Genomic DNA, 72,089 nt, shown 5'->3' with positions numbered 1-72,089 from the left:
ACAGAGAAAGTGCTGCACTGTCAGTGAGTTATCACAGAGAAAGTGCTGCACTGTCAGTGTGTTATCACAGAGAAAGTGCTGCACTGTCAGTGTTTTATCACAGAGAAAGTGCTGCACTGTCAGTGGGTTATCACAGAGAAAGTGCTGCACTGTCAGTGGGTTATCACAGGGAAAGTGCTGCACTGTCAGTGGGTTATCACAGGGAAAGTGCTGCACTGTCAGTGGGTTATCACAGACAAAGTGCTGCACTGTCAATTGGTTATCACAGAGAAAGTGCCACGCACTGTCAGTGGGTTATCACAGGGAAAGTGCTGCTCAGTCAGTGGGTTATCACAGGGAAAGTGCTGCACTGACAGTGGGTTATCACAGAGAATGTACTTCCCTGTCGGTGGGTTATCACGGAAAAAGTGCTGCCCTGTCATTGTGTTATCACAGGGAAATTGTTGAACTGTCAGTGGGTTATCACAAAGAAAGTGTTGAACTGTCAGTAGGTTATCACAGAGAAAGTGCTGCACTGTCAGTGGGTTATCACAGAGAAAGTGCTGCACTGTCAGAGGGTTATCTGAGGGAAAGTGCTGCACTGTTGGTGGGTTATCACAGAGAAAGTGCTGCACTGTCAGTGGGTTATCACAGAGAAAGTGCTGCACTGTCAGTGCGTTATCACAGAGTAAGTGCTGCACTGTCAATGGGTTATCACAGAGTAAGTGCTGCACTGTCAATGGGGTATCACAGAGAAAGTGCTGCACTGTCAGTGAGTTATCACAGAGAAAGTGCTGCACTGTCAGTAGGTTATCACAGAGAAAGTGCTGCACTGACAGTGAGTTATCACAGAGAAAGTGCTGCACTGTCAGTGAGTTATCACAGAGAAAGTGCTGTACTGTCAGTGGGTTATCACAGAGAATGTGCTGCACTGTCAGTGAGTTATCACAGAGAAAGTGCTGCACTGTCAGTGAGTTATCACAGAGAAAGTGCTGCACTGTCAGTGAGTTATCACAGAGAAAGTGCTGCACTGTCAGTGGGTTATCACAGAGAAAGTGCTGCACTGTCAGTGGGTTATCACAGACAAAGTGCTGCACTGTCAGTGGGTTATCACAGAGAAAGCGCTGCACTGTCAGTGGGTTATCACAGAGAAAGTGCAGCACTGTCAGTGAGTTATCACAGAGGAAGCGCTGCACTGTCAGTGGGTTATCACAGAGAAAGTGCTGCACTGTCAGTGAGTTATCACAGAGCAAGTGCTGCACTGTCAGTGGGTTATCACAGAGAAAGTGCTGCACTGTCAGTGGGTTATCACAGAGAAAGTGATGCACTGCCAGTGGGGTATCACAGAGAAAGTGCTGCCCTGTCAGTGGTTTATCACAGAGAAAGTGCTGCACTGTCAGTGGGTTATCACAGAGAAAGTGCTGCACTGTCAGTGGGTTATCACAGAGAAAGTGCTGCACTGTCAGTGGGTTATCACAGGGAAAGTGCTGCACTGTCGGTGAGTTATCACAGAGAAAGTGCTGCAATGTCAGTGAGTTATCACAGAGAAAGTTCTGCACTGTCAGTGGGTTATCACAGAGAAAGTGCTGCACTGTCAGTGGGTTATCACAGAGAAAGTGCTGCACTGTCAGTGGGTTATCACAGAGAAAGCGCTGCACTGTCAGTGGGTTATCACAGAGAAAGTGCTGCACTGTCAGTGAGTTATCACAGAGAAAGCGCTGCACTGTCAGTGGGTTATCACAGAGAAAGTGCTGCACTGTCAGTGAGTTATCACAGAGAAAGTGCTGCACTGTCAGTGGGTTATCACAGAGAAAGTACTGCACTGTCAGTGGGCTATCACAGAGAAGGTGCTGCACTGTCAGTGGGTTATCACAGAGAAAGTGCTGCCCTGTCAGTGGGTTATCACAGAGAAAGTGCTGCACTGTCAGTGGGTTATCACAGAGAAAGTGCTGCACTGTCAGTGGGTTATCACAGAGAAAGTGCTGCACTGTTGGTGATTTATCACAGAGAAAGTGCTGCACTGACAGTGAGTTATCGCAGAGCAAATGCTGCACTGTCAGTGGGTTATCGCAGAGAAAGTGCTGCACTGTCAGTGTGTTATCACAGAGAAAGTGCTGCACTGTCAGTGTGTTATCACAGAGAAAGTGCTGCACTGTCAGTGAATTATCACACAGAAAGTGCTGCACTCTCAGTGTGTTATCACAGAGAAAGTGCTGCACTGTCATTGTGTTATCACAGAGAATGTGCGGCACTGTCAGTGAGTTATCACAGAGAAAGTGCTGCACTGACAGTGAGTTATCACAGGGAAGGTGCTGCACTGTCAGTGAGTTATCACAGGGAAAGTGCTGCACTGTCATTGAGTTATCACAGAGAAAGTGCTGTTCTGTCTGTGTGTTATCACAGAGAAAGTGCTGCACTGTCAGTGAGTTATCACAGAGAAAGTGCTGCACTGTCAGTGAGTTATCACAGAGAAAGTGCTGCACTGTCAGTGTGTTATCACAGAGAAAGTGCTGCACTGTCAGTGTTTTATCACAGAGAAAGTGCTGCACTGTCAGTGGGTTATCACAGAGAAAGTGCTGCACTGTCAGTAGGTCATCACAGAGAAAGTGCTGCACTGTCAGTGGGTTATCACAGGGAAAGTGCTGCACTGTCAGTGGGTTATCACAGGGAAAGTGCTGCACTGTCAGTGGGTTATCACAGACAAAGTGCTGCACTGTCAATTGGTTATCACAGAGAAAGTGCCGCACTGTCAGTGGGTTATCACAGGGAAAGTGCTGCTCAGTCAGTGGGTTATCACAGGGAAAGTGCTGCACTGACAGTGGGTTATCACAGAGAATGTACTTCCCTGTCGGTGGGTTATCACAGAAAAAGTGCTGCACTGTCATTGTGTTATCACAGGGAAATTGTTGAACTGTCAGTGGGTTATCACAAAGAAAGTGTTGAACTGTCAGTAGGTTATCACAGAGAAAGTGCTGCACTGTCAGTGGGTTATCACAGAGAAAGTGCTGCACTGTCAGAGGGTTATCTGAGGGAAAGTGCTGCACTGTTGGTGGGTTATCACAGAGAAAGTGCTGCACTGTCAGTGGGTTATCACAGAGAAAGTGCTGCAATGTCAGTGAGTTATCACAGAGAAAGTGCTGCACTGTCAGTGTGTTATCACAGAGAAAGTGCTGCACTGTCAGTGGGTTATCACAGAGAAAGTGCTGTACTGTCGGTGGGTTATCACAGAGAAAGTGCTGCACTGTCGGTGGGTTATCACAGGAAAAGTGCTGCACTGTCAGTGGGTTATCACAGAGAAAGTGCTGCACTGTCAGTGGGTTATCACAGAGAAAGTGCTGCACTGTCAGTGGGTTATCACAGAGAAAGTGCTGCACTGTCAGTGAGTTATCACAGAGAAAGTGCTGCACTGTCAGTAGGTTATCACAGAGAAAGTGCTGCACTGACAGTGATTTATCACAGAGAAAGTGCTGTACTGTCAGTGGGTTATCACAGAGAAAGTGCAGTACTGTCAGTGAGTTATCACAGAGAAAGTGCTGCACTGTCAGTGAGTTATCACAGAGAAAGTGCTGTACTGTCAGTGGGTTATCACAGAGAAAGTGCTGCACTGTCAGTGAGTTATCACAGAGAAAGTGCTGCACTGTCAGTGAGTTATCACAGAGAAAGTGCTGCACTGTCAGTGAGTTATCACAGAGAAAGTGCTGCACTGTCAGTGAGTTATCACAGAGAAAGTGCTGCACTGTCAGTGGGTTATCACAGAGAAAGTGCTGCACTGTCAGTGGGTTATCACAGAGAAAGTGCTGCACTGTCAGTGGGTTATCACAGAGAATGCGCTGCACTGTCAGTGGGTTATCACAGAGAAAGTGCTGCACTGTCAGTGTGTTATCACAGAGAAAGTGCTGCACTGTAAGTGTGTTACCACAGAGAAAGTGCTGCACTGTCAGTGTGTTATTACAGAGCAAGTGCTGCACTGTCAGTGGGTTATCACAGAGAAAGTGCTGCACTGTCAGTGAGTTATCACAGAGAAAGTGCTGCACTGTCAGTGGGTTATCACAGAGCAAGTGCTGCACTGTCGGTGGGTTATCACAGAGAAAGTGCTGTACTGTCGGTGGGTTATCACAGAGCAAGTGCTGCACTGTCGGTGGGTTATCACAGAGAAAGTGCTGCACTGTCAGTGGGTTATCACAGAGAAAGTGCTGCACTGTCAGCGAGTTATCACAGAGAAAGTGCTGCACTGTCAGTAGGTTATCACAGAGAAAGTGCTGCACTGACAGTGATTTATCACAGAGAAAGTGCTGTACTGTCAGTGGGTTATCACAGAGAAAGTGCTGCACTGTCAGTGAGTGATCACAGTGAAAGTGCTGCACTGTCAGTGAGTTATCACAGAGAAAGTGCTGCACTGTCAGTGAGTTATCACAGAGAAAGTGCTGCACTGTCAGTGAGTTATCACAGAGAAAGTGCTGCACTGTCAATGGGTTATCACAGAGAAAGTGCTGCACTGCCAGTGTGTTATCACAGAGAAAGTGCTGCACTGTCAGTGTGTTATCACAGAGAAAGTGCTGCACTGTCAGTGGGTTATCACAGAGAAAGTGCTGCACTGTCAGTAGGTTATCACAGAGAAAGTGCTGCACTGTCAGTGGGTTATCACAGGGAAAGTGCTGCACTGTCAGTGGGTTATCACAGGGAAAGTGCTTCACTGTCAGTGGGTTATCACAGACAAAGTGCTGCACTGTCAGTAGGTTATCACAGAGAAAGTGCTGCACTGTCAGTGGGTTATCACAGGGAAAGTGCTGCACTGTCAGTGGGTTATCACAGGGAAAGTGCTGCACTGACAGTGGGTTATGACAGAGAATTTACTTCCCTGTCGGTGGGTTATCACAGAGAAACTGCTGCACTGTCATTGTGTTATCACAGGGAAAGTGTTGAACTGTCAGTGGGTTATCACAAAGAAAGTGTTGAACTGTCAGTGCGTTATCACACAGAAAGTGCTGCACTGTCAGTGGGTTATCACAGAGAAAGTGCTGCACTGTCAGTGTGTTATCTCAGGGAAAGTGCTGCACTGTTGGTGGGTTATCACAGAGAAAGTGCTGCACTGTCAGTAGGTTATCAGAGAGAAAGTGCTGCACTGACAGTGATTTATCACAGAGAAAGTGCTGTACTGTCAGTGGGTTATCACAGAGAAAGTGCTGCACTGTCAGTGAGTTATCACAGAGAAAGTGCTGCACTGTCAGTGGGTTATCACAGAGAAAGTGCTGTCCTGTCAGTGGGTTATCACAGAGAAAGTGCTGCACTGTCAGTGAGTTATCACTGAGAAAGTGCTGCACTGTCAGAGAGTTATCACAGTGAAAGTGCTGCACTGTCAGTGAGTTATCACAGTGAAAGTGCTGCACTGTCAGTGAGATATCACAGAGAAAATGCTGCACTGTCAGTGGGTTATCACAGAGAAAGTGCTACGCTGTCAGTGGGTTATCACAGAGAAAGTGCTGCACTGTCAGTGGGTTATCACAGAGAAAGCGCTGCACTGTCAGTGGGTTAACACAGAGAAAGTGCTGCACTGTCAGTGAGTTATCACAGAGAAAGCGCTGCAATGTCAGTGGGGTATCACAGAGAAAGTGCTGCCCTGTCAGTGGGTTATCACAGAGAAAGTGCTGCACTGTCAGTGGGTTATCACAGAGAAAGTGCTGTACTGACAGTGGGTTATCACAGAGAAAGTGCTGCACTGTCAGTGGGTTATCGCAGAGAAAGTGCTGCACTGTCAGTGTGTTATCACAGAGAAAGTGCTGCACTGTCAGTGGGTTATCACAGAGAAAGTGCTGCACTGTCAGTGGGTTATCACAGAGAAAGTGCTGCACTGTCAGTGGGTTATCACAGAGAAAGTGCTGCACTGTTGGTGATTTATCACAGAGAAAGTGCTGCACTGACAGTGAGTTATCGCAGAGCAAGTGCTGCACTGTCAGTGGGTTATCGCAGAGAAAGTGCTGCACTGTCAGTGTGTTATCACAGAGAAAGTGCTGCACTCTCAGTGAGTTATCACAGAGAAAGTGCTGCACTGTCAGTGTGTTATCACAGAGAAAGTGCTGCACTGTCAGTGTGTTATCACAGAGAAAGTGCTGCACTGTAAGTGTGTTATCACAGAGAAAGTGCTGCACTCTCAATGTGTTATCACAGAGAAAGTGCTGCGCTGTCAGTGGGTTATCACAGAGAAAGTGCTGCACTGTCAGTGGGTTATCACAGAGAAAGCGCTGCACTGTCAGTGGGTTAACACAGAGAAAGTGCTGCACTGTCAGTGAGTTATCACAGAGAAAGCGCTGCAATGTCAGTGGGGTATCACAGAGAAAGTGCTGCCCTGTCAGTGGGTTATCACAGAGAAAGTGCTGCACTGTCAGTGAGTTATCACAGAGAAAGTGCTGCACTGTCAGTGTGTTATCACAGAGAAAGTGCTGCACTGTCAGTGTGTTATCACAGAGAAAGTGCTGCACTGTAAGTGTGTTATCACAGAGAAAGTGCTGCACTGTCAGTGTGTTATCACAGAGAAAGTGCTGCACTGTCAGTGTGTTATCACAGAGAAAGTGCTGCACTGTCAGTGTGTTATCACAGAGAAAGTGCTGCACTGTCAGTGAGTTATCACAGAGAAAGTGCTGCGCTGTCAGTGAGTTATCACAGAGAAAGTGCTGCACTGCCAGTGGGTTATCACAGAGAAAGTGCTGCACTGTCAGTGTGTTATCACAGAGAAAGTGCTGCACTGTCAGTGGGTTATCACAGAGAAAGTGCTGCACTGTCAGTAGGTTATCACAGAGAAAGTGCTGCACTGTCAGTGGGTTATCACAGGGAAAGTGCTGCACTGTCAGTGGGTTATCACAGAGAAAGTGATGCACTGTCAGTAGGTTATCACAGAGAAAGTGCTGCACTGTCAGTGGGTTATCACAGGGAAAGTGCTGCACTGTCAGTGGGTTATCACAGGGAAAGTGCTGCACTGACAGTGGGTTATCACAGAGAAAGTGCGGCACTGTCAGGGTGTTATCACAGAGAAAGTGCTGCACTGACAGTGAGTTATCACAGGGAAAGTGCTGCACTGTCAGTGAGTTATCACAGGGAAAGTGCTGCACTGTCAGTGAGTTATCACAGAGAAAGTGCTGCACTGTCAGTGGGTTATCACAGAGAAAGTGCTGCACTGTCAGAGGGTTATCACAGAGTAACCGCTGCACTGTCAATGGGTTATCACAGAGTAAGTGCTGCACTGTCAATGGGTTATCACAGAGAAAGTGCTGCACTGTCAGTGAGTTATCACAGAGAAAGTGCTGCACTGTCAGTAGGTTATCACAGAGAAAGTGCTGCTCTGACAGTGAGTTATCACAGAGAAAGTGCTGCACTGTCAGTGAGTTATCACAGAGAAAGTGCTGTACTGTCAGTGGGTTATCACATAGAAAGTGCTGCACTGTCAGTGAGTTATCACAGAGAAAGTGCTGCACTGTCAGTGAGTTATCACAGAGAAAGTGCTGCACTGTCAGTGAGTTATCACAGAGAAAGTGCTGCACTGTCAGTGGGTTATCACATAGAAAGTGCTGCACTGTCAGTGGGTTATCACAGAGAAAGTGCTGCACTGTCAGTGGGTTATCACAGAGAAAGCGCTGCACTGTCAGTGGGTTATCACAGAGAAAGTGCAGCACTGTCAGTGAGTTTTCACAGAGGAAGCGCTGCACTGTCAGTGGGTTACCACAGAGAAAGTGCTGCACTGTCAGTGAGTTATCACAGAGAAAGTGCTGCACTGTCAGTGGGTTATCACAGAGAAAGTGCTGCACTGTCAGTGGGTTATCACAGAGAAAGTGATGCACTGCCAGTGGGGTATCACAGAGAAAGTGCTGCCCTGTCAGTGGGTTATCACAGAGAAAGTGCTGCATTGTCAGTGGGTTATCACAGAGAAAGTGCTGCACTGTCAGTGGGTTATCACAGAGAAAGTGCTGCACTGTCAGTCGGTTATCACAGGGAAAGTGCTGCACTGTCGGTGAGTTATCACAGAGAAAGTGCTGCAATGTCAGTGAGTTATCACAGAGAAAGTGCTGCACTGTCAGTGGGTTATCACAGAGAAAGTGCTGCACTGTCAGTGGGTTATCACAGAGAAAGTGCTGCACTGTCAGTGGGTTATCACAGAGAAAGCGCTGCACTGTCAGTGGGTTATCACAGAGAAAGTGCTGCACTGTCAGTGAGTTATCACAGAGAAAGCGCTGCACTGTCAGTGGGTTATCACAGAGAAAGTGCTGCACTGTCAGTGAGTTATCACAGAGAAAGTGCTGCACTGTCAGTGGGTTATCACAGAGAAAGTGCTGCACTGTCAGTGGGTTATCACAGAGAAAGTGCTGCCCTGTCAGTGGGTTATCACAGAGAAAGTGCTGCACTGTCAGTGGGTTATCACAGAGAAAGTGCTGCACTGTCAGTGGGTTATCACAGAGAAAGTGCTGCACTGTTGGTGATTTATCACAGAGAAAGTGCTGCACTGACAGTGAGTTATCGCAGAGCAAATGCTGCACTGTCAGTGGGTTATCGCAGAGAAAGTGCTGCACTGTCAGTGTGTTATCACAGAGAAAGTGCTGCACTGTCAGTGTGTTATCACAGAGAAAGTGCTGCACTGTCAGTGAATTATCACACAGAAAGTGCTGCACTCTCAGTGTGTTATCACAGAGAAAGTGCTGCACTGTCAGTGTGTTATCACAGAGAAAGTGCGGCACTGACAGTGAGTTATCACAGGGAAGGTGCTGCACTGTCAGTGAGTTATCACAGGGAAAGTGCTGCACTGTCATTGAGTTATCACAGAGAAAGTGCTGTTCTGTCAGTGTGTTATCACAGAGAAAGTGCTGCACTGTCAGTGAGTTATCACAGAGAAAGTGCTGCACTGTCAGTGAGTTATCACAGAGAAAGTGCTGCACTGTCAGTGAGTTATCACAGAGAAAGTGCTGCACTGTCAGTGTGTTATCACAGAGAAAGTGCTGCACTGTCAGTGTTTTATCACAGAGAAAGTGCTGCACTGTCAGTGGGTTATCACAGAGAAAGTGCTGCACTGTCAGTAGGTTATCACAGAGAAAGTGCTGCACTGTCAGTGGGTTATCACAGGGAAAGTGCTGCACTGTCAGTGGGTTATCACAGGGAAAGTGCTGCACTGTCAGTGGGTTATCACAGACAAAGTGCTGCACTGTCAGTTGGTTATCACAGAGAAAGTGCTGCACTGTCAGTGGGTTATCACAGGGAAAGTGCTGCTCTGTCAGTGGGTTATCACAGGGAAAGTGCTGCACTGACAGTGGGTTATCACAGAGAATGTACTTCCCTGTCGGTGGGTTATCACAGAAAAAGTGCTGCACTGTCATTGTGTTATCACAGGGAAATTGTTGAACTGTCAGTGGGTTATCACAAAGAAAGTGTTGAACTGTCAGTAGGTTATCACAGAGAAAGTGCTGCACTGTCAGTGGGTTATCACAGAGAAAGTGCTGCACTGTCAGAGGGTTATCTGAGGGAAAGTGCTGCACTGTTGGTGGGTTATCACAGAGAAAGTGCTGCACTCTCAGTGGGTTATCACAGAGAAAGTGCTGCAATGTCAGTGAGTTATCACAGAGAAAGTGCTGCACTGTCAGTGTGTTATCACAGAGAAAGTGCTGCACTGTCAGTGGGTTATCACAGAGAAAGTGCTGTACTGTCGGTGGGTTATCACAGAGAAAGTGCTGCACTGTCGGTGGGTTATCACAGGAAAAGTGCTGCACTGTCAGTGGGTTATCACAGAGAAAGTGCTGCACTGTCAGTGGGTTATCACAGAGAAAGTGCTGCACTGTCAGTGGGTTATCACAGAGAAAGTGCTGCACTGTCAGTGAGTTATCACAGAGAAAGTGCTGCACTGTCAGTAGGTTATCACACAGAAAGTGCTGCACTGACAGTGATTTATCACAGAGAAAGTGCTGTACTGTCAGTGGGTTATCACAGAGAAAGTGCTGTACTGTCAGTGAGTTATCACAGAGAAAGTGCTGCACTGTCAGTGAGTTATCACAGAGAAAGTGCTGTACTGTCAGTGGGTTATCACAGAGAAAGTGCTGCACTGTCAGTGAGTTATCACAGAGAAAGTGCTGCACTGTCAGTGAGTTATCACAGAGAAAGTGCTGCACTGTCAGTGAGTTATGACAGAGAAAGTGCTGCACTGTCAGTGAGTTATCACAGAGAAAGTGCTGCACTGTCAGTGGGTTATCACAGAGAAAGTGCTGCACTGTCAGTGGGTTATCACAGAGAAAGTGCTGCACTGTCAGTGGGTTATCACAGAGAATGCGCTGCACTGTCAGTGGGTTATCACAGAGAAAGTGCTGCACTGTCAGTGAGTTATCACAGAGAAAGCGCTGCACTGTCAGTGGGTTATCACAGAGAATGTGCTGCACTGTCAGTGAGTTATCACAAAGAAAGTGCTGCACTGTCAGTGGGTTATCACAGAGAAAGTGCTGCACTGTCCGTGGGTTATCACAGGGAAAGTGCTGCACTGTCAGTGGGTTATCACAGGGAAAGTGCTGCACTGTCAGTGGGTTATCACAGAGAAAGTGCTGCACAGTCAGTGGGTTATCACAGAGAAAGTGCTGCACTGTCAGTGGGTTATCACAGGGAAAGTGCTGCACTGTCAGTGGGTTATCACAGAGAAAGTGCTGCACTGTCAGTGGGTTATCACAGAGAAAGTGCTGCACTGTCAGTGGGTTATCACAGAGAAAGTGCTGCACTGTCAGTGGGTTATCACAGAGAAAGTGCTGCACTGTCAGTGGGTTATCACAGAGAAAGCGCTGCACTGTCAGTGGGTTATCACAGAGAAAGTGCAGCACTGTCAGTGAGTTATCACAGAGGAAGCGCTGCACTGTCAGTGGGTTATCACAGAGAAAGTGCTGCACTGTCAGTGAGTTATCACAGAGAAAGTGCTGCAGTGTCAGTGGGTTATCACAGAGAAAGTGCTGTACTGTCAGTGGGTTATCACAGAGAAAGTGATGCACTGTCAGTGGGGTATCACAGAGAAAGTGCTGCCCTGTCAGTGGGTTATCACAGAGAAAGTGCTGCACTGTCAGTGGGTTATCACAGAGAAAGTGCTGCACTGTCAGTGGGTTATCACAGAGAAAGTGCTGCACTGTCAGTGGGTTATCACAGAGAAAGTGCTGCACTGTTGGTGATTTATCACAGAGAAAGTGCTGTACTGACAGTGAGTTATCGCAGAGCAAGTGCTGCACTGTCAGTGTGTTATCACAGAGAAAGTGCTGCACTGTCAGTGTGTTATCACAGAGAAAGTGCTGCACTGTCAGTGAATTATCACAGAGAAAGTGCTGCACTCTCAGTGTGTTATCACAGAGAAAGTGGTGCACTGTCAGTGTGTTATCACAGAGAAAGTGCTGCACGGGAAGTGTGTTATCACAGAGAAAGTGCTGCACTGTCAGTGTGTTATCACAGAGAAAGTGCTGCACTGTCAGTGTGTTATCACAGAGAAAGTGCTGCACTGTCAGTGAGTTATCACAGAGAAAGTGCTGCACTGTCAGTGAGTTATCACAGAGAAAGTGCTGCACTGCCAGTGTGTTATCACAGAGAAAGTGCTGCACTGTCAGTGGGTTAACACAGAGAAAGTGCTGCACTGTCAGTGAGTTATCACAGAGAAAGCGCTGCAATGTCAGTGGGGTATCACAGAGAAAGTGCTGCCCTGTCAGTGGGTTATCACAGAGAAAGTGCTGCACTGTCAGTGAGTTATCACAGAGAAAGTGCTGCACTGTCAGTGTGTTATCACAGAGAAAGTGCTGCACTGTCAGTGTGTTATCACAGAGAAAGTGCTGCACTGTAAGTGTGTTATCACAGAGAAAGTGCTGCACTGTCAGTGTGTTATCACAGAGAAAGTGCTGCACTGTCAGTGTGTTATCACAGAGAAAGTGCTGCACTGTCAGTGTGTTATCACAGAGAAAGTGCTGCACTGTCAGTGAGTTATCACAGAGAAAGTGCTGCGCTGTCAGTGAGTTATCACAGAGAAAGTGCTGCACTGCCAGTGGGTTATCACAGAGAAAGTGCTGCACTGTCAGTGTGTTATCACAGAGAAAGTGCTGCACTGTCAGTGGGTTATCACAGAGAAAGTGCTGCACTGTCAGTAGGTTATCACAGAGAAAGTGCTGCACTGTCAGTGGGTTATCACAGGGAAAGTGCTGCACTGTCAGTGGGTTATCACAGAGAAAGTGATGCACTGTCAGTAGGTTATCACAGAGAAAGTGCTGCACTGTCAGTGGGTTATCACAGGGAAAGTGCTGCACTGTCAGTGGGTTATCACAGGGAAAGTGCTGCACTGACAGTGGGTTATCACAGAGAAAGTGCGGCACTGTCAGGGTGTTATCACAGAGAAAGTGCTGCACTGACAGTGAGTTATCACAGGGAAAGTGCTGCACTGTCAGTGAGTTATCACAGGGAAAGTGCTGCACTGTCAGTGAGTTATCACAGAGAAAGTGCTGCACTGTCAGTGGGTTATCACAGAGAAAGTGCTGCACTGTCAGAGGGTTATCACAGAGTAACCGCTGCACTGTCAATGGGTTATCACAGAGTAAGTGCTGCACTGTCAATGGGTTATCACAGAGAAAGTGCTGCACTGTCAGTGAGTTATCACAGAGAAAGTGCTGCACTGTCAGTAGGTTATCACAGAGAAAGTGCTGCTCTGACAGTGAGTTATCACAGAGAAAGTGCTGCACTGTCAGTGAGTTATCACAGAGAAAGTGCTGTACTGTCAGTGGGTTATCACATAGAAAGTGCTGCACTGTCAGTGAGTTATCACAGAGAAAGTGCTGCACTGTCAGTGAGTTATCACAGAGAAAGTGCTGCACTGTCAGTGAGTTATCACAGAGAAAGTGCTGCACTGTCAGTGGGTTATCACATAGAAAGTGCTGCACTGTCAGTGGGTTATCACAGAGAAAGTGCTGCACTGTCAGTGGGTTATCACAGAGAAAGCGCTGCACTGTCAGTGGGTTATCACAGAGAAAGTGCAGCACTGTCAGTGAGTTTTCACAGAGGAAGCGCTGCACTGTCAGTGGGTTACCACAGAGAAAGTGCTGCACTGTCAGTGAGTTATCACAGAGAAAGTGCTGCACTGTCAGTGGGTTATCACAGAGAAAGTGCTGCACTGTCAGTGGGTTATCACAGAGAAAGTGATGCACTGCCAGTGGGGTATCACAGAGAAAGTGCTGCCCTGTCAGTGGGTTATCACAGAGAAAGTGCTGCATTGTCAGTGGGTTATCACAGAGAAAGTGCTGCACTGTCAGTGGGTTATCACAGAGAAAGTGCTGCACTGTCAGTCGGTTATCACAGGGAAAGTGCTGCACTGTCGGTGAGTTATCACAGAGAAAGTGCTGCAATGTCAGTGAGTTATCACAGAGAAAGTGCTGCACTGTCAGTGGGTTATCACAGAGAAAGTGCTGCACTGTCAGTGGGTTATCACAGAGAAAGTGCTGCACTGTCAGTGGGTTATCACAGAGAAAGCGCTGCACTGTCAGTGGGTTATCACAGAGAAAGTGCTGCACTGTCAGTGAGTTATCACAGAGAAAGCGCTGCACTGTCAGTGGGTTATCACAGAGAAAGTGCTGCACTGTCAGTGAGTTATCACAGAGAAAGTGCTGCACTGTCAGTGGGTTATCACAGAGAAAGTGCTGCACTGTCAGTGGGTTATCACAGAGAAAGTGCTGCCCTGTCAGTGGGTTATCACAGACAAAGTGCTGCACTGTCAGTGGGTTATCACAGAGAAAGTGCTGCACTGTCAGTGGGTTATCACAGAGAAAGTGCTGCACTGTTGGTGATTTATCACAGAGAAAGTGCTGCACTGACAGTGAGTTATCGCAGAGCAAATGCTGCACTGTCAGTGGGTTATCGCAGAGAAAGTGCTGCACTGTCAGTGTGTTATCACAGAGAAAGTGCTGCACTGTCAGTGTGTTATCACAGAGAAAGTGCTGCACTGTCAGTGAATTATCACACAGAAAGTGCTGCACTCTCAGTGTGTTATCACAGAGAAAGTGCTGCACTGTCAGTGTGTTATCACAGAGAAAGTGCGGCACTGACAGTGAGTTATCACAGGGAAGGTGCTGCACTGTCAGTGAGTTATCACAGGGAAAGTGCTGCACTGTCATTGAGTTATCACAGAGAAAGTGCTGTTCTGTCAGTGTGTTATCACAGAGAAAGTGCTGCACTGTCAGTGAGTTATCACAGAGAAAGTGCTGCACTGTCAGTGAGTTATCACAGAGAAAGTGCTGCACTGTCAGTGAGTTATCACAGAGAAAGTGCTGCACTGTCAGTGTGTTATCACAGAGAAAGTGCTGCACTGTCAGTGTTTTATCACAGAGAAAGTGCTGCACTGTCAGTGGGTTATCACAGAGAAAGTGCTGCACTGTCAGTAGGTTATCACAGAGAAAGTGCTGCACTGTCAGTGGGTTATCACAGGGAAAGTGCTGCACTGTCAGTGGGTTATCACAGGGAAAGTGCTGCACTGTCAGTGGGTTATCACAGACAAAGTGCTGCACTGTCAGTTGGTTATCACAGAGAAAGTGCTGCACTGTCAGTGGGTTATCACAGGGAAAGTGCTGCTCTGTCAGTGGGTTATCACAGGGAAAGTGCTGCACTGACAGTGGGTTATCACAGAGAATGTACTTCCCTGTCGGTGGGTTATCACAGAAAAAGTGCTGCACTGTCATTGTGTTATCACAGGGAAATTGTTGAACTGTCAGTGGGTTATCACAAAGAAAGTGTTGAACTGTCAGTAGGTTATCACAGAGAAAGTGCTGCACTGTCAGTGGGTTATCACAGAGAAAGTGCTGCACTGTCAGAGGGTTATCTGAGGGAAAGTGCTGCACTGTTGGTGGGTTATCACAGAGAAAGTGCTGCACTCTCAGTGGGTTATCACAGAGAAAGTGCTGCAATGTCAGTGAGTTATCACAGAGAAAGTGCTGCACTGTCAGTGTGTTATCACAGAGAAAGTGCTGCACTGTCAGTGGGTTATCACAGAGAAAGTGCTGTACTGTCGGTGGGTTATCACAGAGAAAGTGCTGCACTGTCGGTGGGTTATCACAGGAAAAGTGCTGCACTGTCAGTGGGTTATCACAGAGAAAGTGCTGCACTGTCAGTGGGTTATCACAGAGAAAGTGCTGCACTGTCAGTGGGTTATCACAGAGAAAGTGCTGCACTGTCAGTGAGTTATCACAGAGAAAGTGCTGCACTGTCAGTAGGTTATCACACAGAAAGTGCTGCACTGACAGTGATTTATCACAGAGAAAGTGCTGTACTGTCAGTGGGTTATCACAGAGAAAGTGCTGTACTGTCAGTGAGTTATCACAGAGAAAGTGCTGCACTGTCAGTGAGTTATCACAGAGAAAGTGCTGTACTGTCAGTGGGTTATCACAGAGAAAGTGCTGCACTGTCAGTGAGTTATCACAGAGAAAGTGCTGCACTGTCAGTGAGTTATCACAGAGAAAGTGCTGCACTGTCAGTGAGTTATGACAGAGAATGTGCTGCACTGTCAGTGAGTTATCACAGAGAAAGTGCTGCACTGTCAGTGGGTTATCACAGAGAAAGTGCTGCACTGTCAGTGGGTTATCACAGAGAAAGTGCTGCACTGTCAGTGGGTTATCACAGAGAATGCGCTGCACTGTCAGTGGGTTATCACAGAGAAAGTGCTGCACTGTCAGTGAGTTATCACAGAGAAAGCGCTGCACTGTCAGTGGGTTATCACAGAGAATGTGCTGCACTGTCAGTGAGTTATCACAAAGAAAGTGCTGCACTGTCAGTGGGTTATCACAGAGAAAGTGCTGCACTGTCCGTGGGTTATCACAGGGAAAGTGCTGCACTGTCAGTGGGTTATCACAGGGAAAGTGCTGCACTGTCAGTGGGTTATCACAGAGAAAGTGCTGCACAGTCAGTGGGTTATCACAGAGAAAGTGCTGCACTGTCAGTGGGTTATCACAGGGAAAGTGCTGCACTGTCAGTGGGTTATCACAGAGAAAGTGCTGCACTGTCAGTGGGTTATCACAGAGAAAGTGCTGCACTGTCAGTGGGTTATCACAGAGAAAGTGCTGCACTGTCAGTGGGTTATCACAGAGAAAGTGCTGCACTGTCAGTGGGTTATCACAGAGAAAGCGCTGCACTGTCAGTGGGTTATCACAGAGAAAGTGCAGCACTGTCAGTGAGTTATCACAGAGGAAGCGCTGCACTGTCAGTGGGTTATCACAGAGAAAGTGCTGCACTGTCAGTGAGTTATCACAGAGAAAGTGCTGCAGTGTCAGTGGGTTATCCCAGAGAAAGTGCTGTACTGTCAGTGGGTTATCACAGAGAAAGTGATGCACTGTCAGTGGGGTATCACAGAGAAAGTGCTGCCCTGTCAGTGGGTTATCACAGAGAAAGTGCTGCACTGTCAGTGGGTTATCACAGAGAAAGTGCTGCACTGTCAGTGGGTTATCACAGAGAAAGTGCTGCACTGTCAGTGGGTTATCACAGAGAAAGTGCTGCACTGTTGGTGATTTATCACAGAGAAAGTGCTGTACTGACAGTGAGTTATCGCAGAGCAAGTGCTGCACTGTCAGTGTGTTATCACAGAGAAAGTGCTGCACTGTCAGTGTGTTATCACAGAGAAAGTGCTGCACTGTCAGTGAATTATCACAGAGAAAGTGCTGCACTCTCAGTGTGTTATCACAGAGAAAGTGCTGCACTGTCAGTGTGTTATCACAGAGAAAGTGCTGCACGGGAAGTGTGTTATCACAGAGAAAGTGCTGCACTGTCAGTGTGTTATCACAGAGAAAGTGCTGCACTGTCAGTGTGTTATCACAGAGAAAGTGCTGCACTGTCAGTGAGTTATCACAGAGAAAGTGCTGCACTGTCAGTGAGTTATCACAGAGAAAGTGCTGCACTGCCAGTGTGTTATCACAGAGAAAGTGCTGCACTGTCAGTGTTTTATCACAGAGAAAGTGCTGCACTGTCAGTGGGTTATCACAGAGAAAGTGCTGCACTGTCAGTAGGTTATCACAGAGAAAGTGCTGCACTGTCAGTGGCTTATCACAGGGAAAGTGCTGCACTGTCAGTGGGTTATCACAGGGAAAGTGCTGCACTGTCAGTGGGTTATCACAGACAAAGTGCTGCACTGTCAGTAGGTTATCACAGAGAAAGTGCTGCACTGTCAGTGGGTTATCACAGGGAAAATGCTGCACTGTCAGTGGGTTATCACAGGGAAAGTGCTGCACTGACAGTGGGTTATCACAGAGAATGTACTTCCTTGTCGGTGGGTTATCACAGAAAATGTGCTGCACTGTCATTGTGTTATCACAGGGAAAGTGTTGAACTGTCAGTGGGTTATCACAAAGAAAGTGTTGAACTGTCAGTAGGTTATCACAGAGAAAGTGCTGCAATGTTATTTGATTATCACAGAGAAAGTGCTGCACTGTCAGTGTGTTATCTCAGGGAAAGTGCTGCACTGTTGGTGGGTTATCACAGAGAAAGTGCTGCACTGTCAGTGGGTTGTCACAGAGAAAGTGCTGCACTGTCACTGTGTTATCACAGAGCAAGTGCTGCACTGTCAGTGGGTTATCACAGAGAAAGTGCTGCACTATCAGTGAGTTATCACAGAGAAAGTGCTGCACTGTCAGTGTGTTATCACAGAGAAAGTGCTGCACTGTCAGTGGGTTATCACAGAGAAAGTGCTGTACTGTCGGTGGGTTATCACAGAGGAAGTGCTGCACTGTCGGTGGGTTATCACAGGGAAAGTGCTGCACTGTCATTGCGTTATCACAGGGAAAGTTCTGCACTGTCGGTGGGTTATTACAGAGGAAGTGCTGCACTGTCAGTGGGTTATCACAGAGAAAGTGCTGCACTGTCAGTGGGTTATCACAGAGAAAGTGCTGCACTGTCGGTGGGTTAACACAGGGAAAGTGCTGCACTGTCAGTGAGTTATCACAGGGAAAGTGCTGCACTGTCGGTGGGTTATTACAGATGAAGTGCTGCACTGTCAGTGGGTTATCACAGAGAAAGTGCTGCACAGTCAGCGGGTTATCACAGAGAAAGTGTTGCACTGTCAGTGGGTTATCACAGGGAAAGTGCTGCACTGTCAGTGAGTTATCACAGAGAAAGTGCTGCACTGTCAGTGGGTTATCACAGAGAAAGTGCTGCACTGTCAGTGGGTTATCACAGAGAAAGTGCTGCACTGTCGGTGGGTTATCACAGAGAAATTGCTGCACTGTCAGTGGGTTATCACAGGGAAAGTGCTGCACTGTCGGTGGGTTATTACAGAGGAAGTGCTGCACTGTCAGTGAGTTATCACAGAGAAAGTGCTGCACTGTCAGTGGGTTATCACAGAGAAAGTGCTGCACTGTCAGTGAGTTATCACAGGGAAAGTGCTGCACTGTCAGTGGGTTATCACAGGGAAAGTGCTGCACTGTCAGTGGGTTATCACAGGGAAAGTGCTGCACTGTCAGTGGGTTATCACAGAGAAAGTGCTGCACTGTCGGTGGGTTATCACAGGGAAAGTGTTGCACTGTCAGTGGGTTATCACAGAGAAAGTGCTGCACTGTTAGTGGGTTATCACAGGGAAAGTGCTGCACTGTCAGTGGGTTATCACAGAGAAAGTGCTGCACTGTCAGTGGGTTATCACAGAGAAAGTGTTTCCCTGTCGGTGAGTTATCACAGAGAAAGTGCTGATCTGTCAGTGGTTTATCACAGAAAAAGTGCTGCACTATCGGCGGGTATCACAGAGAAAGTGCTGCGCTGTCAGTGTGTTATCACAGAGAAAGTGTTTCCCTGTCGGTGAGTTATCACAGAGAAAGTGCTGCACTGTCAGTGGGTTATCACAGAGAAAGTGCTGCACTGTCAGTGCTTTATTACACGAAAAGTGCTGTACTGTCGGCCCATTATTGCTGAGGAGATGCTGCTCTGTTTGTGGGTCAGTAGCTAATCTGTTCTAATACTGACACCCATGCAGCTGTGCAGCACTGCCAGAAAATTGCTTGCAGATATGCTCCTGGTTTTAGGGATCAGAGTTCCTTTATATGTTTGTGCATGAGCGAGAGCTGTACTCATCATCGTCATCATAGAGCTCTACAGCATAATAAAAGCATCCTTCAGCCCAACCAGTCTACACTGATCAAAAACAGCCATTCACCTTTTTATTAGCAGTTGGCCAATAGCCTTGTGTGCCTTGACATTACTGGGGTGCACATGAATAGATTCATCAAATCCTACAGCATGGAGACAGGCCTTTTGGCTCAAACTCATACTAACGCCATTTCCCTGCTCTGGGCCCATATCCTTTCCTATCCATGTATTTTTCCAAATGCCTTTTAAATGTTTTTAATGTACCCGCCTCAACCACTTCCGCTGGTAGCTCAGTCCATGTGGCCCTCAGGCTCCCTTTTATTCTTTCCCTCTAACCTCTCGTCCTCGATACAGCAACCCTACATGCTTCCGATTCATGCCTCTCATGATCTTATACACTTCAAAAGATCCCCCTCAGTCTCCTACACTCTGAAGGAGAAACTCCAAGCCTGGCCAACCTCTCCTTAGACCAATGAGTCCAGGCAACATCCTTGCAAATTTCTTCTGCACTCATTCCATTTTAATGACATCCTTCCTGTAACAAGGTGACCAAAACTGAACACAATTCACAAAGTGTGGCCTCACAAACATCCTGGACAACTGCAACATAACTTCCTAACTTCGATACTCAATGCCCTGACTGATGAGGCCAGTGTGCCAAAAACCCTCTTCACTGCCCTGTCTATCTGTGATTCCAGTTTCAGAGAACTATGAACCTGAACTCCAAGGTCCCTCTGTCCCGCCACACTCCTTAAGGCCTTACCATTCACCATGAAACTCCTCCCTTGATTTGACTTTCTAAAATGCCAGACTTCACACTTATCTATATTAAACTCCATTTTGGATATTGTTGGGGGAGATGGCGCACCAGGGGAAGCCAGCAGTAGCCAGGTTCATGGCACCGTGGCTGGTTCTGCTGGACAGAAGGGTGGGACAAAGAGTGGAAGGGCTATAGTCATCGGGGATTCAATTGTTACAGGAGTAGAGAGGTGGCTCTGTGGTCAAAAACAAGACTCCCAAATGGCATGTTGCCTCCCAGGTGCACGGGTCAGGGATGTCTCAGATTGGCTTCAGAACATCCGGAAGGGGGGAAGATGAACAGCCAGTTGTCGTGGTATATATAGGCACCAATGATATAGGTAAAAGCAACAGAATGAGGTCTTCCAAGCAGAATATATGAAGTTAGGAGCCAAGTTAAAAAGTAGGACGCTACAGGTAGGATCACAATTCCAAAAGTTTTAGAATACCCATGGACAAAGATGAGAGAGATCCTAAAGGAAGAGTGCTAAATTGAGGGAAGGGTAACTGTACCAAAATTCAGCAGGAGCTGGGGAATGTAGATTGGGATCTGCTGTTTGAAGGTAAATTCACATTCGATATGTGGGAAGCTTTTAAAGAGAGCTTGATTAGCATGCATGAGAGACATATTCCTGTGAAAATGAAGAATAGAAATAATAAGATTAAGGAATCATGGATGGCATGTGAAGTTGTAAGACTAGTTAAGAGGAAAATGGAAGCATACGTAAGGTCTAGGTGACTGACAACAGACAATGCTTTGGAAGAATATCAAGAAAGTGGGACCAATCTGAAACAGGGAATTAAGAGGGCTAAAAGGGGTCATGAGATATCTTCAGTAAACAAGGTAAAGGAAAATCCCAAAGCCTTTTATTCATATATAAGATGCAAGAGGGTAACTAGAGAAAGTGTTGGCCCACTCTAGGACAATGGAGGAAAGTTATGTGTGGAGTCAGAGAAAATGGGTCAGATGCTTAATGAGCACTTTGTAGCAGTATTCACTGAGGAGAGGGAAATGATGAATGTTAAGGTTTCGGATAGATGTTTGATTACTCTAGGTCAAGTCGACATAATGAGGGAGGAAGTGTTGGGTATTCTAAAACACATTAAGGTGGACAAGTCCCCAGATCCAGATGAGATCTATCCCAGATTTCTGAGAGAAGTGAAAGAGGAAATAGCTGGGATACTAACAGGTATCTTTGCAGCATCCTTGATCAAGGTGGAGTCCTGGAGGGCTGGAGAATTGCTAATGCTTTCTCCTTGTTTAAGAAGGGCAGCAAGGATAATCCAGGTAATTATAGACTGTTGATGCCAGTGGTTGGGAAGCTGCTTGGAGATAATACTGAGGGAGTGGATCTATTGACATTTGGAAGATAATGGGCTTATCAGTTATAGGCAACATGGTTTTGGACGGGGATGGTCATGTTTTACCAACATGATAGAATTCTTTGAGGAAGTGACAAAGTTGATTGATGAGGGAAGTGCTGTAGATGTCATACACATTGACTTCAACAGGATGTCGATAGGTTGATGGAAAAAGTGAAGTTGCATGGGGTCCAGGGTGTACTAGCTAGATGGATAGAGAACTGGCTGGGCAACAGGAAACAGAGAGTAGTAGTGGAAGGGAGTTTCTCAAAATGGAGAACTGTGACCAGTGGTGTTCCACAGGGATCTGTGCTGGGGCCGCTGTTGTTTGAGATATACATAAATGATTTGGAGGAAGGTACAGGTAGTCTGATTAGCAGGTTTTCAGATGACACTAAAATTGTTGGAGTAGCAGATAGTGAAGGTGACAGTCAGAGAATACAGCAGAATATAAATAGATTGGAGAGCTGGGCAGAGAAATGGCAGATGGAGTTCATTCTGAACAAATGCGAGGTGATGTATTTTGGAAAATCCAATTTAAGAGCACATTCAGAAAGGAGAGAGTTACCTTGACACTTTGTTTCTGGAGGCAGTCATGCCTGGCAGATTAAGTAAGTCAAATTCAGTTTGTGATCAGGGACAGCTGGGTATGATTGCAAGTGAGGCAGCTAGGGGATCCTGAGTTCAGGCATGGAGGACCCTCAGCTTTTGACCTTATCCAACAGGTACGAGATACTTACTCCCTGTGTGTGAGGAAAAGGGGAGGATGAGCTGGCTCACCATGGCACCATGGTGCAGAAGGCCATTCAAGAGGGGGCAGGAAAAAGACAAGTGGTAGTTACAGGGATTCTATAGATAGGGGGATAGATAGTATTCTTTGTGAGCCAGATCGGGAGTCCTGCATGGTGTGTTGCCTGCCCAGTGCCAGGGTGCAGGGCATCTCTGACCGGTTTGAAAGGATATTGAAATGGGAGGAAGAGGATCCAGTTGTTGTGGTCCATGTTGAGACTAACAACATGGGCAAGGTTAGGATTGAGGACCTGTTTGGGGATTATCAAGTGCTAGGAACAAAATTAAAGAACAGGTCCTCAAGGGTTTTAATCTCTGAAATACCTCCTGAGCCATGTGCAAATTGGCTTAGGAGTAAGAAAATTAGGGAAGTAAACACGTGGCTAAGGGAATGGTGTGGGAACGAGAGGTCAGTTTTGGAACCAGGAGGATCTGTACTGATGGGACGGTCTCCACCTGAACCAATCTGGAGCCAGTGTCCTAGTGAAAAGGATAAAGAGGGTGGTCACTAGAACTTTCAACTCGTGAGTCGGGGGGGAAGGGATAGGGAAAACGACAGGGCGATGGTAAATAAAAAGGTAAGCGGCAGGTTAGATTGTATGCAGGAGGGCTTAAGTTCAAGTCAGACTATCAAAGAAGCAAAAAGGAAGGAGAACTCAGGAGACATTAGAGATGTTATGAATCATGAGAGTGAGAAAGCTCAGATAAAGGCACTTTACCTGAATGCTTGTAGCATTTGTAAAAAGCTTGATGAGTTAACAGCACAAATCATGCTGTTAGTAGCCATTTCGGAGACATGGTTACAGGATGGTCATGACCAGGAGTTAAATATACAGGGGACCCCGACTATTCGGAAGGACAGTAAGGTAAGGGAGATGGCGTAGCTCTGATATTCAAGGACAATATCAGGGAATGCATCCCAGGGTAAAAGAAATGGGAGAAATAGTAAGTGCACCAGTGATAATTTTCCAAATTCGCTGGATTCTCGGGCAGTCCAGCAGATTGAAAAACAGCAACTGTGACGTCACTATTTAGAAAGGAAGGTGAACAAAAGGTGAAGAATTATAGACTGGTTAATCTCTTTAGTGGGAAAAATACTTAGTCTGTTATCAAGGAAGAAATAGCAGGGCACCTCAATAGAAATTGTCCCATTGGGCAGACGTAGCATGGGTTCATGAAGGGCAGGTCATGCTTGACAAATCTTTTGAAATTCTATGAAGACTTTACAAGCAAGGTGCAAAACAGAGACCCAGTGGATGTGGTGTACCTGGATTTCCAAAAGGCCTTTGCCAAGATGCTGCACATGAGGCTGCTGCATAAGAGAAGGATGCATGGTATTGGCGTAGAGTATTAGCATGGATAGAGGATTGGTTGACTGACAGGAAGCAAAGAGTGGAGATAAATGAGTGCTATTCTAGCTGGCAATCAGTGACTAGTGGTGTGTCTGAGGAATTGGTGTTGGGACTGCAATTATTTACATATTAATTGTATAGATGGTTTGGAGTTGGGGATCACGTGTAGTGCCGATGACACTAAGATGCATGTTAGAGCAAAGTGTGCAGAGGACTGTGAAACTTTGCAGAGGAACATGGAATCATTGTGCAAGTGGGCAAAGGTCTGGCAGATGGAATACAATGTGAAGTCATACATTTTGGTTGGGGTAATAGTAAAAAGGATTATTACTTGAATGGTGAAAAAGTTGCAGCATGCTGTTTTGCAGAGGGACCTGGGTGTTCTTGTGCATGAATCACAGAGGGTTGGTCTGCAGGTACAACAAGCAATTAGGAAGGTAAGTGGAACCCTGAAAGGGGTTGGGTTTAAAAGCAGAGAGGTAATGCCATCGCCGTACAAGTTACTTGAGAAAAGATGTCCTGGCACTGGAGGGGGTGCAGAGGAGGTTCACCAGGTTGATTCCAGAGTTGAGGGGTTTGGCTTATGCAGAGTAACTGAGTAGATTGCAATTATATTCATTGGAATTCAGGAGAATGAGGGGGGATCTTATAGAAACATATCAAGTTTTGAAGGGAATAGACAAGATAGAAATAGATAGGATGTTTCCATTGGCAGATGAAGGTAGGACAAGAGATCATAGCCTCAAGATTAGAGGGAGCAGATTTAGGACTGAATTGAGAAGGAGCTTGTTCACCCAGAGGATTGTTAATCTATGGAATTCCTTGCCCAGGGAAGTAGTTGACTCTACTTCAGTAAACATTTTTAAATATAAGTAGATTTTTTTTTAACAATGTTGTGGTTCTGTTCGCCGAGCTGGGATATTGTGTTGCAGACGTTTCGCCCCCTGTCTAGGTGACATCTTCAGTGCTTGGGATCCTCCTGTGAAGCGCTTCTGTGAGAAGATTTGTAGCTCGGGTGCTCGTTGTTGTGGTTCTGGATATGGTGTGAGCACGGGTAAGTGTATCTGAATCCACAGGAAGATCAGCCATGATCTTATTAAATGGCAGAGCAGGCTCGAACGGCCGGATAGCTGACTCCTGCTCCTAGTTCTTATGTTATGTTCTTATGTAAATGGAAACGTCCTAGGGAAAATTGATGTGTGGAGAAATCTGGGTGTTCACATCCTTTTTTCCCTGAAGATGGCAATGCATGTCAGTAGTGTGCTCAAGAACATGCACGGCATACTTTCCTTCATCCGTTGTGGTACTGAGAACGGGCGTTGGCAGGTTATGTTACAGTTGTGTAGGACTTTGGTTTGGCCACATTTAGAATACTGTGTACAGTTCTGGTTGCCACATGACCAAAAGGATGTGGATGCTTTGGAGAGGGTGCAGAGGAGGTTCACCAGGATGTTGCCTGGTTGAAGGGTGTTAGCTATGAGGAGAGGTTGAGTAGATTAAGATTATTTTCATTAGAAGGATGGAGGTTGAGAGGGGTGGATCTGATTGAGGTCGATGTAATAATGGCGGTATAGAAAGGGTGGATAGCAAGGAGCTTTTTCCCAGTGTGGGGGACTCAATTACTCGGGGTCACAAGTTCAAGGTGAGAGGAGAAATGTTTAGGAGAGATATGCATGGAATGTTCTTTATCAGAGGGTTGTGGGTGCCTGGAAAGGGTTGCCAAGGGAGGCTGTAGAGGCAGTCACGATAGTGTAATTTAAGATGTGTCTCAACAGACAAATGAATGCGCAGGGAGCAGAGGAATATAACCTTAGAAAATAGGCGACAGGTTTAGATAGAGGATTGGAATTAGCACAGGCTTGGAGGGCTGAAGGGCCTGTTCCTGTGCTGTAATTTTTCTTGTTCTTTGTTCTAATCAATATTTTATACAGTCCCAAGTATAATCTACCTGCTCCTGTATTCTATTGTTCAGCTAATAAAGACCAGTATCCCATATGCCTCCTTGATCACATCAGCTGCTACATTTAAGAGACCAGTGGACATGCACACCAAGGTCTCGGTGATCATCAGTGTTCCCCAGGGTCTTACCAATCACCCTATATTCCTTTGTCTTATTTATCCTACCCAAACTGCATCACCTCACATTTATCTGAATTGAATTCCATTTGCCACTGTTCAGCCTGTCTGTATTGTCCTGTAATCTAAGGCTGTTCCTCACTATTTATCAATTTTGTATCATCCTCAAACTGACTGATTAGCCCGCCTACATTCATGTCTCAATCTTTTATATGTACTTGGTTCAGCAAGGGCTCCAGCAGTGATCCCTGTAGAATCCACGGACCTCCAGCCACAAAAACACCCCTTGACCATCACCCACTTCCACTTCCTGCCACTTGCTTAATTCTGGATCCAATTTACCAACTTTCCTTGGATCCCATTGGCTGTTATCTTTATCCAGCCCTGTATATCCCTCATCATTCAGGGTTCACTGGATTTGTGGATCCCACCCTTTATCTTTATTGGAAATTGTGCACCTGTAACTCTCTCTATTTCCTTTGAGAATGTGTCCCATGTTTCTGGCACAGACTTGCTGAAAAGCATGTCTCTGAGTATAATCTGGCCCAAATAATATCTGATCTTATTAAAATCAGCCTTCCCCAGGTTTAGAACTTTGATTTCAGACCCATCCTTGTCTTGAATCTAACAGAGTTAGAATCACTGTCCACAAAGTGCTCTCTCACAGATATTCCAACCACCTGTACTGCTTCACTTCCTATAATAAAGCCCCCTGCCTTGCGGGCTCTCCTGGGTACAGGTCGTTCTGTTATAACGTGCATTTCATCAAGGTGAATTCATTGTAACACAGTCAACAAAGTTTTAAAACTTCTGTTGGCTGTGTCGTGATTATATCACCAACACTTCAAGCGCTGTTTCTAAAGTGCGATTTTACTATAATGTGGGGTTGCTCAAGAATGGAATCATCACATTAATGAAGAACTAACTGTGCAGGCTTTAAAAGGCTGTGCTGGACGGATCCTAGGAATTCCGCTCACTCTAAGTCTCTCACATTAGGACTACCTCAGATAGTTTTGGGAAAGAAGAAATCTCTCACTGTCACTATCCTGTTCTTTTTGCATTCTCTGAAATTTACCTCCATACTATTTCTCTCTGACTGTTTGGGGGCCTTTAGTGAACACTCAACAATGTGTTCGCTACATTTCAGAGTAAAGGTTTTATCTAATGGCTTCACTTGAGGAGCCGATGAACCTGTCATCCCTCTTTACTGCTGTAATTGATTCCCCGGTCAGTATTGTGACATCTGCTCCTCTTTTACCTCTTTCCCTGTTCTACCTGAAGATCCTGTATCCTGGAATATTAAGTTGCCAATCCTGTCCCTCTCTCAACAATGTTATTGAAAGCAATAGTAACACATCTCATTTTTAAATCTGTACCTTCATCTATCTGCATTTTTTGTCAGGCTCGTTACATTAAAGTAGTAACATCCAACCTTGCCAATCTCCCTGTGTCTTAACTGGTCTATTCTTCTTGTGCCTTCCTGACTCACTTGCTGTCTCTTTTAGTTCTGGCTGTGCACCTTCTTTTGCTGAAACATCCCTCAGGATTTCAGCCCGCTGCCAAATTAGTTTCAACTTTACCCAACAGCGCTAGCAAACCTCCCCACAAGGATGCTGGCCCCATTCCTTTACTGTTGCAACTTGTCAGTCCTGTACACATCTTACCACCCCCGAAAAGTGTCCTAATGTCCTAGAAATCAAAAGTTCTCCCTCCTGCATCATCTCTCCAGCCGCACATTCATCTGGACGAACCACCTATTTCTATGCTCCTTAGCACAAGGCAGTGGAAGTAATCCAAAGATTGCAAAATGTGAAGTCTTTTTTTTCCCCAGTCTGTGTCCTAGTCCCCCAAGTTCAGCTTTCAGCACCTCACCCCTTTATGTCCCTAGACTGTTGGTACCAATATGGATCACAATCTCTGTCTGTTGCCCTCCAGTGGAGATGGTGAATGTTGTGTACACTCATATCCCACAGTGATGGCTATGGGCACCTCCACTATTCCATATTCTTTTTCTGCAACACACTAATTGTCTTCAGTTTCATTCAGTGTAACGTGAGAAATCTGCAACCACAGCGTGTTGTTGGAATTGATCTTTTTCTCTCTTTTTCTCTCCTCTGTGTTTTTCTCTCCTCACCCCGCCCACCCCGCCCTTCTCTCTCTCTCTCTCTCTCTCTCTCTGTCCCTTTTTCTCGTTCTCACCATCTTTCTCCTTCCCTCTCATGGTCTCTCTGTAAGACCTTGCAGCTGGAATTTGACCATTCAGCCTGCTCCACCATTCGAGCAAGGCTGAGAAGTTTTTCACCCATTTCTCCCACTTCCTCCCCATAACTCTTGATTTGCTTGATACTCAAGAACCTACTTATCTCCATCTTAAATATATATAATGACCTGGCCTCCATACCCTTCTGTGGCAATGAACTCCAGAGCTGTCTGGCTGAAGAAGTTTCTCCTTATCTCCGTTCTAGAAGATCTTCCTCTTATTCTAAGGCTTTGCCCTCAGGTCCTAGTATCTCTTGTCAACATCTTTTCAATGTCCACTCTGTCCTGGCCATTCAGTAGTTTGTAAGTTTCAAACCGATATCCCCTCACCCTTCTAAACTCTAATGCGCTCTCTCGCACTCTCCACCTCGTGTTATCTCTCCCTCTGTGCCACATCCTTTCTCTCTCTTTCTCTCTTGAATTGTGTAACTGTATCAAACTCAAACCAACGCTGAATCCTTGGATTAACCTCAGTGTCATGTTGAAAAATTGACAATACAAACCAGGAGATAGTGAGACCAGAGTCCAGATAGGCAGCATCTGACGAGCAGGAGAATCAACGTGTTGGGCCTCCATTCCTGATGAAGGGCTTATGCCCAAAATCTGACTTTCCTGCTCCTGGAATGCTGCCTGACTTGGCTGCACTTTTCCAGTAATACAAACCAACACAATATCATGTTCCATGAATGTTACAAAATTGTTGTACGCAGGACAAATTGATCCAACAAAAAATAACCTAGAACAGATAAATCTGCAGTTTTGGATAGATATGCTGCTTGTTCAGTTGGGTGCCTAGTCATTCAGGAATTTGCATTATTTCAACACGGTCTGAAAGCTGATAACGTGTATGTGTTTGTCTGTGTGTATGTGTGTACATCTGAGAGATGTTGCAGTCTGTATAAACTCACATGTCACAGTGATGGTTATGGAGCTCTCCATTGCTCCATGTTCATTCTCAGCCACACACTGATAGTCTCCAGTCTCCCTGGGTGTAACGTGAGGAATCTCCAACCACAGCTCATTGTTGGAACGTGTCCTGTTCATTGTGACATTAAGGTGTCTCCACGTCAGGTTAGATACTGGGCAGCTCTCAACAGAGCAGATTATGACTGCAGAATTCCCCTCAATTATATTGATGGATGAACCTGGATTAATCCCATCCAGGGAAATAATTGAGAGATGCCGTGGTGGGTCTAAAAGCAAATAATGATCAGTTCATTACAATGATAGTCAAACACATCCTGGATCCCGATAATGTGAAAGGTAAGATAGCAGCGCGGTTTCCTCCTCCACACATCATGTAACCATAGCAGACACTTCAATTCAGTACTGAGGGAGTGCTGCACTGTCAGAGGGTCAGTACTGAGGGAGTACTGCACTGTCAGAGGGTCAGCACTGAGGGAGTGCTGTGCTGTCAGAGGGTCAGCACTGAGGGAGTGCTACACTGTCGGATGGTCAGTATTGACGGAGTGCCACACTATCAGAGGATTAATACTGAGAGAGTGCTGCACTGTTGGAGGGTCAGTACTGAGGGAGCGCTGCACTGTCGGAGGGTCAGTACTGAGGGAGTGCTGCACTGTCAGATGGTCAGTACTGAGGGAGTGCTGAACTGTCAGAGGGTCAGTACTGAGGGAGTGCAGCTGTGTCAGAGGGTCAGTACTGAGGGAGTGCTGCACTGTCAGAGGGTCAGTACTGAGGGAGTGTTGCTGTGTCAGAGGGTCAGTACTGAGGGAGTGCTTCCGTATTGGGGGTCAGTACTGACGGAGTGCTGCACTATCCGAGGGTCAATACTGAGGGAATGCTTCAGTGTTTATCAGCTCACTGAGTTTTGGACGAACCTCAAACTGACTGATCAATCCTCCTAAATTCTGCATGATTTATATATGCTTCAATCAGCAAGGGCTCCAGTCATGATCCCTGTGAGACCCCACTGGATACAGGCTTCTAGTCACAGAAACACCCCTCAAACCATGACCCTCTGCTTCCTGCCACTCAGCTAACTCCAAATCCAATTTGGCAATGCTGTTTGGATCCCATTGACGTTCTCCTTCGCAAACAGCTTCCTAAGTTGGACCTTATCTAAAGCCTTGTTGAAGTTGGAGTAGAATATTGCAAATGAATCGCCATTCATTCATGGATGCTAGTACCACATTGACTGCTCTCTCCAATCCACTGGTACCTCTCCAATGGCCACAGAGGAATTGAAAATATTTGCCAGTTCTCCTGATATTTCCTTCCCTTGCCTCACTCAGCAGCCTGGGATACACTGCATCTGGTCCTGCGATTTGTCTAGTTTTAAGCCTGCCAGGTCACTCAGAGCCCCCTGTCTGTCTGAGCTAATTTTGTAAAGTATATTACACTCCATCTCCCTGATGGCGATACCTAAACTATTGTTCTCATGAGTGAACACCAAAATCAAGTATTCATTTAGAACCTAACCCACATCCTTCGGCTCCACATACAAAATACCTAAATGGGCCCTTCCATTTCCTTATCCATTTTTTTAGTCTTATTGTACTCGTGAAATAAATTGGGACTTTCCTTCCATGCCCCCTTTTTGCTTTCCGAATTTTCTCTTTAAATTTCCTCTTAGATATTTTTTATTTAGAGTCAGAGAGTCATAGAGATGTACAGCATGGAAACAGACCCTTCGGTCCAACCTGTCCATGCCGACCAGATATCCCAACCCAATCTTGTCCCACCTGCCAGCACCCGGCCCATATCCCTCCAAACCCTTCCTATTCATATACTCATCCAAATGCCTCTTAAATGTCACAATTGTATCAGCCTCCACCACATCCTCTGGCAGCTCATTCCATACACGTACCACCCTCTGTGTGAAAAAGTTGCCCAGTAGGTCTCTTTTATATCTTTCCCCTCTCACCCTAAACCTATGCACCCTAGTTCTGGACTCCCCGACCCCAGGGAAAAGACTTTGCCTATTTACCCTATTTACCCTCATAATTTTGTAAATCTCTGTGAGGTCACCCCTCAGCCTCCGACGTTCCAGGGAAAACAGCCCCAGCCTGTACAGCCTCTCCCTATTGCTCAAATCCTCCAACCCTGGCAACATCCTTGTAAATCTTTTCTGAACCCTTTCAAGTTTCACAACATCCTTCCGATAGGAAGGAGACCAGAATTGCACGCATTATTCCAACAGTGGCCTAACCAACGTCCTGTACAGCCGCAACATGACCTCCCAACTCCTGTACTCAATACTCTGACCAATAAAGGAAAGCATACCAAACGCCTTCTTCAACTATCCTATCTACCTGCGACTCCACTTTCAAAGAGCTATGAATCTGCACTCCAAGGTCTCTTTGTTCAGCAACACTCCCTAGGACCTTATCATTAAGTGTATAAGTCCTGTTAAGATTTGCTTTCCCAAAATGCCACACCTCGCATTTATCTGAATTAAACTCCATCTGCCACTTCTCAGCCCATTGGCCCATCTGGTCAAAATTCTGTTGTAATCTAAGGTAACCCTCTTCACTGTCCACTACACCTCCAATTTTGGTGTCATCTGCAAACTTACTAAGTGTACCGCTTATGCTTGCATCCAAATTAGATTAGATTCCCTACAGTGTGGAAACAGGCCCTTCAGCCCAACTAGTCCGCACCAACCCTCCAAAGAGTAACACACCCAGACCCATTCCCCATATTTACCCCTGACTAATGCACCTAATTCTACAGGCAATTTAGCATGACCAATTCACCTGACCTGCACATCTTTGGACTGTGGGAGGAAACCAGAGCACCTGGAGGAAACCCACACAAACACGGGGAGAATGTGAAAACTCCATACAGTCGCCTGAGGCTAGAATCGAACCTGGGTCCCTGGCGTTGTGAGGCAGCACTACTAACCACTATGCCACCATGCCTCCCCATTATGTAAATGTAAAAAAGTAGAGGACCCAGCATCGATCCTTTTGGCACTCCACTGGTCACAGGCCTCCAGTCTGAAAAACAACCCTCCACCACCACCCTCTGTCTTCTACCTTTGAGCCAGTTCTGTATCCAAATGGCTAGTTCTCCCTGTATTCCGTGAAATCTAACCTTGCTAATCAGTCTCCCATGGGGAACTTTGCCAAACGCCTTACTGAAGTCCATATAGATCACATCTACTTCTCTGCCCTCATCAATCTTCTTTGTTACTTCCTCAAAAAACTCAATGAAGTTTGTGAGACATGATTTCCCACACAGAAAACTATGTTGACTATTCCTAATCAGTCCTTGCCTTTCCAAATACATGTACATCCTGTCCCTCAGGATTCCCTCCAACAACTTGCCCACCACCGACATTAGACTCACAAGTCTATAGTTCCCTGGCTTGTCTTTGCCACCCTTCTTAAACAGTGGCACCATGTTAGCCAACCTCCAGTCTTCCGGCACCTCACCTGTGACTATCGATGATACAAATATCTCAGCAACAGGCCCAACAATCACTTCTCTAGTTTCCCACAGAGTTCTAGGGTACACCTGATCAGGTCCTGGGGATTTATCCACCTTTAACCGTTTCAAGACATCCAGCATTTCCCCCTCTGTAATATGGATATTTTGCGAGATGTCACCATCTATTTCCCTTCAGTCTATATCTTCCATATTCCTTTCCACAGTAAATACTGATGCAAAATACTCATTTAGTATCTCCCCCATTTTCTGTGGCTCCACACAAAGGCCGCCTTGCTGATCTTAGAGGGAGAAAGTGAGGACTGCAGATGCTGGAGATCAGAGATGAAAAATGTGTTGCTGGAAAAGCACAGCAGGTCAGGCAGAAATGACGAAGGATGATACGATGTATCTGGAGGTTGGTGGGGTGGTAGGTGAGGACCAGTGGGGTTCTGTCCTGGTGGCGATTGGACCCCTTGAACCTTGAATCTTGCCCCTCACCTACCACCCCTCCAACCTCCAGATACATCGTATCATCCTTCGTCATTTCCGCCACCTCCAAACAGATCCCATCACCAAGGATATATTTCCCTCCCCTCCCCTATCAGCGTTCCGGAAAGACCACTCCCTCCATGACTCCCTCGTCAGGTCCACACTTCCCACCAACCCAACCTCCACTCCCAGCATCTTCCCCTGCAACCGCAATAAATGCAAAACTTGTGCCCACACCTTCCCCCTCACTTCCCTCCAAGGCCCCAAGGGAACCTTCCATATCCATCACAAATTCGCCTGCACCCCTCCACGCACATCATTTACTGCATCCGCTGCACCCGATGTGGCCTCCTCTACATTGGGGAGACAGGCCACCTACTTGCGGAATGTTTCAGAGACCACCTCTGGGACACCTGCACCAACCAACCCAACCGCCCTGTGGCTGAACACCTTAACTCCCCCTCCCACTCCACCAAGGACATGCAGGTCCTTGGCCTCCTCCATCGCCAGATCATGGCAACATGATGCCTGGAGGAAGAGCGCCTCATCTTCCATCTAGGAACCCTCCAACTACAAGGGATGAATGCAGATTTCTCCAGCTTCCTCATTTCCCCTCCCCCCACCTTATCTCAGTCCCGACCCTCAGATTCAGCACCGCCTTCTTGACCTGTAATCTTCTTCCCAACCTCTCTGCCCCCACCCCCTCTCCGGCCTATCACCCTCATCTTAACCTCCTTCCACCTATCACATTCCCAATGCCCCTCCCCCAAGTCCCTCCTCCCTATCTTTTATCTTAGCCTGCTTGGCACACCCTCCTCATTCCTGAAGAAGGGCTAATGCCTGAAATGTTGATTCTCCTGCTCCTTGGATGCTGCCTGACCTGCTGCGCTTTTCCAGCAACACATTTTTCAGCTCTGATCTTTGAGGGACCCTATTCTCTCCCTAGTTATCCTTTTTCCTTCATGTATTTGTAAAAACTCTTTGGATTCTCCTTAATTCTATTTGCCAAAGCTATCTCATATCCCCTTTTTTCCCTCCTGATTTCCCTCTTAAGTATACTCCTATTTCCTTTATGCTCTTCTAAGGATTTCGCTGCTCCTTGAATGCTGCCTGAACTGCTGTGCTCTTCCAGCACCACTAATCCAGAATAAGGATTCACTCGGTCTATCCTGTCTATGCCTGACATATACTTCCTTCCTTTTCTTAACCAAACCCTCAATTTCTTTAGTGCTTCTGTGTTTTTGAGCTGACAATGCCTGCCGTGAGCCTTCCTCTATCTCTTTATCCAATCCCACCTGCCCCTCGACATCCAGGGTTCACAGGATTTGTTGGTTCCACCCTTTTTCTTCCTTGGAACATGTTGGCTCTATCCAATCCCAATTTCCTTTCAGAATGTGTCCCAATATTCTGACATAGATTTACTTAAAAGTATGTGCTCGCAGCCTACTCTCAGTAAATCAAGTCTGACCTTATTAACATTGGACTTTCCCTATGTTTAGAACTTGGATTTCAGGTCCATCCTTGTTGTTTCTCAGGTCAATCTGATGGAGTTATGATTGCTGTCAGTAAAATGCTCCCCCCCACATATTTCAACCAATTGCTTTGCTTCATGACCTAAAATTAAGTACAGGACCAGCCCATTCTTGTTTCCTTTCTGTGTATTGGCTTAAAAGCTTCTCCTTGGATGCATTTAGGAATCCGGTCAGACTAAACCTTTCACATCATGACTGTGCCAGTCAATGCTGGGAAGGAAGAAATCTCCCACTGTCACTACTATGTTCCTTTTAAACTCTCTGAAATTTGCCTACACACCTCTTCTATTCCTCTCTGATTGTCTGGGGTTCTACAGCACGCTCCCAGCAATGTGATCTTTACTTTTTGGTTTTTAAGTTGAATCCATATGGCTTCATTTGAGGAGCCTTCTAACATGCCATCCCTCCTTCCTGCTGTAATTGATCCCCGAATCAATTGTTTTTACTTCCTTCTCTATTTTACCTGAAAACTATGTCTCCTGTAATATTGAGCTGCCAATCCTGTTCCCCCTCTCAACCATGTCTCGGCTACCGCAATAACATCATACTCCCAGGTTTAATTTGTGCCCTCCACTCATCTGCCTTATTCACCGACTCCTTCCATTAAAGCAATACCATCCAACCTTGCCAATATCCCGTCAGCCTTAACTAACCAATGCTTCCTATGGCTTTCTGACTGACTTTCTGTTTCTTCTTATTCTGTCTGTGCATCTCCCTGTGCTGAACCAGTCATCCAGGAGACAAGCCTCTTGCCAATGTAGTGATAACATTCCCGAACAGTGTGAACAAACCTCCCCACAAGGATGCTGATCTCATTCCAGTTCAGGTCTAGTTCCCACTATCCCCCAAAAGGATCTTAGTGTCCTAGAAATCTCAAACCCTCCCTCCAGCACCATCTCTCCAGCCATGCCTTCATCCAGACAACCCTCGTATTTCTGTTCTCACCAAGTGAGTGGTACTGGAGGTAGTGCAGAGATTAGTACCTGTGAAGGCCTGTTTTTTTTAAAAATCAACTTCCTAGCTCCCCAAATTCTTCTTGCAGGACCTCATCCCTTTTTTCTATCTTTGTCATCGGTGGTATTATGTACCACATTTCTGATTGTTAGCCCTCTAGTGTAGGTGTTGAACGCTGTGTACACTCACATGTCACAGTGATGGTTATGGAGCTCTCCATTGCTCCATGTTCATTCTTAGCCACACACTGATAGTCTCCAGTTTCCCTGGGTGTAACGTGAGGAATCTCCAACCACAGCTCATTGTTGGAACTTGTTCTGTTCATTGTGACATTAAGATGGCTCCACGTCAGGTTGGAAGCTGGGAAGCTCTCGACAGAGCAGATTATTACCACAGCATTCCCCTCAATTGTAGTGATCGATAAGTTTTTAATTATGTGAGCAGAAGTAATTGAGAGATGCTGTGGTGCATCTAAAAATGAAGGAAGATAACATTGTGACTGAACAGTGCACATCACACTGATTTTCAGTCTTTGATGCCTCTGAATTTGCATTCATTTTCCCTCTGTGTAAGTTTCTGTGTCACATTTCTGATGGAGATTGCCTGTGTAAGCTGTCATTATATTCCCTCAGCATTGGAGCTGCTGTCTATCTCGAAAAAAGAAAGTTCCTTTCATGTCCCCAGTATGTGCCCTGGTGCTTGTCAGTCACTGGAGTACTAAGTGACATGGTGTGAGTCCAGACCAGACCTGGTCAATAGCTACCTGCTGGCCATGCTTGAAAGCAAGTCAACAACATTTAATTTTCTGATACTTACTTCGACAAGGAAGCCACTAGATTCAACAGTTTTTAATGAATAGAAATTAGATTTATCACGGAAAACAACACAATAGTAGAGTCTCCAGTGTATGGTTCGGATATTTTCTAGTATCCAGAATTAAAGATTAAAGAGCCTGCAGAGCACACCAAATGAAAAATGAAGTGAAAACAGATCCCACAGATGTGTCAGCAATATCCCAGGTGTTAGTGATGCTGGGGTTCATCATACCCATTAAATGTGAAAGTGGAATTTTGGTTAATCTCTTTCTGACCTATTCATGACTTTATTCTGGGACCTCAGTAGATCCTAAGTGTTTTTCTGAAACTTAACTCCAACATTTAGTGACACCTCCTGGCTCCCTGGAGTATTGATGGGTCTTAACTACAGCACACAACTTGTTTCCAGAATCTCACCTGAGTCCCAACTGCACAGAGTGGTCAAACAGCTGCAGGGATTTCTTCCTGTGCTGCAAGCCCACACAATGACTGGCCTTCAGTTGGCTTTTTAGCAGCAGTTTGTTCTGCATAGAACCTATTTTTGACTTCTCTTTCCTTATCAGTCTCTCTGTTTGTCATTCTCTTAGTCTCTCTATGTTTTTGTAATCCTCGAACTGTCTAAATAACTCAAAGCTTATTGAACCCCTGGACTCACACCATGTCACTTAGTGATCTATTGAAAACTCGACAACGAGCAGCACTCTTGTACCACTGTGGTTGACAGCAGCAGCCAAAGGAATACAGTGTTCCCTGAATGTTACAATATTCTCAGATTGCTGTTGTACACAGTACAAATGGATGCAATGATAGAGAAAAGAAAAAATCTGTAGTTCTCTGTGTAGGGTGCTGATTGCTAAACAGTGCCTGGGTACTCTGGTGTTGTCATTGCTTCAACACAGAATGAGAGCTGGTAATTTGTGTATGTGTCTAGGTTTTATTGTGTGTGTACATCTGAGAGATGTTGCAGTCTGTATAAACTCACATGTCACAGTGATGGTTATGGAGCTCTCCACTGCTCCATGTTCATTCTCAGCCACACACTGATAGTCTCCAGTCTCCCTGGGTGTAATGTGAGGAATCTCCAACCACAGCTCATTGTTGGAACGTGTCCTGTTCATTGTGACATTAAGATGTCTCCACGTCAGGTTAGATACTGGGAAGCTCTTGACAGAGCAGATTATGACTGCAGAATTCCCCTCAATTATATTGATGGATGAATCTTTAATCCCATCCAGGGAAGTAATTGAGAGATTCTGTGGTGGGTCTAAAAACAAATAATGATCAGTTCCTGAGTATATGAAAGCTGAGATACCATTGCAGTTTCTTTACCCACAAATCACAGAAGAAGTAGGCATTTCTGGTCATTGTGTTGACAGGAAATTCATAGAATTGTACAGTGCTTAAACAGTCCGGACCAACTCATCCATGTTGACCAGATATCCTGGGGTCCTAGTTTCCAACATTTGGCTTATCTCCCTGGAAACTCATCTTGTTCTTATACCAATTGTAATACCCTTAAAATGTTGTAATTGTACCAGACTCCACCACATCCTCTGGCAGCTAATTCCATATATGCACTATCCACTGCATATATATCCAGTGCTGAGAGATTGTTGCAACTTTACTGTTGGAGGGTTAATACTGAGGGAGTACCGCACTATCAAAGTGTCAGTACTGAGGGAGTGCTGCACTGTCAGAGAGTCAGTACTGAGAGAATGCTACACAATCAGAGAGTAAGTGAGCACTGAGCGCCACACTGATCGATGGTCAGTTACTGAGGCGATGCAGCACTGATGGATCGTCAGTGCAGAAGGAAAGCACTTCTGTCTGAATGTTAGTTCTGTGAGAGTGCAACATTGCCATCTGTAATGTCAGTAAACTGTCTCTGCACTCTCAGTCTGAGATTGCTCAGTTGAAATGCAGTGCACAGCACATTGGGAATTTTGGGATCTTGCTGTGCACAGTGTAAGCTGTTTCAGCAAAAGTTGAATGAGAGATGTCCATACTTACATTGCACTGTCAGTACAAGAGTCTGCTCTGATGACACAGTTGGATAACTCACTCTGCAGGTGAGGGCTTGTCCCTGGTGTCTGAGTGATGGTGTTAGGCTCAGAAGAGAAGTATAGCTCAGAGTGACTCCATGCCGAGTGACAGTGATTGAGACTGATCCATGTACAGCAGTTGGAGTATCCCAGGTTAAGGCAGGTGCTGTTCCATTGCACGTTGTATTGAAGATGCAGGTTAGGTTCACACGCTTTCCTGTGATAACTTCCACAGGGTGTATCAGAGGTTTATCTGTGAAATCTAACACACAGAGAATGGATCTTCTTAGATAAATACTGCATGGAGCATCAGATCAAATAGAAACCACACTCCTACATGATAAAACATGTCAATCAGGGTGATCTCCGTACTGAGGGTTAGTGCTGAGACTGGAGAAGTGCACCCTCACTGTAGCCCCACCACTCCATAGCTCACAACATGAAATAATAACACATTTCCCAGTTGGCCAATCAACTCCTTTATGTTTTTGAAATTTGAAGAAATAGATCTATTCAGCCTATTGTGTCTGTGCTGGTTCTATGAGCATTTTGACCTTGTGCCAATTTCCTGCCTTTACTCCATCCCATGTGCACTGTGTCTATTTAAATAACTATCCAGACTCCTCCTAAATGCCTCAATTGAACCTGACACCACCAGACTTTCAGTCAGTGCATTCTAGACCAAATGACTCACTGTGGGGACAAAAGGCTTTCTTCACCTCACATTCATCTCTTCTGCAAAACACTGTAAATCTGTGACCTCCAGTTCTTGATTCTTTAATGTCCAGGGCCAATTTCTCAGTTTCTCCTCTGTCCAACTCTTCCCTTAGCCTTTTCCTCTCCAAGGAAACCAGCCCCAGGTTTTCCAACCTGTCATCAGAACTGAAATTTCTCATCCCTGGAATCATTCGCAGAATCCACTTCCACACCTTGTCCTCACTATGGTGTGAGATCCAGCACAACACACAATCCTCCTGCTGAATTCTAAACAGTGTCTTTATAACTTCATAACCTCCTTGCCCTTGTACTGTATAGTCCTGTTAATGAAGCCTTAAATACTATATGTTTTATTAACAGCTCTCTCTCTACCTGTCCTGCCACCTTTAATATCTTATGCATATGTACACTTTTGTCTCTTTGTTCCTGCTCACTCTTTAGATTATTATGTTTATTTGCCATTGATTCTCCAGTAATTTGTGTTCCTTGTACCAAAGTATTTCACCTCATACTTCTCTGTGTTTTCAAATTTGGCAAATGATCTGGTTATTAAGAAGGGTAAATGTCTCAAGACACGAACTCTGCTTTCTCTCCACGGATACTGCCAGACCTGCTGAGTTTCACCTGGACAAAACCATTTGTCTTCTTTAACTTAATTTTGACCTCCTTTGCATTCAGGGAGCCCTGATTTTATTTTCCCTCCTTTACCTATTGAGGGGATATTTGTTTACCCTGCTCCAGCCATCTTGTGGTTGAAGGTAGTTCATTGTTCAGCTCTTGTTTCTCCTGTTAATCTTTGTGGTTTCAGTCAGGGTTACAGCCTTGCTCTATCCTTGTCCCATTGAAGCCTGCTGTCCATCAGTCGATTTTTCTCACTATGGATTCATCTGTCTTTTCCCTCTTCCATCCTAAACCTTATGAAACAATGATCACTGTCTCCTAAATGTTCCCTCACTGTCACTTGGTCTACTGGCACTTCATTCCCAAGAAGCAGGGCCAGCAGTGACCCCTTGCTTGTTGGGCTGGACACATACTGGTATCGGGAATTATCCTGAAAACAATCGCCACCTGTTTTTACGACCACTATCATTGCCTACATACAGTCAACTAAAGTCCTCCTTCAGAAAGATTGTATGCTGTTTACATCTCTCTATAATTGCCCCTGAGATTTATTCCTCGATATCCTTCCCACTAGCTGGTGGTCTGTATGTTACACTAAATATTGTCACTGTATTCTTCTTGTTCCTGAGCTCCAGCCAGTGTGATTCTGTCATTGAACCCTCTGAAAGCTCCCCTTTCTCCAATCCTGAAATTCCCGCCTTAACAAATATATCAGAGCATCTACTTTTTTTTCCTATCCTGTATTTTCTGAACACTTTGTAACCAGGGATATTTAACACTCAGACATGCCTCTCCTTGAGCAAGGTGTCCATTAGTATCACATTATTACACCATAATCAACCAAGACAAATTGTGCCTGACACTTCCTGGTTTTATTACCTATAATCTGCATTCACAAACATGCAGTGTAACTCCGTTCCAGAATTCAAAGGTCTCATATTCTTACTTGGTCCCCACCCACAACTCAATGAATATAAACCTCCCCAATAACACCAGCAAAATGCCCAATAAACCCCTTCCTACCTATGAGTCACATTGACTACAGGAAAAATGTCTCTCTGTCCCTGAGCTAAATAACCCCCTCTCGTACTGCCCTTTCACTCTTGCCTCATCTCTCTTGGTCCAGGTGGGCCACCAATTGTACCACAGCCTTGTCTGTTGCTGCACTCCTCCAGGGATCCATCACCATCACTAACATCCAGATGGAAAACCAGCTGGTGAGTGGGACTTCAGAACTCCTCACTACCTTCCTGTTTCTCTTAGATTGCCAGGTATTCCCACATTCCCTATCTGCCTGCTTACCCCTAACGTGTGGTATGACCACCTCCCTGAATGTACTACCCATTTTGTTGTCTGCCTCACAGACACAGCTCAGTAACTGGAGCTGCTGCTCGAGCTCTGAAACCCAGAGTTCAAGCTTATGCAGTCATTGTAATTTACTGCAGTTAGGCTGGTCCAGACCACAACAAGTCTCCATGACATCATGTATGCCATGGGGTTGGGGGGGGGGGGGGGGGAAGGGAATGGGTGGGGGGGGGGTTTAACTAGCCGAGCTCACCTTTCTGTACCTTATACTTCCAAATTTCTAAAACTTTCATTCCTTTTACCAACGTTAACTTCTTCTTGTACTATTAACCAATACCTGACAATTAAGTGGAAAATAGGAATTCATGGATAGGTATCTGGGATTTCAATGTTGTAGCCATTTCGGAGACATGGATAGAACAGGGTGAGGAATGGATGTTGCAAGTTCCAGGGTTTAGATCTTTCATTAAGAACAGGCAAGATGGTAAAAAAGGGGGAGGTGTGGACTTATTAGTCAAGGATAGTATAACGGTGGCTGAAAGAAGTTTTGACAAGTACTCGTCTACTGAGGTAGTGTGGGCTGAGGTTAAAATCAGGAGAGGAGAGGTCACACTGCTTGGAGTTTTTTATAGGCCTCCGCAGAGTTCCAGGGAGGTGGAAGAGAGGATTAGCAACATTATTCTGGACAGGGGTGAAAGGAACAGGTGGCCATTATGGGGGACTTTGACTCCCAAACATTGACTGGAAATATTATAACTCTAGTACGTCGGCTGAATCAATTTTTGTCCAATGTGTCCAGGAGGGTTTCCTGACACAGTATGTCGAATAGGGGAGGCCACACTGGATCTGGTGCTTGGTAAAGATCTAGGCCAGATGTTTGATTTGGTTGTAGGTGAGCACTTTGGAGAGGAATGACCATAATTCAGTTATTTTTAGTTTTGTGATGGAAAGCGATAGGTACACGCCACAGGTCAAGACTTAGTGATGGGGCAAGGGCAATTACAATGCGATTAGGCAAGAATTAGGATGCACAGAATGGGATAGCAAAGTTCAGGGGATGCAGATTATGGAAATGTGGAGCTGGTTTCCTTGATAGGTATATTCTTGTCAGGCAGGGAGGAAGTGATAAGGTTTACTACAGAACCATGGTTTACTACAGAAATTGCATCTCTGGTTAATCAGAAGAAGGAGGCTTATGTGTTGATGAGGCAAAATGGTTCAGATGATGCCATGGAGATTTACAGATCAGCTAGGAAGGATTTAAAGAGAGAGTTAAGAAGAGCAAAGAGAGGACACGAACAGTCTTTAGCAAATAGAATAAAGGAGAACCCTAAAGCTTTCTATAGGTATATGAGGAATAAAAGGATGATTAGGATAGGAATAAGGCCAGTCAAAGACAGAAGTGGGAAGTTGAGTGTGGACCATGTAGAGATTGGAGAGGTGCCTAACGAACATTTCTCATCGGTTTGCACTCAGGAAAAGGAGAATATCACACAGGAGAAGAATGAGGTACAAGACATTAGACTACAAAGGATCAAGGTTTGTTACAAAGAGGTGTTATCAATTCTAGAAGGAGTGAAAGTAGACAAATTCCCTGGGCCGGATGGGATTTATCTGAGGATTCTCTGGGAAGCTAGGGAGGAGATAGCAGAGTCTTTGGCTTTGATTTTTGAGTCGTCATTGTCTATAGATTTAGCACCAGAGGACTGGAGGATTGCAAATGTTGTGCCCTTGTTCAAGAAGGACAGTAGAGATGATTCAGGTAATTATAGACCAGTGAGCCTTACTTCTGTTGTAGGAAAGGTTTTGGAATGGATTATAAGATAATGAGATTTATAATCATCTACCAAGCAACAATTTGATTTCAGATAGTCAACATGGTTTCATCAAAAGCAGATCATGTCTCTCAAACCTCACTGAGTTTTTTGAGAAGGTGACCAAGCATGTAGATGAGGGTAGGCAGTTGACATGGTATACATGGACTTCAGTAAAGCCTTTGATAAGGTTCCACATGATAGGCTGTTGAAGAAAATGCAGAAGCATGGAATTGAGGGTGATTTAGCAGTTTGGATTAGAAACTGGCTTTCTGAAATAAGTCATGATTTGGAGATGCCAGTGTTGGACTGGGGTGTACAAAGATAAAAATCCACAACCACCTGATGAAGGAGCGACGCTCTGAAAGCTAGTGCTTCCAATTAAACCTGTTGGACTATAACCTGGTGTTGTGTGATTTTTAACTTTCTGAAAGAAGGCAGCGAGTGGTGGTTGATGGAAAATATTCAGTCTGGAGTCCAGTTACTAGTGGAGTGCCACAGGGATCTGTTTTTGGGACCACTGCTGTTTGTCATTTTTATAAATGACTTAGACGCAGGCATAGATGGGTGGATTAGTAAATTTGCAGATGGCACTAAAGTCGGTGGAGTAGTGGACAGTGTGGAAGAATGTTACAGGTTGCGGGGGGACTTGGATAAACTGCAGAATTGGGCTGAGAGGTGGCAAATGGAGTTCAATGCAGCTAAATGTGAGGTGACGCACTTTGGAAGAATAACAGGAAGGCAGAGTACTGGGTCGATGGAAAGATGGTAGTGTGGATGTGCAGAGGGATCTTGGAGTCCATGTGCATAGATCCCTGAAAGTTGCCAACCAGGTGGATAGTGCTGTTAAGGCGGCATACGGTGTGTTAGGTTTCATTGGTAGAGGGATTGTGTTCCGGAGCCACAATATCATGATGCAATTATACAAAATGCTGGTGCGGCCACTCTTGGAATATTGTATACAGTTCTGGTCGCCATATTTCGGGAAGGATGTGGAAGCATTGGAAAAGGTGCAGAGGAGATTTACCAGAATGTTGCCTGGTCTGGAGGGAAGGCCTTATGAGGAATGGCTGGGAGTCTTGGGTCTGTTCTCATTGGAAAGAAGAAGGCTAAGAGGGGATTTGATAGAGACATACAAGATGATCAGAGGATTAGATAGGGTAGACAATGAAAGTCTTTTTCCTAGGATGATGATGTCAGCGTGTATGAGGGGGCATAACTGCAAATTGAGGGGTGATAGATTTAAGACAGATGTCAGATGCAGGTTCTTTAATCAGAGAGTGGTGAGGGCGTGGAATGCAGTACCTGCTAATGTAGTTAACTCAGCCACATTAAGCCACATCAAACAATCCTTGAATAAGCACATGGATGATGATGGGTTAGTGTAAGGGGACAGTTGAGAATAGTTCACAGGTCAGCGCAACATTGAGGGCTGAAGGACCTGTTCTGTGCTGTATTTTTCTGTGCTCTATGATGTGTTTTTCCAGATTACCTTTCTCATTTCTGCCTGGAAATTCTACCATCCCAGTTCTTGTTTAAAAATTTACATTTTTTAATGCACCTGGTGTTCAAATACAGACCCCAATAGCAGTTTAGCAACAATTAACTCGTGTCATTCTGTGATGCCACCCTTAGACACATTATCCAGAAGCATCCCAATTCCCAGAATTGGTGTTTCCTTGTAGGTCTGACCTGCAGCCCCTTTAAAGTGATCATCGTTCACACTGAAGACTTGCGGGTCGGGGGATGGTGGGCCAGTCTCATTGCAAAATGATAACTGGACATAAAGAAGCTTATAGAGCACAATTCTCAGAAATTAATGCAGCAACAAAGTATACATTTGGCTGTGGAATGGATACCTGAGTTTTGTTTGTTGTTTTGACAACAATTCAAATTTACTCCCTTTGAGTAAATATTCAGACATGAAGTGAGAGGGCCTTTGAAATTAATTCCAAGAAAAATTGACAGGACTGAAGTTGGAGATCTCACACTTGGATTATGTATCTGAGGTTAGGGAGAGACTAAATCAGGTATGTGAGTTAGCTAAACAGCACCTAAAGAGGGCACAGCATAGAATGAAGCAGGTGGCAGATAAAAACTTGAAATTCAGACATTTCCCCTAGGGATGGCATTACTTCAAAGCCAGGTTTTGTGGTCCCAATCAAATTGAGAAAAAAAAATGAGGTAAACCATCTGGTAAAGATGATGGATAGAAAAAAAATGTTTCAGGGATGTCATGTGAGTATGTTGAAACTTTACCGTAATAGAAACAGGGAACTGGAGAAACAGGTGCTAGTTACTGCCCCACAGAGTAAGGAATCAAATGCAGGTGTCATGGAGTTTGACATGCCTCAAGATATGTTAAACAATGAGGAAGTCCTTGAGGAGTGTGATAGGTTAGTGAACTATCTGTCTCAAGGAGCAAAGAGTGCCATTGGGAGGTTGGTTATAACAGTATGCAAGAATAAGATGGGGACGACTTATACTATTTTGCATGAGGTGGAAGTAGAGAATGCTATTCACAGGTCCAGAAGGAAATGGATGTGATGCTCAATGAAGCTATTATCGATCTGAGTCAGAGTGAGTGGAGTTTGCTGATCGTGTTAGTGCACAAACCTGACAGGACTCAACAGCTTTGTGTGGGCTGTCGAAAGGTCATGCTGCAACAAAATCAGATTCATACCCAATACCAAGACTGTAGAGTGAAAGTTGGCCAAGCCAGTTACGTGACAAAGTTGTACTAACTCTGCATAGTTACTGGCAGGTACCTTTATCAGAGAAAGCGAAAAGAGTCTCTGCGTTTGTAACCCCAAATGAGCTATATCAATGCAAACTGATGCCTTTTGGAATGAAGAACACACCAGCCATACTCTAAAGAGTCATGAACAGAGTTGTGGTTGGATTAACAAACTATACAGTTTATCTGGATGATGTAGTGATCTTTCGTGATATTTAGTGAGTCATGGAAAGATTACACGGTAGAGTTGACAGGGCTTTTTGAAAGATTACAAGAAGCAAAACTTGATGGTAACAAACATCAAGAAAACAGACTTTGCAAAACCAGAGGTGAATTCTTAGGACATAACATTGGTCATGGAAGGTTGACCCCAAGGAATGTCAAGGTGAAGGCCATCAAGGAATTTGCAAGATCAACCTCGAAGAAAGAGGTGCTTCAATTTTTGGGACTAAGCAATTACTCCCAGAGTTCCAAACTTCAGTGGTGTGGGAGCACCATTAATAGATTTACTAAAGAAAAACACAACATTTTGGTGAACAGAGCAATTTGAGGAGGCATTAGAGAATTCAAAAGCAATATTAACAACCACACCAGTTTTAGCGACACCAAATCTTTTGAAACCCTTCAAAGTTTCAATCAATGTCAGAGATATAGGAGCTGGAGCTGTCTTGGTACAGGAAGATGATAATGGAATTGAATGGCCAATTGGTTACTTTTCAAAGAAACTCAACACCCAGCAGAGAAAATACACTACCTTTGAAAAAGAATTATTAAGTTTGGTACTGGCTTTACAACATTTCAATATTTTGTGATGAACAATGTGTTAGAGACAGTTATGTACATGGACCACACTCCTCTTACATTCTTGGAATGATTCAAAGACAGAATATGAGATTATTCTGTTGGAGTCTTATGTTACAGACTTCTAATTTACAAATTGACTATGTTGCAGATCATAAAAATGTGATCAGAGATCCATTATCACAGATTTAAAGGAAAACATATAGGTAAGATTGGACAGATTCCCATGTTTTATTTTTTATGTGTATATGCAGAAATTAACTTAGATTAATGACCTATGTATTTCATTATAATGGGGTTAAGAATTAGAAAAAAAATGAAGCTATCATTTTTATAATGGTGGCTCATTTTTTTCTTAAGGGGGGAGGTGTCATGAAGTCATACTGCACCTTTAAGAGAGAGTGAATACTGTTCTGAAGTGAGAGCTTACAAGCACCTGTGTATATGATATATGGTAGTCTCAGAGTGTACTGGAAAAATGAAAATATGTAACATATGGCTGTGAAATGGATATCTGAGTTCTGTTTGTTGTTTTAACAATTTCAATTTAACCAATTAGTTTGAATTATGCCCCAGGATACGAAAACCCAATCAAGTTTGAACTTACTGTTTTGCCAACATCAAACCAATGAGATGATCCAATGTAAGGGATATAAAAATACAGGCATTTTGAAAATTGGAGACAGAGCAACTGCCATCGAGATAGATGCAAGAAATTAGGAAACACTCTCTATCAATGATACCTTTTTATATGAAGCATATTCACAGTAAAACAAAGAAGACAACCATGGGAGATCTTCAGTTAGAAGAAAAAAGACACCAAAGACGACAGCCACTGTGTGATTTTGAAATTAAGTCCATGTAATTTTAATAAGTGTTTTAATGGAACAGTATATTGTTATAGAGTTGGATGCAGGTAATAAGCAATTTAAAAAAAGAGGGCCTAGGGGTGTGAATAGTTATTGTTTAATGTTCACTTTTAGAGTTAAAGAATACGTTGATATCATTTTCTTTAAATAGTGGAATTTGGGAGTTCTCAGTCACTCATATTTTAACAGATAATGAAGTGAGGTGAGCTTTCCTAGATGTTTGGTTTATTTAACAGAGGTGTTCACCTCCATTTTGTAACACTGTAGCCTTTGTAGATAAATCTAATAATAAAATTGCTAAACTGTTTCACTGGAGTTTGCTCATTCAACCATATGAAGAATTATTTACATGGCCAGAACAGACAATATGATAATATTTACCAAGGGTTGATGGGTCCTACAACTATGGAGAATTGCTTAACAGTAATGTGAGCTATGATTCACCTGATCATTACTGAATGTCAAGTAACTTTGGAAAGGATAGAAGTAAATATTTTAAGAGGGATTAGTGGGAAGGTTTATTGCTTTAATTAATGGAAAAATTTGGTTGGAATAAATGGGACATAGGTACTGATAGTGTTTAGCACCACTCTTCTGGAGATGGTTGCCATCTTCCATGACATCTGTATGTGTCACTGAGAGAACAAATCTCAAAAATGTGCAGAAGGCTAGTCTTTTTCTCCTGCAAATGGAAGGAGACACAATACAACAGGAGAACCTACACAGATCTCTCTTTCAGTGAGAACCTGAGAAAGTCCCAGATATTGGTATTTCTGACAATCTCACCAACCCTAAAAGCTGGACTCTAACTCCTACTCAAAGAGCTAAATCCAACTAACTTTCCATCTGTCTGAAGTTTGGCCTGAAGATATTCTGTCATTCAACAATGGGCAGTATTTCAATCTATTGATAATCCTGGGGATTACATATCAATCAGTCTTACAGCTGTGGTGGGCAAATTATTGAAGAGGATTCTGCGTTTATGATTACTTAGAAAACCATAGTTTGGTTAGAGATAGTCAGTATAGCTTTGTGAGGAGCAGGTCATACCTCACAAGCCTTATTGAATTATTTGAGGATGTGACAAAACACATTGAAGAAGGTAGATCAGTGGATGTGGTGTATATGGATTTTAGCAAGACGCTTGATAAGGTTCCCCATATTATGCTCATTTAGAAAGTAAGGAGACATGGGATACAAGGAAAATTTGGTTGTCTGGATATAGAATTACAAGACAGAGGGTGGTGGTAAATACAAAGTATTCAGCCTCGAGCTTGATTACCAGTGGTATTCCATAGGCGTCAGTTCTGGGACCTTTGGATTTTCTGATTTTTATGAATGGCTTGGATGGGGAAGTGGAAGGGAGGGTTAGTAAGTTTGCGGTTGACATGAAGGTTGGTTGAGGGGTGGATAGCATGGAGGGCTATTGTAGGTTGCAACGGGACATTAACAGGATGCAGAGCTGGGCTGAGAAGTGGCAGATGGAGTTCAAACTGGAAAAGTGTGAAGTGATTCAGTTTGGAAGGGTTATAAGGTTAAAGGTGGGATTCTTGGAGGAACAGAGGGATCTTAGGTTCTACATCCACAGATCCCTCAAGTTGCCACCCAAGTTAATAGGATTGTGAAGAAGGCATCTAGTCTGTTGGCTTTCATGAGCAAGGGGATTGGATTTAAGAGCCGTGAGGTTCTGCTACAGCTCTATAGAGCCCTGGTTAGATCACACTTGGAATATTGTGTTCAGTTCTAGTCACCTCATTATAGGAAAGATATGGAAACTTTAGATAGGGTGCAGAGGAGATTTACCAGGATGCTGCCTGGACTGAAGGGCATGTCTTAAGAAGACATGGTGTGGGAGCTTGGGCTTTTCTTATTGGGGCAAAGAAAGATGAGAGGTAACTTAATCGAGGTTTTCAAGATGATAAGAGGCATAGATATAGTGGATAGTCAAGACTTTTTCCCAAGGTAGAAGCAGCTATCATGAGGAGCATAATTATAAAGTGATTGGAGAAAGGTTTAGGGGAGATGTCAGAAATAGATTCTTTACACAGAGAGTTCTGGGTTCATGGAATTGCACTGACAGCGATGGCAGTAGAGTCGGGGACATTTAAGCAACTCTTGGATAAGCTCATGGATGATAGTAAAATGTAGGGTATATTGGTTAGTTTGATCTTAGAGTAGGATAAAATGTTAGCATAACATTGAGGGCCTATGTTCTGTGTTCTATTAAATCAAAACCTTTACCGTGGTGGTACAGCGCGTGGAACAGAGTGGTAATTGAGTCCTGAAATGTACTGACACTAATGAGCACACCCGCAAAACTGGTGCAAAAAACCCAAGGCTGTGCAGCTTGGTACTGAGTGTTGGGTCTGAACTGAGCAATTATTGTATATCACTGACCTGAAACATACAGCTGGCTTACAGGATAGTAGCTGTATTTATACGTTCCCCCAAATTCTACTCTGAACAAAAAAGGTCCTGCATCTTCCTGTATGATGTTGTTTATAATCAGGGAACAGTCTCCATCGTTCATGTCTCCAGACAGCCGGGTCCGATGTCGGAAATGTGGCAACTCTTTGCTGTGATCCCGGGAGTGAAAGGCTATCGATGATGTGACCGGTTTCTCGTTATTAAACCAGATTCCATCTCGAAGTTGACTAGCCAGATGTGAAGGATATCTGTAACGACATGGGATTTGTGCACAGGAACCTTTCTGTAGTGTCACCTCAGGTGGTGTGTCGATTTCCCACTCTAGTGCCAGTCCAGCTGGAGAGAGAAATGTCAGTATTTAGCACTGGAGAGGCTGTAGATCCATTAGACTCAATATCCATTCCCTCCATCACTGGTGCACAGTAGCTGCAGTAAAGACCAGCTACAGGACACACAAGGAAGGAATAAAATACTGGACACAGGAATGGACAAGTTTATTGTACATTGGCTTATGGTAATTACAGTCAAGAGTATATGCTGGAAAAGCACAGCCAGTCAGGCAGCATCCGAGGAGCAGGAGAATCAACAGTTCGGACATAAACCCTCCATAATTACAGGCTCCCAATCTAATTTATAACATTCACAACATGAGGGTGATGTGCAGAAGGACAGTGTTAATAATGGGATTCAGGAAGCAGGCAATCACTTAGAGGGCAGTTTGAGAATAATGATGAGACAGAGCAGAGGGACAACAAATTCAGGGTAAGTATGAATCTATGGCAATACATTAGATACAGATCACAGAAACAATCCATTCAGCTCAACCAGTCCACACTGCTGTTGCTACTCCACTTAAGCATCCCATCTTTCTTTATCCATGTCTAACATTGACACCCTCTATCTCCTTCTCCCTTGTGTGTTTATCCAGTGCCCTCATTATGAACATTGACATGATTCACCTCAACTACTCTCCATGAGAGGGAGTGTCACATTCTGCGCATACTCAGTGAAGAGGTTTCTCCTGAATTCACATCTGGATTTCTTGTCTCTGTCAATGGTCCCTGGTGTATACCACAAGATGATGCATTCTTCCCGAATTCACTGTCTCAAATCCTCTCAGAATTTTAACAGCATCATTAAGATTACCCATCAATGTTATGGAACAGGCCACACTCCACAAAACATTTCAAGAAGGTAGCCTTGACCCGAACTTTGCTAGTTGTTTTAAGCAAGTATAGAGTATATATTCCAGGAGAGAATCATCTGGTCAAACTACTTAGTTTTAAACAAAACAATTTACTTACACAATGGTGGCACGGTGGCACAGTGGTTAATACTGCTGCCTCACAGCGCCAGAGACCTGGGTTCAATTCCTGCCTCAGGCGATTGTGTGGAGTTTGCACATTCTCCCCGTGTCTGTGTGGGTTTCCTCCAGGTGCTCTGGTTTCCTCCCCCAATCCAAAAATGTGCAGGTTAGGTGAATTGGCCATGCTAAATTGCCCGTAGTGTTAGGTGAAGGGGGGAATGGGTCTGGGTGGGTTGGGCTTTGGTGGGTTGGTGTGGACTTGTTGGGCCGAAGGGCCTGTTTCCACACTGTAAGTAATCTAATCTAATTACTGAATGAAACACAAACAACAGAATAATTTGAACCTTTCCTTTATAAGATGCACTTAACGTTGCTTTTAAAGGTTCAACTATTACTGGAGGAATACCAATACTTTATTCCCAGAGAGCAAAATTGTGAATTTTTGATTTCTTGTCTGCTTCCTGTTTCTATGTATGCTGTGATACTTCTAAATGCTGTCTAACCAACTCCCCAGCTCTATTTAATTGCTCCCTAAAATTTGACACAAAGTCCAAATATGTGGTCTCTGAATTCTGACTTAACAATTTCTCTTTACTCAATTTTCCTCTCACTTCATGCCTAAAATCTAATTCAAATGGACTGTTTTTGGTTGATTAATTTTATGCATCTCTGATCGCAAAAGCCACAAACGGAATTCCCTTATCTCAATCATATGGATAGTCTTCAATGTCTGATACCATCTTCCTAGCACTCCCAACAATTCTGGATTGTCCACAGTATATTTAAATTGTTAGATTAGATTACTTATCAGTGTTATTCCTAAGTGTTTGTTATTCCCAAACTGTACATAATTTTCTTGATTAATTTTGATGTGAAGTTTGACCCTTGATCTGATTGTGTCTCTGTCAGTGTCCGTATCTCGTGAAAGACTTGAGTAATTCCTCTACAATCCTTTTAGTCGTGATATTGGGTAATAGAATAGCTTCTGGAAATCGAGTCAACATTTCCATTATTGTTAACAATTACTGATTCCCACTTTTTGTTTTAGGTAGGGGTCCTACACAATCAGTTAAGACCCTTGTAAAATGTTCCTCAAATGCAGGAATAGGTTTTATTACTGCCTGTGGCTTTCCAATCATCTGACATGGTGACACGTCTGGCAAAATTCAATTCTGTCCTTGTGCAGTCGAGGCCAGTAAAAATGTTTTGGTATTTTACTTTGCATTTTCTTCACTCCTAAATGACCCCCCTTCTGGTAGTTTGTGCACCACTCAAAACACCTCCTTTCTATAACCTACTGGCAGTACAATTTGATGAACTTCTGCCCTTTGCTCATCTGCCTGAATGCGTGATGGTCTCTATTTCTTCACTAAGACATCATTGTTAAGATAATAACATTCAGAGGTTCATTTGCATTCCTTTTCTGTGAATGCCTTTTGATGCAATTGCTTAAAATTTTCATCTTTCTGCTGTAACCAAGTTAATACATCTGAGCTAAAGATGTCTGCATTGTCATCTATCTGCTCCTGTTTTGTCTCAACCATCTGATCTCTGCTCAATCTACTTCAACATTCCTAGCTGTACTCTTTGATCTCTCCTGTTTCAGCTGGTGACTTTATGACATCATTACCACACAATGAGGAAAAATTCCAGGAATATGTCTCCTGCATCATTTCAGTTGCCTGAGTTTCCACTAGCTTTTCAACCACAGTAGGTAGCACCCCCACCCACTAATATCAGCTATATCATTAGCAAGGACAAATGTTATTCCTGGAGCTGAGAGTTTGTCCAGTATTCCTGTCACAAATTCACCACTCATCACTGTACACTCTATCCTCACTTTACATAATTGAATGCTTTTTGTCTGCCCGTGATTTCCAGTTACGAGTAACTTTACTGGTAGTAACCCTTCAGAAGTACATGTCTCCTCACCTTATTGCATCACAGACTGAGAGGATCCTGTGTCTCTTAATATTATGACCTCTTTACCTGCTGCTCCTGGCCTATGTGAGTAACCTTTACCTTTGCAGGTTAAGAAGATCTGGCACTTCCTCCTTAACCAACCTCCAGCCAGATTGTACATTCTGGTACAACTTTATAGCCTTCACTGTACTTTCTGTCACCACTCCAACAGAATTCACTGACTTATCCTGTATTCCTTCAGCTGGCTTCCCAGTGCTTCTCCTAACCAACCAATAGCCTACTTTATTGCAGTGAAAACCTGGGAACTTTTTAACTTCTCTGTCTACTTCAAGGGTTTACTTTTTACCCTATGGTAAGTTATCCTGATGATCTTCACCGAAATCTATCTTTCCCTTTCCACGTGAGGATTTCTATTTTTCCCCAGTTTCTATCCCTCATGGACTGAAATTGATTCTGGAAGCCAAATGTTAACTTATGGGCCAACTTACAACCATCAGCTATTTCAGCTACTAATCTTGCCATTTTAACTCTCTGCTTTTCCACGTGTTCTACCTACTTCAGAAAGTGAATTTTTGAACTCCTCCAAAATAATTGTCTCTCTAAGAGCACTGTAGGTATACTCTATTTTTAATGTTCTTATCCACCTGTAAAAATTACTTTGTTTGATGCTTTCCAATTCAATGTAGGTTTGACCAGGGTTCTTATTTAGATTCCTGAAATGTTGTCTGTAGGTTTCTGGCAGAAGCTTCTATGCACTTAATATAGCTTTCTTCACCTCCTCGTATACCCTAGATACCTCCTCTGATAGTGATGTGAATACCTCACTTGCTCTACCTACAAAACCCACAGAGTCACTGGCCACCACATTTTTTAGCCACTTTTTCAAATGAGATGAAAAAGACTTCCTCATTCTTCTCATCAAATTGAGGCAATGCTTGAACCAGGTCTTTGGCTATCATGTGTTGGTTCATCCTCAAACTCTTCCACACTAAGCTTACCTTCAACCTTCATTTCCAACCTTGTAAACTGACTTTCCTGTCTAAGTGCTAATTTCTGAAGTTCAAACTTTCTCTCTTTCTTACTTTCCTCACTCTCCTTATGTCTCTCTTCTCTCTCTTTTTCGTTTCCTCTCTTCTTTACTTTTCATCATAATCCCTTGTATTTTGCCTGTAACTCAAGCTGCTTCATTTGCAATTAAATTGTATCTATCTCGAAAGGTTCTGATGGTGTTTCCAGCAAATTCAAATGCTGAGCTACTGCCATTAATATCTGTCCTTTGATCATGGAAGGAGGCAGTTCCAACCCCAGCTTGTTGGCTAATTGTAGCAGCTTGGCCTTAATCACCTTTTGTAAAACCCCCAAGGTCACTTCTTCCAGCCAGAGAAATCTCTGGGTGACTGAAAGAGCCATTGCTATCCCAAGCACTGTTTAAATCAACCAAATACAACATTCAGAACAAAAGACACTAACACGAACACTAGCTGCCCTTGAGTCTGATAACTCTCATTCCAATTTGGAACTACAGAACAACTCCTGCAAAGAGCTCCCAATCTGTTATGGACCAGGCCAGACCCCTTAAATCATTTCAAGAATGTATCCCAGGCCCTAACTTTGCTGGTTGTTTTAAGCAGGTGTAAGGTGGATACTCCAGGAGAGATACAGTTGGTCAAATCATTTAGTTTAAACAAAACAGAATTTATTTACAAGATTTCTGAATGAAACATAAACTACGGAAAATGGAATACCGAATAACTTAACCTCTCCAAAACCCAACAGATCAAATTAATAATGCTGTTCCAAATACTTGCAACAATCGCCATAAACATCCTTTGGCACAAATGGTAAAATCAAACTCAAATTCTTAGAGGATAGAAGTCAGAGACAGAGTACCAGCCTGTAGACCCAGGAGCTGTTCTTGACACGACTGCAAAAAAAAGCAACCAGAGAAAAGCTGAGCTGGGAGAACTGGCCACACCTCTTTCATTGTACAAATGTTTTTTTTAAACTTGAAAGCCTCTGCCTGAGGCAGTATCTGTTAGCTATTATCAAACTGGCCCTAAAACCTTTTCAGAGTCTGTGTCAATTACGATCTCTCTGAAAAAAAAAGCCATGGACAGCAAAGCTTTGTTAAAGGAACAACTTCATCACATCAGTCTTTCGGCCAGCAAAGAGCAGTCTGTTAATCCTTTCCTGATGCATTGATCCACATATTTCTGAAATCCACTGTATTAATCTTCCCTGCACTCTCTCAAATACCCTGGGTCTATTTTATAATGTGAACATCAGGACTGCACACAGTACTCCAGATGTGGTCTGACCAGGATTCAATTCGGGTTTAATGTAGTGTTCCTACATTTCAATTGTATCCCTCTGGAAATTAAGTGCAATGCTCAGTTTGTTACTTTGTGGCTTCACTCATCCATGGAGCAGTGATGGATGATTGATATATTTGTTCAACATGAACCCTGTTTTCCACAACTCCACCAGACTGACACCTTCCACAGACCTTCCTATTTTCCCTGCCAGTCTGTGTTCATTGTTTTTTGGTGGATTGCCCTTGATTATTGTTGAAAAGAGAGGCCTACTTTTGAAGTATTTCACTTTGCACTCATCAGTCCAAATTTCAAAAGACACCACAATCTAGACTGCAAGAAGAAATGTTCCCTATATATTGATAGGCAGAATGTAGTCATGACGTGCCATGGAATTTACCAGGGAATAATTATCAGCTCAATAAAAAAAAGGAACAACTGAGGATACTGTGAATCAGAAACAAAAGCAGTAATTGCTGGAAAAGCTCCGCAGGTCTGTCAGCATCTATGGAACTGAGGAAGGGACACTCAAACTGAATTGTAACTCTGATTTCTCTCCGCAGTTATCAATAGAAGCTTTTAAAAAAAAATTGAAGGAGCCATGTTGATTCTGACTGGTCGTGGTGTTACTGGAGACTGAAAGGGAAACAGTGTGGATGCTGGAAATCTCAGAAAACTTTGAGAAAGCTGGTGAAATTCAGATCAACTGTCTGCAGAGTGAAACAGGGTTCACAAAGGAGTCTGAAATGACTCCAGAACTAGAAGGTGTTGGAAAAGAGGCTTTCTTTCATAATTTTGGCAGAGCTGTGGTGGGGCCAATGACATCGAGACCCAATGCATTAGACAAAGGGGTTGGTAATCATGGAGAACCAAATCTCAAAAAGGTAGAAATTAAAGTGTAAGAGGGAGAGAATTAGTCCATGCTCCACATTGCTGGATTGTTGATTCTGATGCAGCATTGGAGACTGACTGGTTCCCAAGCTCAGCACTGACCCCAATGCAGACAGTATGAAACACTCGAGCAAGGTGCCTCTAGCCTGAGTTCTGCATGTGTTGCGAGCAAAGGTAAATTAGGAATTGAATGTTTGACACCTTTCTTCAATGAGTGCATTTCCTTTCCTCTCTCTGTTGGTTATCTCACACCCTTCCTGGTTTCTATCACAGTGAGAATGCAGAGGAAGTGTGACACTGAGCAGCCTGTTTATTTTAGGAGAAGTGGGCAATTGTGTCAAAAATCAACTAAGTTTCAGAAAATTGCACTCAAACATGTCACTTCAGAATAAACATCATTCCCAGTTTTTATCAAAGCTCAGACCCATGACTGACTCATGGTTCACTGACTTCCATTGGTTAACAAAACTTCAGCTTCAGGATAATCCCCATTGATTTCCCATCCTCCCCCTCCACTCACTGCCTCTGGAACCCACTTTAGACCTACAATGTACATTGAAGATCTCTGTCTTCCTCCACTACTGTTGTCAGATGAGCAGTTGGTGTATATAGGTGAGCACAGGGTGATATGTGACCTGGATTTGATGTGAGTGTGTGCACTGGCTCACTGCTGAATTGTTCCCAATCAGAGCTCAATAAAGATGTCTTTGTAAAAGATTAATCAGACAGCAACCTGACCAAGTCGATGATGACATTACCTTGCAGGAGTGACAGCAGGAAGTAAGATTTCCCAATCATTGTCCTCTCCCAGATATTTCATTAGCTTCTCCCTCGCAAGCTCTGAAAGGGAAAGGAGTTAATGAGACATCACTTTTTGTCTGACAGCTCTCAAGTTAGAGTTAGAGTTAGAACATGACAGCACAGTGCAGGCCCTTCAGCCCTCAATGTTGCACCAACCTGTGAAACCAATCTGGAGCCCATCTTGCCTACACTATTCCATTCTCATCCATGTGTCTATCCAGTGAATATTTAAATGCCCTTAAAGTTGTTGAGTCTACTGTTGCAGGCAGTGAGTTCTGCTACTCTCTGAGTAAAGAAACAACCTCTATCATTTGTCCTATATCTGTGACCCATCAATTTAAAGCTATGTCCACTCTTGTTAGCCATCACCATCCAAGGAAAAATGCTCTCACTGTTCACACCATCTTCTGATCATCTTATATGGCTCATTTAAGTCACCTCTCAACCTTCTTCTCTCTAATAAAAATAGCTTCAAGTCCCTCAGCCCTTCCCTCATACCAGGCAACATTCTATTAAATCTCCTCTGCACCCTTTCCAAAGCTTCCACATCCCTCCGATAATGAGGCAACTAGAAATGTATGTAATACTCTAAGTGTGGCCACATCATAGTTTTGTACAGCTGCAACATGACCTCATGGCTCCGAAACTTAATCTCTCTACCAATGAAAGCTAACACACCGTATGCCTTCTTAACAAGGTAAAAACAATGACTGCAGATGCTGGAAACCAGATTCTGGATTAGTGGTGCTGGAAGAGCACAGCAGTTCAGGCAGCATCCAAGTAGCTTCGAAATCGATGTTTCGGGCAAAAGCCCTTCATCAGGAATAAAGGCAGTGAGCCTGAAGCGTGGAAAACCCTATCAACCTGGGTGACAACTTTCATGGATCTATATACATGGACACCGAGATCTCTCTGCTCATCCACACTACCAAGAATTTTACCATTAGCTCAGTGCTCTGTATTCCTGTTACTCCTTCCAAAGTGAATCACCTCAAATGTTTCCACATTTGCCACCTCTTAGCCCAATTCTGCAGTTTTTGTGTGTCCCTCTGTAACCTGCAACATCCTTCACCACTATTCACAACTCTACTGTCCTTAGTGTCATCTGCAGGTTTACTAATTCATCCTTTTGTGCCCTCATCCAGATCATTTATAAAAATGACAAACAGCAGTGTCCCCAAAACATATCTTTGCGGTACACCACTCGTAACTGAACTCCAGGATGAACACTCTCTGTCTTCTTTCTTTTCTGATCCAAACTGCTAAATCCCCCTCAATCCCATGCCTCCATACTTCGTGCAATAGCCTAATCCAGGGAACCTTATCAAACACCTTACTGAAATCCATATCCACCACATCAACCACTTCAACATCATCCTTCTTAAAGAACTCAATAAGGTTTGTGAGGCACGACCTACCCTTCACAAAACCCGGTTGACTATCCTTATTCAAATTATTTCTCTCTAGATGATTACAAATCCTATCGCTTATAATCCTAAATAACACTTTACCTACAATTGAAGTAAGCCTCACTGGTCTATAAAGGTTGTCTCTACTCCCCTTCTTGAACAAAGGGACAACATTTGCTATCCTGCAGTCTTCCTGCACTATTCCTGTAAACAATGACGACAAATATCAAAGCCAAAGATCAAAGAATCCTTGGATAAATCCTATCCAGCCCAGGGGACATTTCTATTTTCACACTTTCCAGAATTGCTAACACCTGCTCCTTGTGAATCTCAATCTGTCTAGTCCTGTAGCCTGTATCTTAGTATTCTCCTCAACAACATTGTCTTTTTCCATTGTAAATACTGACAAAAAATATTCATTTAATGCCTCTCCTATCTCCTCAGACCCCACACACAACTTCCCATATTATCCTTAATTGGCCCTAATCATATGCTAGTCATTCTTTTATTCCTGTTACACCTACAGAAAGCTTTAAGGTTTTCCTTGATCCTTCCTGCCAACGACTTTTCATGTTCCCTCCTGACTCTTCTTACCTCTCTCTTTAGGTCTTTCTTAGCTAACTTGTAACTCTCAAGCACCCTAACTGAGCCTCATGTCTCATCTAACATTAGCCTTCTTCTTCCTCTTGACAAGACAGCTTCTTTAGTAAACCATGGCTCCCTCGCTTGATTACTCCCTCCCTGCCTGACAGGTACTGACTTATCCTTGAATAAGTTCCACATTTTGATTGTGCCCATCTCCTGCAGTTTCCTTCCCATCTCCTGCAATTTCCTTCCCTGTCCTATGCATCCTACATCTTGCATAATTGCATCATAATTGCCTTTCCCCCAGCTATAACTCTTGCCCTGCGGTATATACCTATCAGAACATCTATTAGACAATGTCCTCACAGACTATTTTGATTCTCTGTGGGATGATCAGTGCTCAGCAGTGATTTACAAGGCTTCAATAAAGTAAAACAATGAGCAACTTGAATTTCTGTCGTGTCTGTCACCTCCTCAGCATTTCCCAAATCTCCTGAGTCTGCACTTGCCTTGTCCATTGGTCCATGAAGACATTCTGTATCAGGAACATGAGCCTTATGGCGAGATATCAATCAGTAGAAATCTGATTCCAATCACCAGTGACTGGGATATGTCTTTACAAAGTCACAGCATTAACAAAGGATGATGTTGATCCTGGAAGTGAGTTCCTGTTGTGTTATTATTTACCCTGGACCTGTCTGACTGCTTGCCTAAGGAGTAAGTGCTGACACACTCTGCTTGGTTAGCGTGGCCTCTTCCTGTGCTGCTTCCACATGTACTTAATTTGTATTTTCCATGTGTCACTGTGAGTGAGGTTGGGAAGTTGGTTCAAAGTGAGAAGGCAGCAGTTTTCCCAGCATTACAAACAAACTGCTGTTTGTTAGCAATTGTCTCTATGCAGACCTGGGCAGTATTTAACATGGTCCGATGGAGCTGAACGGGTTTTCTCCTGTCCCTCTCTCAGGTCTGAGGGGATGAATGGACTTGGTGGACAGTTCCGTGGGACTGGATTAGTCTCATCCTTGTGTAACAGGCTAAATGGATCTCCTGTTCCTGTTTAAAAGGCTGGAGGAACTGAGCAGACCTCATTATGTTTGTGTCGAACAGAAGTTGAGAATTGGTTTCTGTTCGAGAAACAAGCCCAGAGCTCAGTAACAAGTAGGATTCCTCCTCAATAATAAGGAGGAATCTACTGAAGGCATCAATCATTGGGATCTGTTTTTGTGAAGTCTCTGTATCATTAAAAGTATTGCAATTAGTCCCATGACAATCATTTAATTACTTACATACGACCTGCCCGACTCTTCGCCTGGGGATCCGCTGCTTGGACTGAATGGCTTTTGCTCTACCTGCTGGTAATTATAAAGTGCAGATGTGTAGCACTGTGTTAGAATGAGGAAGTAGGGAACAAGTGCGATATTCCACAAAATGTTGCTTTGGTTGCAAGTAGTTGTCCGTTTAACCCTGACTCTGTGATGTTTCTGTTCAGAGCTGGGCAGCTGATCACACAGAATTTCTACACTGGCTCTGGGGCTTTCAAACTCACTCCCTCACTCTGCAGCAGAAACTAGAAGATGGAGTCCCCAGTCCAGAATCTCAGCCCCATGTTGTTGGACAACCATGTCAGCTAGCAACAAAAGCAGGCCATTCTGCTCCCCCCTCATCGTGCTCTACCATTCAATATACGCATGGCTGATGAGGTTTTGACCTGAATCACACATTCCCATCTATCCCCGATAACATTTGACTCCATTGCCTACCAAGAATCTATCTTCTTCCGCTGAAAAATATTCAATATTCCTGTCTCCATTGGGATCGGAGGCAAAATTCTAAAGTTACAAAATCCAGTGAGAGAAAAAAAATCTCAATCTCTGACAAGAAAGAGTGACTCACTCACTCAAGGAAATATTATTTTCATGTCCACCTTGTCCAGATTTTTCAAAAACCTATGTACTTCAATCAAGTCTCCTTTCACCTTTCCAAACCACAGTGGAAACAATCCCAGTCTGTCTCAGCTTTCCTGATGAGGGTATACATTAATTCAGGATTAATAATCTTGTGAATCTCTGAACTGCCAGCAATGCATGTACCTCCTTCCCTAAGTAAAGAGAACAGAACTGTACATCGTAGTTGAGATGTGCTCTCACTAACATACTATGTAACTGAGGCATAACATCCATAATTTTATGTTGAACTAAAGGACAGCATTTCATTGAATATCTTAATCATTTCTATACCTGCGTACCATCCTTTTTCTGACAATGCCCTAAAATAGCTTTTCCCCCAGGAATTCCTAAGTTGTTCTCCATTTAAATATTGTTTCAAAGGTTTTCTTGCCAAAGTGAGCAACAACAAGTTGAACCAAAGAATGGTGGACTGAGAATAGCGTGAATATTGCAGGGAATCCTGTGATTGTAGGCTGACCTCTAACTTTATTCTAGTTTTACATTTCAGTAGTTGAAGGTTTTTATTATGATTCTTTTGAATCTTTCCTAGTCAAAAAAGCAAAACAACAGCACCTATTTTTATAAACAATGCTGTAGTTACGGAGATTTTGGAGAGGCCTGCACATTCACAGCTCAAGCTTTTTGTCCCACTATAAAACATCACACGCACAGAAGGAGAGTGTTTTTTCACCATCGATAAAGAGCTTGTTTTGGAACCATGGAGGACAGTTATTTTTCTAAACAGTTGTGACATGTTTAGAAAACGTTCATTTGGTCAGCTCAGGAGTTTTATTTATTTTATCCCAGGATGCTGGACGACTTGAGGAGGAAATTTTGGAAAAACATGTCAGAACAGGACTTACATACTTAATGGTAAGATCCTAAGGAATGTTGCTGAACAAAGAGACCTTGGAGTGCAGGTTTGTAGCTCCTTGAAAGTGGAGTTGCAGGTAGATAGGATAATGATGAAGGCGTTTGGTATGCTTTCCTTTATTGGTCAGAGTTTTGAGTACAGGAATTGGGAGGTCATGTTGCAGCTGTACAGGACATTGGTTAGGCCACTGTTGGAATATTGTGTGCAATTCTGGTTTCTTTCCAAACAGAAGGATGTTGTGAAACTTGAAAGCATTCAGAAAAAATTTACAAGGAAGTTGCCAGGATTGGAGGATTTGAGCAATAGGGAGAGGTTAGGCCTGTTTTCCCTGGAGTGTCAGAGGCTGAGGTTTATAGATGTTTATAAAATCATGAGGTGCATAGATAGGATAAATAGACAAACTCTCTTCCCTGGGGTGAGGGAGTCCAGTACTACTGTATTGATTGAATTGAATTTATTGTCACGAGTACCTAGGCACAGCGAAAATCTTTGTCTTGTGAGCAATACAGGCAGATCACAGAGTTAAGTAGCGTAGGTAGTAAATAATAGGTAAGAGCAGCAAAACAAAACACAGGGACAGGTGAATGTTAAGAGTATGTGAAGGCATAGGTTTAGGATGAGAGGGGAAAGATTTAAAAGAGACCTAAGGGGCAACCTTTTCACTCAGAGGGTGGTACGTGTATGGAATGAGCTGCCAGAGGAAGTGGTAGAGGCTGGTACAATTGCAACATTTAAGAGGCATTTGGATTGGTATATGAATAGGAAGGGTTTGGAGGGATATGGGCCAGGTGCTGGCAGATGGGACTAGATTAGGTTGGGATATCTGGTCGGCATGGACTGGTTGGACTGAAGGGTCTGTTTTCATGCTGTACATCTCTATGACTCTATGACTCTAAATGGCTGATTTTATTGAAGATTTATGTGATTGATTTTGTTTTGCATTCTTAATAATAATTTCTGTGTGTAAGGAAAAGTCTTTTATTTGATATACTGTATGAGATGCTATTGAAAACTTCTTTTTGGCTTAATGCCTTCAAGGGTATACAAGAGACACAATGAAATGGCTCAGGGATTTAAAACAGTCGAAAAATGTGGTGCTGGAAAAGCATAACAGGTCAGGCAGCAACCGAGTAGCCCTTCATCAGGAATGTAGGGTGTGCTCTCGGAGGCTGAAAGATAAATAGAAGGGTGGAGGTGGGGTTGGGGGGGAAGATTCCTGGGAAGGCGATATGTAAATGCAGCTAGTGTGATTGTGATAGGTCAGTTGGGTGGGTGAAGCGGATGGGTGGGAAGGAAGATGGGCAGGTGGGAAAGGTCAAGAGGGCAGTGCCAAGTTAGAGGGTTGGATCTGGGATAAGGTGGGGGAAGGGGATGAGGAAACTGGTGAAGTTGATGTTGATGCCATGTGGTTGCTGTCGATGTGGTCTCCTCTACATTGGGGAGACTGGACACCAACTTGCAGAATGTTTCAGAGAATATCCCTGGGACACACGCACCAAACAGACCCACCGCCCTGTGGCCAAACACTTCAACTCCCCCTCCCACTCCTCCAAGAACATGCAAGTCCTGGACCTCCTCCACTGCCAAATTCAAGCCACCCAACGCCTGGAGGAAGAATGCCTCATCTTCCACCTTGGAACCCTCCAACCATACTGTATGAACGTTAATTTCACCAGCTTCCTCATCTTCTCTCCTCCCATCTCATCCCAGATCCAACCCTCCAACACAGCACCAGTCTCTTGAACTGTCCTACCTATCCATCTTCCTTCCCACTCTCTGCTCCAAACCTATCACTATCACCCCCTCACCTTTATCTACCTATTACTTTCCCAGCTACCTTCACCCCAACCCTACCCTCAACCTCCTATTTATCTCTCAGCCCCCTTCTCCACTCCCTCACCATCATAATGAAATGCTTTCACTTGAAATGACACCTCTCCTGTTCTTTAGAAGATGCCTGACCTGCTGGGCTTTTCCAAGCGCCACACTTTTTAACACTGAGCTCCAGCATCCATGGTCCTCACTTTCTCTGGGATTACAGCAGGATCAGTCAGACAGATGGTGACTGTCAGAAAGGGGTGAGGTAGGTCAGATGTCTCCTGTGGCTATTCCTCTCTCAAACAGATCTGGGTCCTGCTGAAAGGGATAGTCTTTCTGAAGAGGCAGCCTGAAGTTGGGTTCTAAAAGCAAATCTTATATTACGTAACATTTGACAAAATGTGAAAGAATAATTGTTAAAGGGGATTCCTCTGGCAGAGGCTCAGACAGGAAATCCTGTGGCATTGAGCATCACTTTAGGATGGTGTGTTGATTTCCTGGTGCCAGGATCAAGGATGTCTCAAAATGTTTGCAACATGAGGGCAGCATGGTGGTTCAGTGGTTAGCATGTGTGCCGCACAGTGCCAGGGACCCGGGTTCAATTCCCACCTCGGGTGACTGTCTGTGTGGAGTTTGCACATTCTCCCTGTGTCTGCGTGGGTTTCCTGCGGGTGCTCCGGTTTCATCACACAGTCCAAAGATGTGCAGGTTAGCTGAATTGGCCGTAATAAAAATTGCCTGTAGCGTTACGGGGAATCTCTGGGTGGGTTGCTCTTCGGAGGGTCACTGTGGACTTGTTGCGCCAAAGGGCCTGTTTCCACACTGTAGAGAAGCTAATATTGTTAAAAGGAAGAGTGTTGGACACATTGGTATGAATGATATAGTTAGAGTTATTACTGTTAAGGCCTTATAGAATGAATGTGAGAAGTTAGGTACAAGATTAAAATGCAAAACCTCAAAAGTAGTCATCTCTGGTTTTTTGCCAGTGCCAAGCTCAAATGAGGGGAAAAAATAAAAAGATAAAGGAGATACATTAATGGCTGGAGAAGATTCAGGTTCGTGGATCATTAAGATCTTTTCTGATACAGAAAAGACCTGTTTAAAAAGGATGGTTTAAACCTGGGCTGGATGTGGACCAATATCCTAGTGGGGAGATTTGCTGCTTCTATGAAGGGAGACTGTGAACTGTTCATGGAGGGAGTATGTAGTGTTGTAAATGCAAAGATAGAGGATGGTTATGAATCTTAAAAGAGCGGGAGCTAATTAGAAATGACAGGGTCAAAACTCATACAACACCGTTTTCTTGTCCAACGGGTTTATTTGAAATCACTGGCTTTCAGAGCACTGCTCCTTCATCAGGCACTAGTCAGAGGGGAAGATCATAGACACAGAATTTATAAGGAAAAGATCAAAGGGTAATAAAACGGGGTATCATGCTCATCTCATTGGTCACCAGCTCTGATGTGCCACAGCAAAAACTGGCGAGGACCTGCTCAGGAGACACCATCGATAGGGTATCCTTCTTTGTCCCGAACTTCCCGGGAGCGGAGAAACTATGGCACATTCTTCACAGCCTGCAGCACATCATCGATAACAACGAGTGCCTCCCCAAGACCTTCCCTACACCTCCCCTTCTTGCCTTTAAACAATCACCAAACCTAAAACAGACGACCGTTCGCAGCAAACTGCCCAGCTTCCAGGGCAACATCAACATCATGACACAGTACAACCTTGTCAAGGCAGACTCTGACATTGTTACACATGGGGAAACTGCCCACCATCTGCACACCTGATACTCATGTGACTTGGCCAATGTTGTCCATCTCACACGCTGCAAGCAAGGATGCTCCATTGGTGAGACCAAGCAGATATTGCAACAGCAGATGAATGGACACCACGCAACAATTGCCAGACAGGGGTGTTTGCTCCCAGTCGGGGAACACTTCAGCAGTCAGGGACTTTCGGCCTCAGATCTTCAGGTGACCATCCTCCAAGGCGGATTTTGGGACACGCAACGACGCAGAGTCCCAAATCTGAGGCTGATAGCTAAGTTCGGTACCCATGAGGATGGCCTCAACTGGGATCTTGGGTTCATGTCACATGACAGGTGACCCCCACCACACTGTATATATACACACACACACTCTCACACAGACACATTCACACAGAGCCTCTCTCATACACTCTCTCTCACACACTCACACACTCTCTCACACAAACACACTCACGCAAAGCATCTCTCATACATATATTCTCTCTCACACTCACACACACTCTCACACAAACACACTCAGACAGAACCTCTCTCATACACTCTCTCTCTCTCACACTCACACACTCTCTCACACAAACACACTCAGACAGAGCCTCTCTCATACACACTCTCTCTCTCTCACACTCACACACTCTCACACAAACACACTCACACAGAGCCTCGCTCATACACTCTCTCTCTCACACTCACACACTCTCACACAAACACACTCACACAGAGCCTCTCTCATACACTCTCTCTCTCTCACACTCACACACTCTCTCACACAAACACACTCAGACAGAGCCTCTCATACACTCTCTCTCACACTCACACACTCTCTCACACAAACACACTCAGACAGAGCCTCTCTCATACACACTCTCTCTCACACTCACACACTCTCTCACACAAACACACTCACGCAGAGCACCTCTCATACATATACTCTCTCTCATACACACTCTCTCTCATACACACTCTCTCTCAAACACGCACACACTCTCTCTCTCCTACAGTCTCTGTCTCTCTCACACACACGCACATGCACACATTCTCTCACAAACACACACAGCAGATTTGTGTTTGCAGGTACATTCAATTTTGTTCAAAAAGTACACAATTTGTAGACAGTCAGTCAATGTGGCATTTTATAAACTCCTACTTTGAAATAAAATACATGGTCAGACTCCAAACAAGACTTCACTTCTAAAATACACTCTCAGACCAGAGGTATCACCTCCTTATATTGATAACACCTTCAGTTTTCTTAGGGCATTTACTTGATAGAAATTCTGGGATCTGTATATGAATCAATCGAAACCTACACCTCCATCCTAACCAATTAAAAGTTTATCTTAGGTGTGTTCAATTTGTTCACATGAGTTGTACGACCCTTTGATCTTTTCCTTATAATTCTCTGTCTGATGCCACCTCTCTCTCACAAACACCTGATGAAGGAGCTGTGCTCCGAAAGCTAATGTATTCAAATAAACCTGTTGAACTGTAACCTGCTGTTGAAAAGTGTGGTGCTGGAAAAGCGCAGCGGGTCAGGCAGCATCCGAGGAGTAGGAGAGTCGACATTTTGGGCATAAGCCCTTCATCAGGCATGTGCCCGTTCCTCAGATGTTGCCTGATATGCTGTGCTTCTCCAGAACAAAATGTGACTTCTCTTGGGTAATAAGACAGGGCAAATGATTGAGGTGATTGTAGGGGTCTAGTGACCATCATTCTATTAGTTTTCAAATGTTCATGAAAAAGAATAAGGCTTCCATAAAAGTTAAATGCTTTAATTGGAGTAAGGCAAATTTTAATGGTATGAGACAGGAATTTTCAGAAGTTAATTGGAGTACGCTGTTCACAGGGGAGGGAATATCTGATAAGTGGAAGGCTTTCAAAACTGTGATTACGAGAGTCCAGAGTCAGAGTGAGGGGTAAAGCTGGTAGGATTAGGCAACAATGGATGAATAAAGATATTGAAGTTCTAGTCAAGAATTGGTAAAAATTATGTATTAGACACAGACAACTAGGTTCAAATGTCTCTTGAACAGTGTAAAGAGTGCGGGGCATTCTTCAGAGGGAAATCAGGAAGGCAAAGAGGGGATATGAGATAGTCTTGGCAAATAAGGTTAAGGAAAATCCAAAGAGATCCTGCAAGTACAAAAGAGTAAGAGCGCAACTATCGAGAGAGTAGGGCCCCTGAAAGAGCAAAGAGATCATCTTTGTAGTGACTATTAAATGAATATTTTGTGTCAGCTTTTACTGTGGAGAAAGAAATGGAAACAAGAGAACATAAGGAAATAGATATTGATGTCTTAAAAGGAGGTTACATTACAGAAGAGGATATATTGGAGGTCTTAGAAAATATAAATGTGGATAAATCCTCATGACATGATCTAGTGTCTCCCAGGGTGTTATGTGAAGTTGGGAAGGAAATTATCTAACTTAGAATTATAGAATCCCTACAGTGTGGAAACAGGCCCTTCAGCCCAACGAGTCCACACTGACCCTCTGAAGAGTAACCCACCCAAACCCATTCCCCTACCCCGATACCCCTGACTAATGCACCTATCTACACATCCCTGAACACAATGGGCAATTTAACACAGCCAATCCACCTAACCTGCATAGCTTTGGAATTTGGGGGGAATCTCACGCAGACACAGGGAGAATGTGCAAACTCCACACAGACAGTCACCTGAGGCTGAATTGAACCCGGGTCCCTTGGGCTGTTTGGCATCAGTGCCAACCACTGAGCCACCATGCCACCCCAATTGCAGGATCCCTTTTAGATATTTTTGTATCATCTGTAACTATGGATGAGATGCCGGATAGCTGGACAGTGGCGAATGTTGTGGTTTTGTTTAAGAAGGGATGTAAGGAGAAACCTGGGGACTATAGACCTGTGAGTCTGACATCAATGTTGGGTAACTTGTTGGAGGTAATCCTGAATGGTGGCATATATGTATTTGGAGAGGCCGGGAATAATTAGGGAGAGTCAGCATGGTTATGTGCGAGGGAACACATATCTCACAAATGTGATTGATGATTTTTTGAGGAAGTAACCAAAAAGCTTGAAGAGGGCAGATGAGTAGGTATTGTTTACTTGGACTTTAGTGAAGCCAATGACCAAGTTCCACATGGGAGACTAATTAGTAAAGTTAGGCCACGTGGGATTTAGGGTGAGCTTGCCAATTGGATACAAAGTTGGATTAATGGCACTAGTCAGAGTGGTGTTGGAGAGTTGTTTTTCAGACTGGAAGCCTGTAACCAGCAATGTTCCACAGGGATTGATGCTGGGTCCACTTTTCTTTGTCATTAAAGATAAGGATCTGGATGAGAATACAGGAGGCATGGTTAGTGAATTTGTGGAAGACACCAATGGTGGTGGTATAGTGGGCAGTGAAGAAGGTTATTTAAGGTTACAAACAAATCCTGATCTATTGGGTTAACAAGCTGAGGAGTGGCAGATGGAGTTTAATTTGGATAAAATGTGAGGTTTGCATTTTAGTAAAACAAACAAGGACAGGACTGACACAATTGAAAGTAGGGCCTTGGGTAGTGCCACAGGCAGAGAGGCCTTGGGGTTTAAGGACATGATTCTGTGAAATTTGCATCACTATTGACAACATGGTTAAGAAGGATTTAGTATGTTAATGTTCATTATTTAGACCTTTTGAGTATAAGAGTAGGGATGTCATGCTGAGGTTGGTGAGGTCACTTGTGGAGTACTGTGTCCAGTTCTGGGTCACTTCGGAAAGGGTTCAGAAAATATTTACCAGGATGTCATCAGGAATGGAGGCTTGAGTTATAAGGGGAGGCTGGATAGGCTAGGACTTTTTTCATTGGAGCGTGGGAGGTTGAGGGATGACCTTATAGCGGTTTTTTAAGCCATGAGGGGATTAGATAAGGTGAATGGCAGGTGTCTTTTCCCTAGGATAGGGGAATTCAAGACCAGGGGCCATATTTTTAATGTGAGAAGAGAAAGATTTAAAACGGACATGAGGGGCAACATTTTACACAGTTTGTGTGTGAAATAGTTTCAGAGGAAGTGGTGGATGTGAGTACAGTTACAGTGTTTAAGAGACATCTGGATAAGTATGTGAATAAGAAATGTTTGGAGGGGTATGAGCCAAGCGCAGGTAGGTGGGACAAGTTTAGTTTGGGATTGTGGTCTGCTTGGACTGATTGGAACACAGGGTCTGTTTCCATTCTGCGTGACTATAACTTTACATTTTCCCACATGATATCCCGTCTGCCAGAATTTTACCCACTCACTGAATCTTTCTGTATCTCTCTGCAACCGCCTTATCTCTTTTCCGTAACATACTTTCCTATCTATCTTTGTGTAATTAGCAATTTTAACTCCCAGGTCTTTTTTCCCCTCATCTATGTCATTGTTACCAATTGTAAAACATTGAAACTCCAGCTTGTCACATTTACACCATATGTTTCTACCTTGCACAAGAACCTTTCACCTGGCACCTTGTCAAACGCGTCCTGGAAATTTACAGACAATAGGTCTGCAGGCTCTCCTTCATCACAATGCTCATTATCCCATCAAATACCTGCAATCAGGTTGAACAGGATCGCCCTTTCACAAAGCCATGTGGACTCTTTCTAATTACCTTGAATTTGTTTAAATGCTCAGTAATACTCCTTATCATCAAGCTTCAGCATGACAGAAAACAAGCTGACCAGTCTATAGTTTCCTGTTTGTAACCTCCCTCCTTTCTAGAATAGAGAAGTTATATTTGCTGTGTTCTAATCTGATGGAATCTTTCCAGCATCCAGCAAAGTTTGTAAAAATACCAACAACTCATCAACTCATCAAGTTGTCACCTCCACTAACACCTGAGGATGAAGCTCACCAGATTGCAGGGATTTGTCAGCTCACAGCGCCATGTGTTACCAGTACAACCTACTTCATCATTGCATGTACTTCCATAAAGTTCCTCTCTCTCTCTTCCACTGGCTGATTTACATTTATCACAGGACTGGTTTTGTATTCTCTATAATGGAGAGAAGTGCAAGATATTTGTTGTTTTCACTCCCGATTTCTTTATTATTCCCTAATCACTCTCTGGTCTCACTCTACAGGATCAGCACTCACTTTGTTTAGAGAACGTAGAACATAGAACCGTACAGCGCAGAACAGACCCTTCGGCCCTCGATGTTGCACCGACCTGTGAACTATTCTCAGCTCGTCCCCCTACACTATCTCAGAATCATCCATATGCTTATCTAAGGATTGTTTAAATCTCCCTAATGTGGCTGAGTTAACTACATTCCATGCCCTTACCACTCTCTGAGTAAAGAACCTGCCTCTGACATCGGTCTTAAATTTATCACCCCTCAATTTGTAGTTATGCCCCCTCATACACGCTGATGTCATCATCCTAGGAAAAAGACTTTCACTGTCTACCCTATCTAATCCTCTGATCATCTTGTATGTCTCTATCAAATCCCCTCTTAGCCGCCTTCTTGCTAATGAGAACAGGTTCAAGTCTCTCAGCCTTTCCTCATAAGACCTTCCCTCCAGACCAGGCAACATCCTGGTAAATCTCCTCTGCTCCTTTTCCAATGCTTCCAAATCCTTCTCAAAATATGGGGACCAGAACTGCACAAACTATTCCAAGTGTGGCCGCGCCAGCGTTTTGTATAATTGCATCATGATATTGCGGTTGCGGAACTCAATCCCTCTACCAATGAAACCGTATGCCTTCTTAACAGCACTATCCACCTGGGTGGCAACTTTCAGAGATCTATGTACATGGACTCCAAGGTCCCTCTGCACATCCACACTACTAAGAATCTTTCCATTGATCCAGTACTCTGTCTTCCTGTTATTATTCCCAAAGTGAATCACCTCACATTTAGCTGCATTGAACTCTATTTTCCACCTCTCAGCCCAATTCTGCAGTTTATCCAAGTCCCCCTGCAACCTGTAACATTCGTCCACACTGTCCACTATTCCATCGACTTTAGTGTCATCTGCAAATTTACTAATCCACCCATCTATGCCTGCGTCTAAGTCATTTATAAAAATGATAAACAGCAGTGGTCCCAAAACAGATCCTTGTGGCACTCCACTAGTAACCAGAGTCCAGGCTGAATATTTTCCATCAACTTATTCATCTGATTTTTCTAATTTAGATGTAGGTTTAAGTCACCCAAGATTATTTTCATCATTTATCACAAGCACCTTCTCCCATTGTGTGGTTACTGTTGAGTTCTGTGGACCATTCCCACAAATTAAACCTTTCACCTCCTATTCTTCCACACAATCTACATACTTTCCTAATTTGACCTTATATCCACTGCATTAAAATAATTCTTCACATCTTGTAGAGACTGTGACTGAGCAGGCAGGCTCAGGTTTATTGCTCACAGTGAGATGTGGTGATGTAGATTCTGAAAGAATTAGGGATGTAGATTCGGCAGGAACTTTGAGGAAATGGGCATTTAGATCGAGTATGAATGAGCGGGACATTGGGACTATTGGTTAGATCGATCGGAGAGTCAGAAAAGTCATGATGGGCTGAATGGCCTCTTTCTGTGCTGTCAGTCTGTGAATTGATTCATTTTAACTGTTCCGTGAATCAGAGACAAACAGGAAAGCTCTGTAGATTTCTGACCTTTACATATGAAGTGGTTTGGGTTCGGTTTAACTGTCAGTGATTTTACTTCCTTCTCGTGGTTACTGTCCTGAGGAGACTGGGCAGGAAGTGTGAGGCTGGGACATTCTGTTTGACTGATGCTGTGTTGGGAGAGTCTCAGAGATTCTCCTTTAGCCTCAAGGTTTAGGGGTGGAGGTTCAGAGCTCAGGATCCAGGCACAGCCACAACTGAGAAAATGATGGACCCTGGGCTATGGCCAAGAAATTGGAATTGGGGAAACAAACAGGCCTGGGAATGTTGTAGGAACTGAAGAAAGTTACAGTCATAGTGAGTGGGAGTTGCTGTACAGGAGGGTACCGAGATAGGGAAGGTTATATGTGGGGAAGAGGGTACAGAGATAGGGCGGAATTGTGGGTGCTGGAGTAAATTACAGATATTGGGAGGGAGCATTAGAGTACAGAGATAAGGAGGACTGTAGAGATTGGAGGAGGTTAGACGCAGGGAGGGTGTAGGGAATAGAGGAGGTTACAGAGGCAGGGAGGGTGCAGGGACTAGAGGATGTTACAGAGATATGGAAGGTGATAGGGACTGCAAGAGGTTGCAGTGATAGTGAGAGGTGTAGGCACTGGAGGAGGGTACAGAGG

The 72,089-nt window shown here is 44.2% G+C and overlaps 1 protein-coding gene across 1 annotated transcript; it reads right to left on the bottom strand.

Moving 5' to 3' along the window:
• Nucleotides 1–35,207: 35,207 nt before the first annotated feature.
• On the bottom strand, nucleotides 35,208–56,437 carry LOC140484470 (myelin-associated glycoprotein-like). Its single transcript, XM_072582877.1, has 5 exons — nucleotides 56,398–56,437; nucleotides 49,178–49,543; nucleotides 37,885–38,178; nucleotides 36,857–37,138; nucleotides 35,208–35,530 (listed from the first exon to the last, which is right to left on the bottom strand). Exons 1-5 carry the CDS (start codon nucleotides 56,435–56,437, stop codon nucleotides 35,208–35,210), a joined length of 1,305 nt encoding a protein of 434 aa, XP_072438978.1.
• Nucleotides 56,438–72,089: the final 15,652 nt, after the last annotated feature.

This window comes from Chiloscyllium punctatum, chromosome 13, assembly GCF_047496795.1.
Source record: "Chiloscyllium punctatum isolate Juve2018m chromosome 13, sChiPun1.3, whole genome shotgun sequence".
NCBI classification, from domain to species: Eukaryota; Metazoa; Chordata; class Chondrichthyes; order Orectolobiformes; family Hemiscylliidae; genus Chiloscyllium; species Chiloscyllium punctatum.
The sequence above is the reverse complement of the archived record's forward strand: the minus strand, read 5'-3'. Positions and strand labels throughout refer to the sequence as shown.

Coding starts and splice junctions, on each gene's coding strand:
- LOC140484470 (XM_072582877.1), bottom strand. CDS start 56,437: ATGATTGGGAAATCTTACTTCCTGCTGTCACTCCTGCAAG. Junction 49,544..56,397: donor CCTGCTGTCACTCCTGCAAG/GTAATGTCATCA, acceptor TTCTCTCTCCAG/CTGGACTGGCACTAGAGTGG. Junction 35,531..36,856: donor CATAACCATCACTGTGACAT/GTGAGTTTATAC, acceptor CTTCATTTTTAG/ATGCACCACAGCATCTCTCA.